The sequence below is a fragment of the Cornus florida genome, unplaced genomic scaffold, assembly GCF_030987335.1.
Source record: "Cornus florida cultivar Cherokee Brave unplaced genomic scaffold, ASM3098733v1 CherokeeBrave_3.0.0_Hap2_Chr06, whole genome shotgun sequence".
In the NCBI taxonomy this organism is placed as follows: Eukaryota; Viridiplantae; Streptophyta; class Magnoliopsida; order Cornales; family Cornaceae; genus Cornus; species Cornus florida.
The window spans coordinates 26,569,179-26,641,267 of NW_026775576.1; the positions used below are offsets into that span (position 1 = coordinate 26,569,179).

A 72,089-nucleotide genomic window follows, 5' to 3' on the forward strand; every position below is an offset into this window, starting at 1 on the left:
GACATCCATTCACTGTCAACCTCCTACTGCTCAACCTTCCCTCCTCCTAGGTCCTTCCTTTAATCTACAGCCGAAACCCTAACGAAAACCTCGCTGTTTTTCTCACAATCTCTCTTTAGTTCTCTCTATATCTTTAGTACATGAATTGGGTTTTTCCAACCCTTATGCAGACTTATAACAGTATATTTATAGGCATAAATAAAAACCTAGGTCCAATGTTAATCAAAGACAGAAAGCCTAATAAACTCCTAGTCAGCCAACACGTGAGTCATAAAAAGAATAAAACCCTAAGTTCACATTATAATTAATAACTCTAATTTAATCCAATTAATTCATTTAAATAAACTAATAAACCATTAAACAATTAAAACTAATTTAATCCAATTAAAGAAAATAAAAATACAATTAAATTAATAATACCACTTTAATCCAGTTAAAGAAAAATACAATACAATTAAATTAACAATGAAACAAACAATTAATCAATTAATTAAAATAAACAGGCAACCAAACACATAGACAAATAAAAATGCAATAAAATAAAACTTAAAATGCCGAGACTATCCTCTTAAAATTAGGGGTATTACATTCTTCCCCCCTAACAAAATGAATTCCGTACTCGGAATTCATGAAACTCTGAATTATTTGTTTTTAAAATTCATTTTTGTTCTCATGTGGACTCAGCCTCTGTGTATATGCTCCACCGAATTCCAATGCATCCAACAATAAACAAGGTTCTTATATTTAAGAAACCCCACAACTGTACAACTCCTAGGTTATATCTAACAATGACTTAATCGTACCTAATATGGAGTTAAGGTAACGATCCCTATTCCTCCAAGTTTCATAGGATACTCGCACAAAATTCCTATACATCCAGTGCTAACAAATTTGGTAACGCTAATCTATATGCAATACCAAAAGCCCATAACGAATTTAAGTAGCAATTTTAATTATGCTTTAGCAACTCAACCCTGTCAGTATGAATATATTTATTTATATATTGGCAACTCAATCATGCCTTCTTAAGTACATTTATTTATACTTTGGCAAATCTACCATGCCTCCTTAAGTACATTTAGTTATACTTTGGCAAATCAACCATGCCGACAATTCAACCATGTCTTTGGCAAATCAACCATGCCTTCTCAAGTATATTTAGTTATACTTTGGTAAATCAATCATGCCTATAATTCAACCATGTACCGATTTTAAACTTAACGATGAACTAAATCACATATAGTCATAGCATGTATATCATATGCATAACATTAATTTAAAACCAACCTATCTAGATATAACAATTAAACATGTCCCTACATCATCCGGTTCACTTGACCAGACATTCGATGTCTTGATATACCTTATAATCGTCTGAGTGCATTAAGAAGAAGTGACGAATTTTACATCGCATTCACTTAGACAACATTAACAGAAAGTACTAATCCTCCGCTAGTACCTTAAGCTCTATCGGAGTAAGGAAACACCTCCACTAAGATCAGTCCCAATATTTAAAGTTAACTTCCTTAATTTCCTTGGTAACAGCCAGTGTCATTATTATACAAGCTAAAAATTCAACTGCGAACTCAACAACTATTCAAAAGATATGAATATCCTATCGGTTGTTGAGAGCGTCCACTTCCATATTCCCTTCCATTAGACAGAACTTAATGCAAAGTGTGAATCACCACTTTATGCAACTAAGTCCTCTCGTAATCCACTCTATTCATATGAATTGATGTCCTACCAGTTTGAAATAAACAAGAATTGAGCTGATTTAATTTAGAAACTAACCAATATCCCAACCAGAATCCTGACCCTTTTTGTAAAGTCAGTAATCCCTCAACTAAATTCGTGAAAATGCTCTATCATTTCCACTTTAGTATAGAAAATGTCTACATAGATCTAGTGATCTCTGATGGTTCATCTTGATTATTTAATAAATATTAGAATTAGAGACAAAATCACTTTGTTCCTCCGCCTGCCTATCCTTAAAAAAATCTGCTACATATCGTGAGTGCATCATATTTCCACCCGGATGAAGAAAGAACTAAGTGTTGTGAACCTCAGTCTTTGCATCCTCCTTCCAATTTGTCTACCGAAAGTACCATTAGTCTGGTACCATCAGCTTCCATCTACACCCATTGTTTAATTTGGAGCATCGTCAAAAGCTAACTCTACAACTTAAGTTCATGCACCACTGATCCGTGATAGACTTACCGATATGGAAAGTCAACCGGTAATTCCATTCATCGAAAGTCAACTAGCTATGACTTTTGCAAACACACCGTGTTGATAGTTTAACTATATCATCCCAAGTAGTATACCATATTGATGCATGTCCAGGTCCAATAGATTGGCTAAAATTATATGTATCTCCCAAATCCTACGACCTCATGCTCCCAATCCTAGCGTAAATAGCGCTATTACTCCATGTTTTTAAAACATTAGTTGGCTGATCACATACTTGTGTCCCCAACTAAACCATATTTCCAAACCGGACTAATTAATGAAAAATGAAACACGTATGATACACACATTAAAACGAAATATAATTTTACTTAAGACATGTCCATTCTAGAAAAGAAAACCTCCTTTGAACTCAACTTGCCAAATTATTTCACAAAAGTTCCTTTTATAGTTTCGTAGGTAATCATCCAACCGCGAAACATATCATTTCAACATAGCTTAAAAGCAACATTCATTTGCCTAAGCAAATACTAAAGGGCTTAACCCTCATCCTCCTTATACACAGAACCGTCTAACATGGTTTTATTAAGCAACTTAGAACGTCACAACCTAATCCCCATACTCTTCGGAACGTGATATAAAATCATTTCTTCGTTCTGATAAGAACTCCATTAAATCCCCAAACCCCAGAAGAGTACTTCTTACATAACTCTCTTAGAGATGATATGAAAAATTTAACTATATGTAGATTGATCCACACCAACTCTACTAATATCATTCATTATACTACTAGCGAATAAGATCACCCTCATGCAATCCTTCATCTTCAAGATTTAGTATCCTCTTTCTTGGATATGCTGAAATCTCCTCCCTTAGGATCCTCTTCGGACTCCTACTCTTCACTTGTTTTTTTTTTTTTTTTTTTGTTTTTGAGAACAACTGAAGTTGTGTTGGCCCCAATATGCGGTGACCTAACACCTACACCTTAATCCTTTCTTGGCTTATACTTTCTAAGTAATGCCAACCCCGGAACTAAACCTTCGATCCCAAGTTTTGCTTCTGGCAAAGAACTCGATAACGTACTCCTTTACTCCTTTGGGTCTGTATCGCTTTCGCCTTGGACCCCATCCTCCTTCTAGTGTCAACCATTCCATAACTATGGAATATAATTGACATCAGCTCCTCCTAACGAACCGTAAATAGAGTACAACGAATCCTAATACGGCTTTAAGTTTTAAGAGACGCAACGCGGAAGTCCTATAACAAAAGACACTCCTAAGGACACTTGAACCTGGAATGATCTGATACCAATTATGATACCCCTGGATTTCCAGATGTGGGTTAGCCAGGCCCACGCCCGAACACCCGAGGATATAAAAAACAAATGGCAATAATCGAACACAGAATACAATTATGATAAATAAGAATAAATAAAATTGCTGAAAGAAAACTAAAACAATAATCTAATAATGAAAACCTCATAATAACTTTTATATATAAGAAGTATTCTGGTACATCCAAACCTCCAACATAAATACAACTCGGGAATCCATCCAGTGGACCCCTAATGAAAACCCAACTGAAGATAAACTAAACTAAAAAGGAAATCCAAACTAAATATTAATTGTAGTCCTATGCAATCGGACGAATCAGTGACCGTCTCTACTCAGCATGAATAAGCTCTAAGACTGGACCCGTCCGATACCTGAAAAATAATAGTGGGTCAGGCCCACGAACAAGTTCTATTCTAACTACAATCCAAATAGAGACCCGATAGGCAGATACATCCTAGATATCTCAACAATATCTATCTAGTCCATATATATATATATATATATATATATATATATATATATATATATATATATCCACACTAAAGGACTCTCACTAGACTACAAAGGGGGTCTAAACCTGAATAGAAGGCAACATGTAAAACGCACCAGAGGTGGGTATGATTACCTATACCTAACAGGGTACACCTTAACCTGTCATATACGCACCTTAACCTTCGACTCTGAGACTCAAGCTCATATCGCGGTACCATAAATATATATATATATATATATATATATATATATATAAATCCTTCATAATATAGAAATATAAAACAACCATCTAGTATGTCGTTCAACTATTTTAGTTGGCAAGACATGAATCCATGTAGGATTTAACTGTTTTAGTTAATCCATTCCGTAAGTATAAATATGTAGGAATTAGCATTTTGATCTAATCCATCCTTAATATGCCCCCGTCCCATACCGGTGCATATAATGCATATGATTCCATGTAATTGACAAAATTTAATATAATAATTCAGTAATTAAAATCTAGCACATAAATACATGTAATTGGCAGAACATAGTTTAATAGTTCAGCAATTAGTAACCAAAATAATAATCCATGTAATTGCAGAACATAGTCTATTAATTCAGCAATTAGAATCCAGAGTACGCATAGATCAAGTCTGATAAATAAATGACCCTACTATGTGTCTAAAACAAGATTTGTAATCATGCTATAGTCCGTTAAATTGCTAAATTAAAATTAAGCAATTAAATCCCTCCCATCCGTTAACAGCATGCAAAGTTGTCTACTTTCCTACTGTTCATTCCATTAGCATAACGGTGTAAATTTTGCAATATGAGACTTTAGAATTCCATAAAATTCATTTAGAACCCTCAGCACACTTCCCAAAACAATCCAGAATACCAAACTCGTCCAAACAGTGCCCAGAAAATTCCAAATCACATGTATATAAGAGAGCCTGCTCTCAAAACTTGATCGCAGGCTCTGTCCAAGCATGGAGCCGGCTCCATGCTCCTTGGAGCAGGCTCTAGAAGGGTGGGAGCCAGCTCTCTAACCCCTAGAGCCGGCTCTGCATTTGAGGGAGTCGGCTCCCTCTTCCATAGAGCCGGCTCTCTCCTTCTCTGAGAGCCCTGTACCGTTTCCCTTTGTTTGCTTCGTCTCCGGCCTTTTCTAACCCTTCTATTCTTCATAAATATTGATTTTAACAGTCTAATTTATATTTAGTATCCTCCCAGTCCTTTATTTAAAATGGTTAGCATTAAGAAGAATCATAAAAATAATTACCGATTCAACATGCTTTAAGATCAAACATTGAAATCCAAAATTTGCAAGAACAATTCCAGACTAAATTTAAACACATACAGATAAGCAATTTAACATATATTAAGCATGCAAGATTTAATTAATATCCGATTAAAATCCTAGAGATCATCTAGGTATGCACATAACACAAGTCAAGGGGAGAGAGAGAGAATAGAACTTGCGGGAGATTTTGAATCAAAACCTTGTCGCCGTTGTTGGCCTTAAGGACTCCATCCAAGGACAATCTAGAGGTTTTGATGATAACAAACCATTAATGATGTTTAAGGACTAATGTTTACATTGAGTGTTATATAGATTATTTATATTCATAGAATGACCTAAATGAAACTATAAAGATCATTCAAAGTATTCCATTATTCAAGATCACATCAAGGAAAGCAATGGATACAAAGAAGACATGAAGTTGCAAAGAAGCAAATGTAAAGTCTATCTAGAGATAGCTTGGACTACAATGAGCAAGAAAGCAACTCAAAAAAGGAAGAAAGCAAGTCTACCTAAAAGCCTACACGATTATGGACAAAGCATGAAGAAAGGGGTAGATAGGATGGTGAGTGTTTAGGATTCAATGTCAAAGTATTTATGAATCCATTTGAAGCTCATCTCTATAGGACCATGCATATCATATCATCATTCATATGCTCTTATATCCATTAGCAATAGATTATGCACTTTATTCATATATAATTGCATATGAAGTCATTACTAAAAAGTGAGTTAGTTCAAGCTTGCATAAGCTTTGAAAGAAATCATCATTTGTGCTAGAAATGGTAAGACCATGCACATCAATCATATAATCCATATTAGTCAACAATTAAGGTATGAGAAGCTTTCATTACCATGCGTTGGTAACGGACATTAGGATCCCAGAATGCGCATCATGAAAAACTGTGTTTTTGGCCAAGTATGAAAAATGGATTTTTGAAATAATGATTATTTCAAAATAATTTTTCCTGGTAATAACTCCTTATACTTAAACTAGCCTAAATTGATTTTATTAGAATTTTTGACCAAGTCTACATTGGTCTACATAAGGATTCATTTTTACCAAAACAGTCGGAAATCCAAATTTGTACTAAAACTGAATTTTTACATTTTGATTTAGTTGGATTTTAATTTTCTAGTATTTTTTATTGAATCCAAATGGGGGGTATTTCCTTATTTACATTGTAAATTTAAAGTAAATGGACATATAAATACTGTAAAAGACATATAAATACTGAAAAGATTTAAGTAAATGTCTTTTACATTATTTATATGTCCATTTACTTTAAGTTTACAATGTAAATAAGGTCTGTGCAGATGTCTTGTGTAAATCTGTCTCATCTGTTAACTTAGAACACAACTCATGAAGCAGTAGTTTCATTTCGGCAGACCGAAATGCATAGGCAATATGAATCGGATGACCGATTCTAACAAATTGTTTTAGAACAAAGGAAGAAGGTGTTTCGGTCGACCGAAACACAAGGCTAACTTATTTCGGCCTACCGAAATAAGGCATTCAGCAGATCTCATTTCATTTTGGACGACCGAAACACAATAGTGTGTCATTTTGGTCGACCGAACTTGCCCAGATTTGAATCTGAACGGCTATTTTGCCTTGAACCGCGTGTACAACAGCTCTAATTTTGAATTAGCTGCTAAAACTTTATAAATAGAGTAAGGGGACTTCGGGATTTAATGTTGCTACCATTGAGAAACATTATATAGCATCCAAAGAGCTTTTGTTCTTCATTCATATGATACTCTCTCATCCCACATCATTCATAGAGTCTTGAGCTTCAATCTATTCATATATATACTCTAGAGTGAGCTGAAAGTTGTGAGCTTTGATTTGCATATCAATCTTTGAGAGATATACTTGTATGCAACAAATTTGATCTTCAATTTGTAAGGGCAGGTGTGGCCCAAGGAAGAAGAAGCAAGCTAGCTTCATATTTGTAAGGGTTGGTGTGCCCAAAGGAAGACTAAGAGAGGTTGTCTCTTAGCAAAGTGAAGCAAGGAGTTGTTTCGTGTAAAGGTTTGCTCTCCACCCGTAAGGAGGTGCCATAGTGGATTGGGAAGTCTCAAGAGGGGTCTTGAGCTGAGGAGTAGGAGTTTCCGAACCTCGCTAAAATTACCGTGTGAATGTTTGCAATCTCTCTTCCCTTATCTCCTTTACATTTATGCTATTAATTGCTTATGTCCATATCTTGATTATTGCATAATTGTTAGAGGGTGTTAAGTAGAATTTGCAAATCCGAAAATTGGCCATTATTTGCTATAAACTCTATTCACCCCCCTCTAGAGTCAATACTTGGGCAACAACTGTCTTCCTAAGTTTTTCGATGATGTCCATTCTCTGTCAACCTCCTACTGGTCAACCTTCCCTCCTCCTAGGTCTGTCCTTTAATCCACAGCCAAAACCCTAACGGAAATCTCTCTGTTTTTCTCACAATCTCTCTCTGGTTCTCTCTATATCTCTGGTACGTGAATAGGGTTTTTCCAACCCTTATGCAGACTTATAATAGTATATTTATAGGCATAAATAAAAACCTAGGTCCAATGTTAATCAAAGACGGAAAGCCTAATAAACTTCTAGTCGGCTAACACGTGAGTCATAAAAAGAATAAAACCCTAAGTTCACATTATAATTAATACCTTTAATTTAATCAAATTAATTCATTTAAATAAACTAGTAAACCATTTAAACAATTAAAACTAATTTAATCCAATTAAAGAAAATAAAAATACAATTAAATTACAATAACACTTTAATCCAGTTAAAGAAAAATATAATACAATTAAATTAACAATGAAATAAACAATTCAATTAAAACAAACAAACAATCAATTAATTAAAATAAACAGGCAACCAAACACATAAACAAATAAAAATGCAATAAAATAAAACTTAAAATGCCGAGACTATCCTCTTAAAATTAGGGGTATAACAATGATAGCATCATCTGAAGGTCATGGGAGCAAGATGACACTGGTACTTGAGGTAGAAGTACTTGAAGATTTGGTGGCCCTGATTACTTTGTAAAGATTGGCCAAAGCTGGAAGGGCTTTTCTTTGTACCATGAAAGAGGTTGAGGTAGACATAGAAGGAGTGGCCTGAAGCGAGAACAAGTTTGTATTAGAAAGAAAGAAAGAAAGAAAGAAAGGAGGCGAAGTTTAAAAGTATAAAGACTTGCCTTTAGGATGGAAGGAACTTGGCTCGTAGAAGTTCCACCAGTTCCAGAAGGAATAAATATTCTAGTAGTAGAAGTTGGAATGGGCAGACTTTACTCTTTTTTGCTGGTCAAACTTTCCATGATCGAAGCTTGAAGGGCTAAATCTTCTCCTTGTGCAATTTGTTGGTCCAGATGGATATTCATGAAGTTGTGTCCCATAGAAGAGCATTGTTGGTTAAGTTGGAAGAAAGTTACAAACATCGTAAGGTGGTGAAACTGGAAAGGGACAAAGATTGAGACTTACCAAAACAAGTTCTTTGGATGGTTTTAATTTTTTATGTTTCGGGGAGTCTCTGGGCTGTTCAAACTCTTCTGTTTTGTCTAGATCAAGCATGATTTTTCTTTTTGCCTTTCTAACAATCTTTCCAGAGGGGTTACTGTGATACCCCTCATTTCTAGAGCCACGGGTGATCAAGTCCGAGCACAGATCCGAGGGATACCAAACAATCAATATGTAAACAAGCAGGAATAAAACTGAAGTAAGATTTAAATAACAATAAATAGAAAGAAAACTAATATGAAAACCCTCAAACCTTAAATAATAATTTAATATAATTTAAATCCGTACAACCTGGGAATCCACTTGGTGGACCCCTAAATACAAATCTTTAGATAAATTTACAGAATTAAAATCCAAAACCATAATAGGAAGGAAATCTTATGTAACCGGTAGAGTGAGTGTCTGTATCTGCATTAACACGATCAAACTCTAAGCTGGAACTGGCGAATACCTGAAAAATAGGAGTGGGTCAGGCCCACATGCAAGTTCCAATCTACTACAATCCGTACATAAACCCGATACGCAGATACATCCTAGATAACTCGGCAATATCTACAATAGTCCATAGATATATAAATACACACTATAGGATGCTCACTAGCCTATAACATAATTCAGCCTGGGTAGAAGGTGACATATAAAACACGCTTTCCAGCGGCCAAGTACCTAGACCTACCAGGGAACATTAGCTATATCCAGCTACTCAACCTTTGCGATATACGCACCCTAACCGTGATCAGGAGACTCAAGCTCGTATCACGGTACCATAAATATATATATAAATTCCTTCCTAGTGCAGAAAGATAAAACAAATATCTATTATGTCGTTCAACTGTTTTAGTTGACAGGATATGCATCAATGTAGGATTTAACTGTTTTAGTTAATCTATTCCTTATGTATGAAGGGGCAGGACTTAGCTTTTTTGATCTAATCCATTCCTGATATGTCACCGTCCCATACCGGTACATGTAATGCAAATGATCATAGAATGATGCAACATTTTCAACAGTTCATCAAATTATACCCACGTAATCTAAATAGTTGATATACAGAGTTTAAACAATTCATCAACTTGCAATCCAGAATCCATCCATGTAATTAACATGACAAAGTTTAATAATTCATCAAGTTAAGATCCAGTATCCATCGATATCATTGACAATTTAATTCATTTAATTAAATTTCAACTAACCCATAGTACAGTCCAGCAGTTGACAATATTAACAATAGTAAGAGTCAATTATAAAGCTGAGAATGCCAAACTATAACTCAGAAAAATCTACAGTACTAACCAATAGTTGCTAAAACATAAAGAACAGTTTAACCATTAAAATAACAATCTCCATTTAATTAATGGAACCTAATTTATTAGTTCCTTAATTAAAATCCAACCTATGCACAAATAAGGTCTAATAAATACATGACCCTATTCTGTATCTTACATAGATTTTAGAACCATCCTCCAGTCATCTAAGTTGCTAAATTAAATTTACACAACTAGATACTTTACAATCGCCAACAATGTGCGTCATTACTTAAAACTCCCACACTGTGAAAACCCTTAGCATATTAGGATAAATTATTCATGGTGAGTTCTAATATAGCATAATATCATATTTAGATTCCATGCAATAGTCCGTTAAATTTTTAAAACAAAACTTAGGGCACTAGTCCTTCCTATCCGTTAGCAGCGTACAAAGTCGCTTATTTTTACACTGTTTATTCCATTTGCCCTATGAACCAAAATATACAATTAGAGGAATTAAAAACCCTTGAAAATACTTTTAGAATTCTCATTCCAGTCCCTAAAACCATTTAGAATTTCAAACTTAGCCCAAATAGTGCCCAAACAGCTCCAAAATGCATCCAAACGTGTCTTAACCAAGGGAGCCTGCTCTAAAATAAAAGAGCAGGCTATATTCTACCCAGAGCCAGCTCCCTAACCCCTTAGAGCCGGCTCTAAGAAGGGGGAGATGGCTCCCACAATTTGGAGCCCTCTCTCTCTCACTTTGAGCCTTCTCCTCTGCTCCAAACTCATCTCTGCTTCGTTCGGTTGCCTTCTGTGCTTCCGGCAAAGCTTCCCATCCTATCCCCAAACCTTTGTAGCATCTTTAGAACTCTATTTAAGTTTCTTACAGTCCTAGAACCCCTCATACTCCAGTGTAAATCAATCGACAGAAAGTAAACTCGCAACAGAACAGTTTATGCAACAATAAGTTTAAACTTTAAAAAAAACGCAGAACAAATTACAGAAAAACATCTATCATGCATAGAGTCCGTTTTTAAAAGTTTAATTACGTTCCTGGAGTCTATATAAGATACACAGAACACAAGTTTACAGGAGAGGAATAGATTGAAACTTGCCTTAAGATTCCGGTTTGAAATCTTCATCGTCGTCTCTAAGTTTCAGAGCTTCTCCAAGACTGTTCATTCCTCTAATCACTGCTCCAGTTCAATCTCACAGTAAACCATTCCTTCCTCCTTGATACGACCTTCAGTTACATTGCTGAAAGCCTTTCCCCAGTTTTCCTTTCATGTTTTACCCCTCCGCCTCTCTGTTTCTCTTTTTCTCTAGTTACGGGAACATAGATTGTTTTTTTTTTAAAACCCTTGCCAGACCTACAACTTATATATATATAGGGTCCATTAAAACCCTAATCCTAATTTCCATGACTCATTATTTGACGGCCATACCACATAAACCCTAAACTTAATTTATAAACCATATAAGCCATATATAACACACGTCAGTTAAAACCAATTAATCAATCAATTAAATTAAAACAAATAATCAATTACTTTAAAATACCAATTAATCATCCAATTAAATTAAAACAAATAAGCAATTAATTTAACACAAAAACAATGCTAATTAAACATATAGCCAAATACTCACACAAAACACAAAATCCAAATAATTAAATAAAAATGAAAACAAAATTCAAAGAAAATTTAATTTAAATTCCAACTATATCCTTTTAAATATTAGGGGTATTACATTCTTCCCCCCTAACAAAAGGAATTTCGTCCTCGGAATTCACGAATCTCTGAATTCTTTTATTTTAAATTCAGTTCCATTCCGTTGTAGATTTTGCCGCTATGTACGGGCTCCACTGAATTCCATATCCTTAGAGAAAATTTTATGGTACCATTAGTTAATAAATACCAAAAACTATCCTTATGTTGTATTACGCAACAAATTATCCTTACTCAATATTCACATCAGGACACTAAGTTCATAATCCTTTAAGTGCCATAGAGTACACATAAAATTCCTACACATGCAACGTTGAACATTTTGGTTATGTTGAACTATAGGCTATTGCCTAAATAGATACACAAAATTGATGAAAAGTCAATTTAATACGTAAAACTGACTTTCCTCCACAAACCACGTTGCTTTCTATATGGAAGACATCCCAACCAACCATTTCCAGATAGGAACTCAAAGACACGAGTTCAACCATTTACTAAATTCGACTACCGCCTTCAAACCACGTGCAATCCCCTACAAAAGAGAGTACGTCTCTCCGATGTATCCTTAAAGATGACAAGGTCTTATTATATACCCTCGCTTCACGTCAGACCAACCAGTGAGAGGTCTGTACAACATACTATCCCAAAATCCCAAACATTGTCGCACTAACCCCCTTGTACCAACAACATCACAGATAATAACTGAAAAGCTAAGTAACGCTTTCAATGACCCATGCCAACCTAGGATATATATCCTAAGCATATTTGCCATGATCCAATATTATAGTGCGATTAAATCTCCTATTTAGAGATGCGAAGCATAGTTGTTGCTCCAACACGTTCAAAGACTTCATTGCTATAGCAGTGTTTAATCTTTATAAGAGATAACCACCTACTATAACTCCGTTATTAGTGCAATGTAGAACTGACATAACACGCCAAAACAACACCACTCACAATGATGTCCACCATCGAACTTGCTTATCCACAACTCTTAATCCATATGGAATTAAAATTCCAAACAATGTCGGTACTTTCTACCAACCATCTACCTCCTGATTAGTCCTACTTCCCTGTTGATATAGGAAGTGGCTAAAACCTCCAATGATATTCGAGCCTCAATTTTCCACCTTGTTAGCAGGTGATACACTTTGAGACAGTGATGTTCATGTCTCTATTCGTACCGTCTCACCAAGACGAATCTGGTAAGTCGTGCTGTAACTCTTATCCATTTGACTGCACCGTAAAATTTATGAATTTTACATCTCAGTCACTCCGACCATCCGGGAATCAGTAAGACATCTACCAAGCCTTCTTCAGTACCTTAAACTCCTCTGAGTAAAGTACGACTTCCTATGGGGTCAGCTCAAATATTCTAAGTTGACCGCCTCACTTTCCCTGGTAATAACAAGCGTTAATATTTTCCATATGCTAAAACTCAATTACCTTCTCAGCTGATAAGATCATCCTCCTCCCTATTACTTTCACCAGATGAAGCTTAATGCAAAGTGTGAATCACCACATCTATCCATCCAAGCCATTTCGTAATTCGTGCCATTTGTAGGAACTGATATCTTACTAGTTCCCAAAATAGACAAAGTGAAGCTGATTTAATTTTATCAGTCAACCGATATCCCAACCAGAATCCTGACCCTTGTGTAGAATCAGAAATCTCTCACCCAGATCCGTAGAAACTACTCTGCCAGTCCCGCTCTATCATGAGAAGTGGCCGTAAGGATATAATGATCTCTGACGGTCCATCTAGATTATTTACCAGACATCAGACTTTGAGACATATATTAGATGTTCGGTCTCATCTTCAAGTCTTTACATCTTACTTTTCTAACACAAGTAAGAGTCTATTAGACATCCCGTCTAACTGCAACCGTATATGGAAATCTTTTCATCCTCCAAATAGTTAACAATTTCCGAGCAACAACTACTTGTTGCGAACGGTAACCAAAAAAAATATATATATATTTCCATATTATTTATGTAAATGAGTGGCTCTGCCTTCTCTTTGATATGCATCTCCAGCACCCCCTCCTAATGACACTCCCTGATGAAAAAAAATTCTTGTTTAAGAATTGACTGATGACTAGTAAATCCGTCTACTATCCTCAGTCGGTGTCATTCCAACAAGTACTTAAACCAGTACCAAAATCCTCCTACTGACTTAGCAACACCTATTTAAAATTTTCCTAGAAGATATTCAGCCAAGCCAGTTCCTCCGATAAACCAGCATGACATTACAGCTTATCAAATGAATCTATATCATTTGACTTAAATTGTTGGTTTTCTTATCCCATCCTGAACACATACTATAACCACGCATGTCTAGGTTCATTAGATTGGCTAAAGTTAGATATACTTACCAAATCCTATGATCACATACCTAAAATCCTAGCGTAATTAACGCTATTCCTCTAAAATGGTAGTTAACTGATCACTCACTTGTGTCCCCAACTAAACCATATTCCCAATCCTGAATACTTGACGAAAAAGAAACACATAAAGCACACACAATAAAACACAATAAACCCCTACGTAAAACATCGTTCCTCCTAGCAAAGAAAATCTCTTTTAGAAATCAACTTTACCCGATTGGTTCACAATCTCCTTTCTACAGTTTCGGAGGTAATCATCCAACCTCGAAATATAGCTCAAAACAAACTCCATTTGCCTCAGCAAATGCCAAAGGCTTAACCTTCATCCTCCTTATACACAGAATACAAACTGTCTAATGTAGCTGTATAAAGCAACTTAGATCGTCAAAACCTAATCCCCCTACTTCCCGGAACGTGCTATATAATCTTTGCTTCGTTCTGAGAAGAACTCCATCCGATTCCTAAACCCCTAAAAAGTTCCCTTTATCTACCTCGTTTAAAGGTAAAACACAAGGTTAGCTATCCACCTCAACTTTATGAGTATTGTTCACTATACTATTAGCGAACAAGATCACTTTCACGTGATCCTTGATTTTCAACATTCAATACCTTCTTTCTTGGGTATGTTGAAATCTCCTCCACTAGAATCCTCTTTGGACTCCTATTCCTTGGTTGTCTCCTTTATGAGAACAACTGAAATCGTGTTAGTCCCTTTATACGGCGACCTAAAACACATTCCTATATCCCTCATTGGCTTATACTTCGAAAAGTAGCGCCAACCGGAACTAAACCTTTAATCCCAAGTTCTGCTTCTGATAGAGAACTCGATAATGTACTCCTCTACTTCGTCGGGTCGGATTCGCTGTCGCCTTCGACCCCATCCTCCTTCTAGTGTCAACCATTCCATAATTATGGAATATAATTGACATCAGCTGCTCTTCCTAACGAACCGTAACAGAGTACAACGAATCCTGATATAGCTCTAAGTTTTTAAGAGACGCAACGCGGAAAACTTCTAATGAAAGACACTCTTAAGGACACTAGAACCTGGAGAGCTCTGATACCAACTGTGATACCCCTCGTTTCTAGAGCCACGGGTGATCAAGTCCGAGCACAGATCCGAGGGATACCAAACAATCAATATGTAAACAAGCAGGAATAAAACTGAAGTAAGATTTAAATAACAATAAACAGAAAGAAAACTAATATGAAAACCCTCAAACCTTAAATAATAATTTAATATAATTTAAATCTGTACAACTCGGGAATCCACCTGGTAGACCCCTAAATACAAATCTTTAGATAAATTTACAGAATTAAAATCCAAAACCATAATAGGAACGAAATCCTATGTAACCGGTAGAGTGAGTGTCTGTATCTGCATCAACACGATCAAACTATAAGCTGGAACTGGCGAATACCTGAAAAATAGGAGTGGGTCAGGCCTACATGCAAGTTCCAATCTACTACAATCCGTACATAAACCCGATATGCAAATACATCCTAGATAACTCGGTAATATCTACAATAGTCCATAGATATATAAATACACACTATAGGATGCTCACTAACCTATAACATAGTTCAGCCTGGGTAGAAGGTGACATATAAAACACGCTTTCCAGCGGCCAAGTACTTAGACCTACTAGGGAACATTAGCTATATCCAGCTACTCAACCTTTACGATATACACACCCAACCGTGATCAGGAGACTCAAGCTATCACGGTACCATAATATATATATATAAATTCCTTCCTAGTGCAGAAAGATAAAACAAATATCCATTATGTCGTTCAACTGTTTTAGTTGACAGGACATGCATCCATGTAGGATTTAACTGTTTTAGTTAATCCATTCCTTATGTATGAAGGGGTAGGACTTAGCTTTTTTGATCTAATCCATCCCTGATATGTCACCGTCCCATACCGGTACATATAATGCAAATAATCCTAGAATAATGCAACATTTTCAATAGTTCATCAAATCATACCCACGTAATCTAAATAGTTGATATACAGAGTTTAAACAGTTCATCAACTTGCAATCCAGAATCCATCAATGTAATTAATAAGACAAAGTTTAATAATTCATCAAGTTAAGATCCAGTATCCATCGATGTCATTGATAATTTAATTCATTTAATTAAATTTCAACTAACCCATAGTACAGTCCAGCAGTTGACAATATTAACAATAGTAAGAGTCAATTATAAAGCTGAGAATGCCAAACTATAACTCAGAAAAATCCATAGTACTAACCAATAGTTGCTGAAACATAAAGAACAGTTTAACCATTAAAATAACAATCTCCATTTAATTAATGGAACCTAATTTATTAGTTCCTTAATTAAAATCCAACCTATGCACAAATAAGGTCTAATAAATACATGACCCTATTCTGTATCTTACATAGATTTTAGAACCATCCTCCAGTCATCTAAGTTGCTAAATTAAATTTACACAACTAGATACTTTACAATCGCCAACAATGTGCGTCATTACTTACCACACTATGAAAACCCTTAGCATATTAGGATAAATTATTCATGGTGAGTTCTAATATAGCATAATATCATATTTAGATTCCATGCAATAGTCCGTTAAATTTTTAAAACAAAACTTAGCGCACTAGTCCTTCCTATCCGTTAGCAGCGTACAAAGTCGCTTATTTTTACACTGTTTATTCCATTTGCCCTATGAACCAAAATATATAATTAGAGGAATTAAAAACCCTTGAAAATACTTTTAGAATTCTCATTCCAGTCCCTAAAACCATTTAGAATTTCAAACTTAGCCCAAACAGTGCCCAAACAGCTCCAAAATGCATCCAAACGTGTCTTAACCAAGGGAGCCTGCTCTAAAATAAAAGAGCAGGCTCTATTCTACCCAGAGCCAGCTACCTAACCCCTTAGAGCCGGCTCTAAGAAGGGGGAGATGGCTCCCACAATTTGGAGCCCTCTCTCTCTCACTTTGAGCCTTCTCCTCTGCTCCAAACTCATCTCTGCTTCGTTCGGTTGCCTTCTGTGCTTCCGGCAAAGCTTCCCATCCTATCCCTAACCCTTTGTAGCATCTTTAGAACTCTATTTAAGTTTCTTACAGTCCTAGAACACCTCATACTCCAGTGTAAATCAATCGACAGAAAGTAAACTCGCAACAGAACAGTTTATGCAACAATAAGTTTAAACTTAAAAAAAAACGCAGAACAAATTACAGAAAAACATCTAGCATGCATAAAGTCCATTTTTAAAATTTTAATTACGTTCCTGGAGTCTATATAAGATACACAGAACACAAGTTTACAGGAGAGGAATAGATTGAAACTTGCCTTAAGATTCCGGTTTGAAATCTTCATCGTCGTCTCTAAGTTTCAGAGCTTCTCCAAGACTGTTCATTCCTCTAATCACTGCTCCAGTTCAATCTCACAGTAAACCATTCCTTCCTCCTTGATACGACCTTCAGTTACATTGCTGAAAGCCTTTCCCCAGTTTTCCTTTCATGTTTTACCCCTCCGCCTCTCTGTTTCTCTTTTTCTCTAGTTACGGGAACATAGTTTGTTTTTTTTTTTAAAACCCTTGCCAGACCTATAACTTATATATATATAGGGTCCATTAAAACCCTAATCCTAATTTCCATGACTCATTATATGACGGCCATACCACATAAACCCTAAACTTAATTTATAAACCATATAAGCCATATATAACACACGTCAGTTAAAACCAATTAATCAATCAATTAAATTAAAACAAATAATCAATTACTTTAAAATACCAATTAATCATCCAATTAAATTAAAACAAATAAGCAATTAATTTAACACAAAAACAATGCTAATTAAACATATAGCCAAATACTCACACAAAACACAAATTCCAAATAATAAAATAGAAATGAAAACAAAATTCAAAGAAAATTTAATTTAAATTCCAACTATATCCTTTTAAATATTAGGGGTATTACAGTTATGCACTTTGAGGGCTTTGCTAGAATGTTGAGCAGCGGTTTGGCCTTTGGAAATACCGACTTCACCATCAGAGAAATCTTCATCCAGAGAGGAGAATTGTGGCTAAAATTCTTTTTTGACAATAGCCAGTTCCTGTAAAAGGAGATGTAAGTAAAATCCAGAATGTAGAAAAACTAAGTCTAACCATATTGAAGTACCTTAAAGGTTTTTCCTTTTCTCTTTGCTTTGTATAAAGCATCCTCCTCCTCTTCTAGTATTTCTTCTTCAACTTCTTCTTCCTTTTCTTGTTTGTCACTTGAGGAAAGACTTTCGATACTTACATCACCAGTTTTGGTGACACCTTCAATTTTGCTAGTTATTGCAGTGGTTTTCTCCCCACCTTCATCTTCTTCACTTTCCTCGAGTATTTTTTCCTCTCCATCTAAAATTACCAAATCTCATAATATAGAAGATTAATGGAAGTTAAAGGAAAAGATGAAGAGACAGAATTTATAGTAAAATGTATGTTCACCTGGAGACAAGGGTTTGAAAGACACCAGTATGGAATCAGAGACAGCCTTATGATTTTTTGTCCGGGTAAAGGAAATATAAGCTGACCACCATACATCAAATTCACTGGTTGACCGAGGCTTGCTAGTATGGCCTTGGAAATTAAAAGCTGCTCTTTCCGCTGCATAAGCCTTATCAATTACTACAAATTGGTCAGCATCGGTAAGCCTTACTTGAAGATTAAAGAACCTGTTATAGGACTTATAGGGTGGCAACGGAATCATTTGGGTAATACCCATTTGCCTAGGCAGTTGACCTGGATTGTAAAACTCAACACCGCAAAAGCTATTTTTTAAAATGGGCTGGGCAGTGCTATAATGGAGATCACGGGTGAGAAGACAGCTAGCCCAAATATTTTTCCAATCTTCAGAATATTTTTTGGTAGACACTCCAGGAGATGGAACCAACCATGATGGCATGCGACCAACGGCAGTAAATGGATCAAAGAACCCATCATCACCAGTCTCACATTGATTGTAGAAATATTCGAAGTTTTCAGCAAAGCTGAAAGGAGAAGGATCTGCTGTTGCTAAATAATGGCACAGAAGAGATTTTCTAGTTGGAGTGGCTAGGGGTTAAGTTTTATTTTGGAAATACACTTTAAGCCACATCTGGAATAACCAGAAGGGGACTTGAAACATTGAAAACTTTGAAGCAAGTAGGTCATGTAGACCTCTATATAAGTGAGAGAACACGAGAGGAGCCAGTGCCAAATCTCCATTTTTGGCTAAGGAAACGGCTACTTGAATAAAGTCCTTTGTTACTTGGCCAGATGGAACACATAATAAATGGCCAGAAAGCCAACAGATCAGGAAAGCAATGTGTTCATCTTCTTGAACTGGGCCGGTTTTCTTGCAGTGTTTGATGAAAGAAAGATGGGAGGAGATAAATTTCTTACTTCCAAAGGTTTTGGTAGGGAAAAAGAATTGCTCAATGAAGAGGGTGGCACTTACATCATCTCCATGGGGTTTAAGACCTGTAATGCAACAAATATCTCTCAAAGTAAGGGACATCATTCCACATTTAAGGTGGAGAGAATTGGTGGTTGAAGACCAAAAGAAAAGAGCTGGGAAAAAGGAGATTTGGATCATGCGTAATGGAAGACTTACTAATTTGAATGATGTCAAAGATGCCCTATTTTTTCCATTGAGAGGAAATCTTTTCATCTTTGGAGAGACGAATCACCCAGGAAGACCAAGATGAACGGTATGTTGGCCAAATTTTTATGCTGAGAGAGGGCTTCACTTTTTTTCCTTTCTTTGAAATGAGGGGAAATTCTGAATCAAAGGGGAGAGAAGACTTACCAGAAAGGTAGAATTCGGCCAATTCAGAAGGAGCTACGTTAGTAAAAGCTGGACCCAGTCCAACTGAAGAGTCTTTAAAATGAACCAGAGGCTCAAGATAAAGCCTAGTAGGGTTTAAGGACTTCAATAGTACTTGAACTTGATGGTTATGGCTTCGAGTTTTCTTTTCCTTTAGGGTTTTTTGGGTGGAGAGGAAGAAAGTAGAAGAGAGAAGAATAGGGTTTTTTGTGGTTAAGTGGTGAGGATGGAAGATATATATATAGAAATGATGAGGGAGGTATTAAAGTTCAGATACGTTTTTCTAGGATTGGTAGTTGGGGTTATCGAAATTTAAAAGGGAAGTTTTTTAAAGATTTTGGAAGATAGATGGTTTAGTGCCATAGATGGGTAAGAGTTTTATGGAAACACAGAATGTGCTTTGTTTGGCAGCGGAAAAGAATGGCGCAGAAAAGATCGAAAAACCAGCCGAATAATGCGCAGAAGATTTTATTGGATATAATGATTACGTTGAGTTTCCAAGAGTCCAAGAACGCCTTTTGAGGGTTGATAGCTGGAGAGTTTCAAATTTAAAAAATGGAAATAACAAGGATTGGGAAGTCTGATAGTCTAGTACCATAAATGGATAGGACTCTTGATGGAATATGGAATTAATGGGGTTGTTGCAGAAAAGGCCGAGGGAGCAGCCACGTGTTACATAGGAGCTTTCCTTTTAAGGATTATTTTTTGGTTTTCCATGAATCAAAGAGCATATTTAGAGGGGTTTAGTTGGAATTTTGAAATTCAAAAAAGAAGGAAGTAGTGCGATATTGTGGGATGCATCTTTTTAACTAACGACAAAGGAGATTGGTGTGTAACAGCTGTATGAAACGTTGAAGGTTGAATTATTATGATGGTTATATTGAAGATCAAGTGGGCCGTGATGGCGAAGGTTCAAATCTCATGCCTTGTCATCAAATTGTTCCACAGGGCATGGAATTTGGGGGGCAAATGTTTACTCAATTATTTTTGTTCAATAGAAAGATGACAAATGACGAGTTTTAGCGAGCTTGCCATATTGGATTGATACACTAATTATCCAACAGAGGAAGGTGTGACATGGAATTATTGACCTGGTTTTACCAATACATAAGAGGTACATGGCGAGGTCTAATGGAACTCGCCACGTTGGATCGTAATTCTGGCAAAAAATATTCTTTTGGGACATTGAAACTATGTAGTTTCATTAGAAGAACGATTGGTCAAGATAAATTCCACCACTGGAATTATTGATTAAAAGAAAGTGGTGAGTCTTGGTAGGACTTACCAACTTTGGATTTAATGGCCTAAAAAGTATAAGAAGGTGGCATGGAGTTACTATAATGAGTGCAACCTCATAAGAATATTCGAGTTAAATATCAACCAACCAATGGTTTAACAACATGTGGTGAGTTTTATTAAACTTACCACGGCAGATTAATTCTTTTAAAGTTGATTTTATTGGAAGATCCTATTTTTATGGGATACCAATTAAATGGATATTTTTTCATTTAAAATCAAAATTGACCAAGCCAAGAGAGGAGAACGTGGAGGCTATATTTTCTCCTTCTTTTTAGGAAACTTCAGTGGCTTGTCTAAACCTAGTCAGTCTTCGTTGCTACAATTTTTGCAAGACACGTGGGTTTAATATATTTATATATATATTAAACCCACGATTTAAAAGTTGTTTGTACCCAGAGAGCATGAGGCCATGAAAATAGGTAGGAATGTTTGTTTGAGGAAAGTTGTAGAAAGTTAAGGAAACATGGGAGGATTCAACCCACGATAAAGAAAACCACCGGAGTCCAGGAACCACGATGTCATTGGGAGGAAAGTCTGAAGAAGGTAAGTTACAGGGGTTGAGGATGCTAACCCACGATGAGAAGAACACTGAAATTCAGGGGTTCATGGCGTCGTGGAGTCTAAAGTCGTAAGAAAAGAAGGAGAATGGGTGATAAGTTGTATCGTGGATGTATATATGTGCACATTTATGATGGAAAAACGATTAATTTACACGATTAAGGGGACATGGAGTACGTCAGTTGAAGGTGGTGGTGTCTCATGTAACTACTACCATCGACTGAAGTGGTTGTCGAATAATTTGGATGACAAGGCCACTAAAATCGTGCTTAAAGAAAGGAGAACAAAAGACATGAGGCATGTGTCAGTTTATGGAGAAGACAAGTGGAAGACCACTCTAAAACTACCCACGATATAAGTTCATAGAAGAGAAAAGGAACATGGTTCAAGTAAGATATTAGAAGAAATATATAGCAAGAGATAGGAGGAAAAAGATGGTGGCATAAATAAAAGGAATTGCCAAGCACATGGGACACTTGGTAGTATCAGACCAGGCCAAGTGGAGGTTGCTGAAGTCGCAACATCTCAATTATTGCATACAAGGAGGTCTATAAATAGTGCACTAAGGATTAACTTGCAAGCCCTGCTCAACGCACGCAACACAACTCAAAGGTTTATCAACACAAGCATCTTTGCTTTCATCTCTCATTTCAACAATGAGTTTACACTATGTCTAAACCTAGCACCTTGCTAGTACATGTATTTCCATTCCAGCAATGAATTTACATTCTTTTAAGTTAAGTCAAGCACTTTGCTATATATAGCATTCATTTCAGCAATGAATTCTCATAATGCTTGAGTTAAGTCCAGTACTATTTTGCTACTTCCAGCCTAGCACTGCATTTCCATGTCTCTAATTTCCAGTCATGCACCTCAATTATCCTAATTTCCAGTCTTGCACTTTAAATTGCTTTAATTTTCAGCACTTGCATTTCAATACCGTCTTCATTTCCATTAGCCATAGAATAGTTTGAAGTCCTTGTTCAAAGGCAAAAAAGACCCTTCGAAGGTGGTCATTTCAGACTTTCGTACAATCGTCTGATCCCTACAACTTTCCAACTGGATAACCGTTTAGATTTCTACTTTGGAACTACTGCAGTTCCTGGCACGCCCGCAACTCACTCCTACTTTTCATTCACTTGGAAAGTGGAACCATGGATTTTCACGAGCCGAACAGTTTACTTTGAATGCATTTTAGATTTTTATTTTTTATTTATTTTAATTGACAATACACTGGTCATTTTATTTTTGCGCCACGCCGATGGTAAGTAGAAATTTTCTACTCATATTATCTTGTGTGTGTGTGTGTGTGTGTGTATATTTATATATGATTCTTTTGTTTAATTAAGGAATTCATTGATTTAAGCATTCTCTTAATTTAAGAAATTCCTTGATATTTGGAATCATAATCCCTTGCACGTGGTGAATAATGTCACGAGCTTCTACCAGCGTCAATTTGGCTTTATTAAGTTTTTTGAGTGTAAAAAGCCATGACAGATAATTTTGGTTAAAGATATATATATATATATATATATATATATATATATATATATATATATATATATATTTCCTTGAGGCTCATTTTAGCATTCAACAATAAGTCGACACGATCTTTTATTGAAAAAGGAGTATAAGGTGGTTGCACAAAATTAATAGTTGCTTCAATATGTAGAACCAACAGTATTCATGATAATAAATCATCATCTTCAACAAGTTTCTCACTTTTATCAATAAAATCTGAGATCAAGAGGTCACGCATTTAATTATTTTGTAATTGATTTTTCAATTGAAGAATACGAGTACGAGATTGCGAAGCATGTCACTTTTCTAAAGTTAGACAAACAGCACCAGAAGTACCTAAACGAGCCACTGTTAACAATATTGGGGAGTTGAGAGGTGTTAATTTAACTTGGAATGATTTGATCATGGTGTTGCCATTCTACATAGTTATGGTAGTTGCTTTGCCGCTTAAGTCTTTGTGAACTGTTCGATCTGGACATGATCTTGTTCCTATTGGGAAACGTGCTAGTTTTAAAACTTTTTGAGGGATTTTGATTCATAGATCTTGATTCATCACATAGAGACAAGTTTTATACAAAAATAAAATATGATGTTTCATTTAATAAAACTAGATTGAATACTTACATCAAAGGTTTGAGTAAACCTTTAAATCTTTCTTCTAAAGTGAATGTTCTCACTTATTGTAGATCCCTTAGCAAGATGCCTTCTCCTTCGATCTCCATCTTTTTGGTAATTGTTTTGCCTTTAGGAATCACTCATAAGCCTCCATGAATGACCTTGGAAAACTAGGCTTGTGGGAACCTCCATTAGATGAGAACATAAACCCTAATTTTCTAAAGAGAGAAAATATATTCCTTTTTTCTTCTACTAAAAATCACCCTTAAAATATACATAGACCATGTATATTTATAGGCAACATAAAGGTAAAGAAAAGGAAATAACTAATCCTTCTCAATCTCTAATTCACATGTCTCAAATCTAATATGATTCCAATATCAAGTTGGGTTATGAGTGAGAATCCTTTGAGCTTATTATTTTATTGGCTACAATGAATTAATAATTAGCCCGGTCCATGGACCCAATTTAATCAATTCATAAATTAATTTCTACTCCACTAAAAGAAATTAATTGAACTCCAATTAAATAATAAATAACCTCTAAGTCAATATTGCACTTTGATCCCTCTATACATAATTAGTTATCGGATAAATAAAGCCATCAATCCGACTACTTAATTAATATATTTATTTTGGTACCATTGATTATTTCTGACTCGATCACAATAAAACATTTGTTTGACAAAAATAATAATTTAAATAAATAAATATATAATAAATCATTTTGTCTAAAAACATACGAAGCTCTTCGAATTTACTTGTGATCAACCATAATCAATACAAAATAAATACAAGTAGCAATGATGCAAATATTGAAAATATGATCCTCTAACTATTAATTACATAACTACCCAAAGTGTCGGTCTAAAGATCCCGAAGAATCCGCCGAGCAAATCAAAGTAATTATTAATTAATAAAAGAGTCTATAATTTTCTCATGCTTAAGAGTCAAATGCCATGACGGTGATAGGAAGTAATTGCATATGACGGCTCTCGCAATATATCTCAACCTAACGCGGATCCAGTTCAAGTCTTAATTAATTATGAGCCCATCCATAATTACCAACTATGAACCATTTATGATTACTATTTATATTCATGTATTGATCGCCATCACATACATATATAAATATCTCTTGTAATCAAGTGGATACTATCAATTCTATAATGAATCGAAACATAATACATTGAATTCACCAATTGTATAAAACCTAAATATTTCAGAAACGTCAGGAACTTATGTCACTTTAATCTAAATAATTTGCTATGCCAGGGCATATAAATCACAATAGTTCCATCAACAGAACCAATCAAATTCTTGCTCCGAAGAACGGGTAGAAATTGAGCTGGCTAAAGTTCATAGTTATTGCAATCAAGTTGGATGGAAATCATGTGTGACAGGTTTGGTACTACGACCCTACCTGACTTTTGAACAGATTTTATCGTGCAGAAGGAATCACAATTAACAAGTAATTAAGAGCCAGAGAAAATGGAGGTCATACAATTTATGGCTCTGATATCATGAAAGATAATCTTAGTAAGAGCTTCAAACTCACATCCCTCTTTCATTACTTTGAACATGTATTTTATACAAGCTTACATGAGCAATAATTAAACGTTTGGTGTGTAGGAATGAAATAGAATGCAAGTGAGAATGGAATGGAATGGTCATTCTCATTCTATTGTTTGGTTGCAAATATGAAATCTATAAGAATGGACTAATGTAAAATTTAGAAAGTAATGAATTTTAAATTGAATTCTTCAAAATACCCCTGTTAGTCACAAATAATTTTAATTGACAAAATAACATTAAGAAATGGTGGCGATGGTTGATGGTGGTGGCGATGGAGGTGGAGGTCGCGGTGGTGGTAACGGTGGAAGGCACCGGTATGTGGTGTAGGTGATGACGGTGGAAGGTAGTGGCGGTGGTGGTGGAAGACGACAGTGGTGTAGGTGGTGGTGGAAGGCAGTGAAGGTGACAGTGGTGGTGGAAGATGGCAGTGGATGTGGTGGTGGAGGTGGCGACGGTTGTGGAAGGTGGTGGTGGTAATGGAAGTCGATGGTGGTAGTGGTGGAGGTGGAGGTGACGGCGGTAGAGGTGGAAGGTGGTGGTGGTGATTAAAGTCAGTGGCAGTGGCGGTGGAGGTGACGACGGCAGCGGTGGTAGGTGGCGGTGGTGATTAAAGTCAGTGGCGGTGGCGGTGGAGGTGACTACGGCAGCGATGGAAGGTGGCGGTGGTGATGGAAGTCGGTGTCAGTAGAAGTAGAGGTGGCGGCGCTAGTAGTGAAGGTGATGGTGGTGGTGATGAGAGTCGATGACGGCAGTGGTGGAGGAGGCATTAGTGGTAGAGGTAGAGGTGGAGGTGGCGGCGTCGGTGGTGGTGGTGATGGAAGTCTATTGCGGTGGAGGTGGAGATGCCAATGGCGGTAGTGGAGAGGGGTGGTGGTGATGGAAGTTGGTGGCAGTGGCGATGGAGGTGCTGGTAGAGGTGGAGGCGGCAGTGGTAGAAGGTAGTAGTGGTGATGGAAGTCAGTGGCGGTAGTGGTAGAGGTGGTGGTGGAAGGTAGTGGAGGAGGCGACAGCGTGATGGTGGTGGAAGGCAGCTACGGTGGTGGCGGTGATAGTGACGGTGGTGGAAGTGGTGGAAGGCGACAACAGTGGTGGTAATAATGACGGTGGTGGTGGTGGTAATAATGACGGTGGTGGTGGTGGTGGTGGTGGCAATGACGGTGGTGGAAGGCAGTGGAGGTGGCGGTGGTTGAAAGTGGTAATGGTGGAAGGCGGTGGAAATGATGGAAGTCGCTGGTGGTGGTGGTGGCCATAGTAGAGGTGGCGGTGGCTAAATGTAGTGGACGTGGCGATGGTGTGTTGGTTGGAGGTGACGGTGGTGTGTTGGTTGAAGGTGGCAATAATGGTGGCAGTGGTAGTGACGGTGGTGGAAGGTAATGTAGGTGGTGGTGATTGTGAAAATCGACGGTGGTTGTGGTGAAAGGTGGTGATGGTTTTTGGACTTAGAGCATTTGTGTGTTTTTGAGAACTTGATTTTTTAAAAAATATGACTTGAGGATGGAATGGCCGTTCCATAGGTTTAGTTGTGGAATGGATTTTCATTTATATGAATGGATTTTCATTCCAAAGGAATGGCCATTCCCACTTTAAATTGCACACCAAACAAAGAAATGATTCGAATTGACATTTCATTCTATTCTTGCACATCAAAAATAGCATAAGAGATTATGATTCCAAATGTCAATAAATTCCTTCAATAAACAAAATAATCATATACATATATATACAAGATCAGGGGTGGAGATAGGGGTGCGCTATGGGCAATGGGCCCCCAAAGTTTTTCAAAATTTTTTATAGTACCCCCCAAAAATATTTAATTCATAAAAAATACTTAACTTATGGTCCTAAAATTCATTGAAAATTTCAATTGATCCCCGTCGATATTTTTTTTTACAAAACACATACAAGTTCCAAAATAGAGAGTATAACAATAAATTTGACTTGTGTACTTTGAAACTTATAGAAAAATTTAAATTTAGACCATTTTAACCACACTCTTAGAAACACAAATCTTGTGAAACAAAATTTAGGTTCATTTAAATTTAGACCATTTTAACCACTCTTGGAAACACAAATCTTGTGAAACAAAATTTAGGTTCATTCTTATTGTAATTTTTTCCAAAAAAAATATATACTAATACTTTTGTCACTTGTTAAATGACAATTTATATGACTACTATTTGTATTCATAGTTTTCATTCTATTATGACGTGTGAGAGTGTTGTAATTGGTCGAAGCAGGGGTGCTTGTGGACAGGGGGAGTGCTGAGTGCATCCTATAGTGAGTTTAGATGCGTGCAGAGAGTGAAACAGTTGTGTGTACTCTTGCAACATTCATGTGTGTGTACTCTTGCAACATTCGTAGTGGAAGAAGGCTGAGGTTCCATAACTCCAAAGTTTTTTAACACCTCATTGAGGTTTTTCCTTGTAAAACAAATTTGGTGTTGTGGACTGTGTTAGTGGCATTTTATCAAATAGTGTTCTACAATCAGGGTTTTCTAGCAGCCAAGACAGTATTATAGAATGTGGTCATTATCTTAGCTCAAGCAAAGTCATATAAGTTCTCAGTAACAAGGAAATAAATTAAACAAACCAAATTACCCCTGCCCCTCTTGGTTTATAATATATGTGTGTTTTAATTAGTTGGATTTGTGGGCTTTTCTTCATTCTTTTTTTCTAATATTATTGTTCTTTTGTACAAAATAATAACTACTGAACAAAAAAAAAAAAAAAAAATCATTACTAATCGATATTGTCTTTGTATTTATTATTAATTTTTGGAAATTTTTGTCCTACTATGGTCGAAAATTCCTTCACTAGTTTAAATTCTTGCTCACGTGTTTTTAAAACTCTACTAAACAAATAGGGTGAAGATTATGTTCACACTTTCACACTAATCAAGGCCAACAATAAAACAGAAAGGAATTACACTTCACGTGCATTTCTGTCGTTATTTCAATAATTAAATTGCATTGACAAGAATGTGTGGTATTGTACTAGCCAAAAGGTTAATTAAACAATGTGTGGACTAGCCAACAATGGTGTGAAATTTACAAGGTCAAGAATGTGTAGTAGCCAACAATGGTGTGACATTTGTAAGCTTCATGTGAATCATGTGTGTATATTAAACAACAATTAACATTCTCAAAATTAAATAATCAAAACTATTTTGACGAGAAGCACTACCTACTTGCCGTCCACCACTGAGTTTGATCAATTACGAAAATACCCTTCTTAGATCACCATGATTTGACGTTTCCCAAACCTGAAGATTTAGGGGTAGTTTTCGAATTGCCATTGATTAGTGGGCCACATGAAAAATCATTCGTCGACTTTACGCATCAACAATGGACCGATCAAGGGCCCGTTTAAATTATGAGCTCTAGAAGATTCCGGTGGTGCTAATTTAAAATTACCAGAACACCCTTGTTAATAAAATTTTCATTTCATATATATATATATATATATATTTTTTTTTTCACAATTTGTCTCAATTATTGGAACAAATTTTTTCTTCTTTGCACTTTGTAGTTCTTTTTCATTTGAATAATTCCTCACTGTGAAGTTTTTGAGAAAAGAACAATAAGTTTTAAATATTAAATTGTCTTTTAAGTAAAAATATAAATGTAGACAGGGCCGGAGCCGATTTGAATTCAGGGGGCGGTGGGAATTTTTATTTTTATTTAAAAAAAAAAAATAAGAATAAGAAGAAGAAGAAGGAAAAGAAAAAAGAAAATAAAAATGAATTTTAAAACAAACAAATCAGAGCGCGATTAAATAAGGAGAATTTAACCTTTTTAAAAAGGTAATTTGGGCTCCTCTGCAACTCTTGGACCTCTCACCGTACACCTCCTCAATCTCGGCCCTCTCTGTACCTCCTCTGCTCACATTCTTTGATTCTCTAATTTCTCTCTTCTTTGTCCTCAAACTCTCTCTGTGTCTCTCTTTGAGTCTGTAAATTCACCTGGTGCATAACACATACTATATAAGCAATTGTCCACCGACCGAACAACTCTCACCACAAATATTTTTTCAAAAAGCAATTGGGTCCCGCCACATCATCTCTTTATTCACACTCAGAGCACGCAACCACAAAATACATAAGACCAAAAACAAACAAGGCCGTGAAGAAAGCCAAACAAAAACCGCTTTCTTTTTTTTCTTTTTACCTCGCGAGTCCCGCCACATCATAAAAAAAAAAAATTCAACTTTTCTTCTCTCAATTAGGCAGGTAGCATTACCTCTGATATATATATATATATATATACACACACATATATAATATAGATACAAAACATCAAACCACCTTTCTTTCCATATCTCTTTTCTTTCCATATCTTTTTTTTTTCATCATCTTCCTGATCACCAAACAAAACCCACGTGACCAACCCACTCCATTCCACTTTCGGCTGACACCTGCTTCCTCATCTGACAATGTTCATATATATATATATATATATATATATATATATAATTATACAAATGACTTCCTTCCATTGCACAGCATACTCGTCAATTTACAAATATCACAAATCAAAGACCCAATATCACTAATCACCAATTTTAACAATTAAAAATTATAAAAATAAATATTAAAATCTTAAAAAGTCGAATTCTCACAATTTAAAACACACTCTTGATTAGCTGAAAATTTCTGAAGCCAAAGATTAGAAACGTCTAGTAACAAAAATGGTCCTAACACCCACGTAGATGGTACAAGTTCCTCAAGATAAGAAACAATCAACTCATTTAGAATAGTGAATTTTATCAATCTTGCCGAACTTTTGATCTCTTCTATTCTCCCATATAAAAATACATTTAACCATGAAAGCCTTGAAAGGTAAAGATAAAAAGATATAATGTTGTTAAAAATATGAATTTTCTACCATATGTATAATCAGAACATTTTTTTAATGACAAGACTTACTTATTCATTACTAAGTCAGTTATTTCTACTTATCGTTGATGTACCTAACTCTGCTACGAGTCCGTATTCAGTAACCTAAGCCAGTAAAGAAGAGTAGGAGTTGTATGGCAACCATTATTTTTAAGATTCAGAGATAGGTTCGGGAATTAGGATAGATATTTTGACATAAATCTATCAAAGGTGATAGCGAAAGCCACTTTTGGCTATGGTTTGTCGATACGCTTCATTCATAAAGTTTGAAGAAAGAAAATATTAAAATATTAAATTTTTTTTATTACAAATACACAAATAATTCATAATTATAATTTTTTTTTTGAAATAAATTTAGTCACTTTAATATCTTTATTTATTAATTTTTAAATTTTGTAATTATAAATTATTTATGTATTTATGATTAGACTACTTTAAAAATTCACCTACTCACCCAATGAGTAAACGAGTTTTATCATTTATTTAATTCTCCTTTTAATGTAAATAGACAAGTTTTATCATTTATTTAATTTTCTTTCTATTGTAAATACCATATTTAATTATCTAACATTATTAACCTTCATTTAAAAACTCTTCTGAGCGGTTTAGAGTACGTATTAATTTATGACACATTGCTAACATTTATGATTTCTTTTTCTTATTTTAGTCGGAGAGAAGGCTTTAAAACAGGTCAAAAAGAAATTAATAAATCATTTATACTTTTCATTGTTTTAGGATTATTACATTACTTAATTTAATAATAATACCATGATATAGAATTCCATCACTTTTTCCTTTCATTTAAAAACAAACAAAAGCGACGCACACGGGCATGCATTACGATGTTGCTATTAAATGTTGCCCCCATATATTTTACAAAATTTGAATACTTACTTTATTGATTTGAAAAGATTTTAAAACTTATTAGGACGGTTCAGAGGAGTTGAAACTCTTGGAATATAAAAAAGTGCCGACTTATTTTAAAACATTCTAAAAAAGAAAACATTGACACTTGCTATGTGATGCCGTATATAAAATTGTCATCATTATCTTTTAGTCTAGATGAATGTAATTCAAAATACTAGCCCAAATAATCTTTTGATATTTCATATATAGAGTAGATTAAAAAGTTTCCTTCATTTGAATTTTGAGCAAATTTATCACTAGCATTTAGGTTGTACCTTTTGGGAAAAAAAAAAAAAAAACATTTGAATAGGTGCAAACAATTTTTTTGAATTCAAGGCCATAGATATAATTTAAGGTTTACCTTATTTATGTGCAAGGGCGAATTTAGGAATTGTTAATAGGGCTAATATTAAATAAGGAGAAATTAAGGATCGAAAGATTAAAGAATTGAGAAATTTTTAAAAAAATAGGATTAGTTTTGAGAGAGAGAGATGGAGTAAACTCTTTAATTTGTGCAAGATTAGGAATTTAGGAGTTCTCTATATTTTGGCTTAGTGATTGTTGTGGTTTAGATATTGAGTTTGTTTGAATGAGTTAAAATTAGAGGGTTAATACTATTATTAATTTTTTCTTTTTTTAAATATTGAGCTACCTGTAAATCTTGGCAATATTTTGAACACTCCAATTCTCACCATATATATATATATATATATATATATATATATATATATATCAATTCAGCGTAAAAAGTGTAGCTCTATTTGATAAAGTTGCGCTCCCAACAATTGATATGAATGCCCAACCACTTTCACATCAAAACTTCCAAAGTTCAATTGGGTTTGACATGCACTGATGCACACATATACTTTTATAGTTATATATATATATATGTTTTTTGAGAAGAACTTGAGTAATAAATGCAATAAAGGCATAGACTAAGGGGCAATAAAGTAATTTAGCCACTATATATGGTGAAGCTATTCTTCATCAAACGGTAACCACATTCCAAGTCTCCAAAAACTTCTGTTCCATTACCGACAATACCAATGGCAGCTGATCAAGAACAAGTGCTGAAGCTCTTTGATTATTACTGGTTCGAATTCGAAATCTTTACTATAAAACCACCACTTTCAATCCCAGACTCAAACCCGATTCTCCAAATTCACGAAGAGCCTGAAAAGCCAAAGCTCTCTCGCATCCAAACCCTCCACGTTCGATCTCTCAGTGACCAGTACTGTTTGAGCTCCCATGACAGCTTCAGCTCAGGCTCTCTCTCTCCAAACTCGGTCCTCACGCTGAAGCTCCAAACGATACATTCCGGGAAAGAAGTCGAAGAATTCTTCAACCCTGTTGCCAAACAAGAAGAGATTGAGGTACCCATTAAGAAGATATCAGTGAATGATAGAAGAAGAAGAAGAAGAAGAAAAAAGGGTGTTAGTAAGAGCTTGTCAGAACTCGAGTTTGAGGAGCTAAAAGGGTTCATGGATTTGGGTTTCGTGTTCTCTGAAGAAGACAAAGATTCAAATTTGGTTTCCATCATTCCCGGGTTGCAGAGATTGGGGAGAAAAGTTGATCATAGTGGTGGTGGTGGTGGTGGTGGTGGTGATGAAGAAGAAGAAGAAACTGGAAGGGCCATTGATGAATCTGCAGTTTCAAGACCCTATCTTTCTGAGGCATGGGATGAAATGGATGACTTGGACCAAAGAAAGCTAGAGAAACCTCTGATGAATTGGGTCATTCCAGATCTCAGAAATGAAATGGACATGAAAGATCATCTTAGGTTTTGGGCTCATACTGTTGCATCTACATTAAGATAAATGACATCATCTTAGTAGAATTTATTTTTGTTTTCTATTATTAACTTGTATGACCCATTTTTGTTTTAGGTTGAGTTCTGCATTTTTCTTAGGCCAATTCAGTCTTGTGGTTTCCGTCCATAAATTTGTAATCTGTGAATAAAGAATTAATGGCCTTGAAATTTAATTAATTAAACCTGCTGGTACTATTTAGTAATCAACAGTGATGTTTATGGTCTAATTTGTACATCATGATTCATGACCTCTAAAAGTAGGTTAGGCGTCGGATATCACTCTTATTGCTTATTAAAAATATAAAACCTATCAAATCTGATTAATACTTTTATTTATTTATTGATAGTCATTGAATAAAGGAGGACATTTCACATTTTCAAGTATCAATTTGTAGGACATAAAAATAGCCTTTTAAAGTTTTATTTCAATAATAAATGATCATATTTTTATTCGTTATATACCCCTTTCTTTGTTCAATTCTATCAAATTCTAATTTGAACTTAATAAATAAATAAACAGATATGTAATATCTTCCATTAATGGAACATAGGACTGGAAACCACTGATTTTTCACTGTATCAGAATGAAATAAGATTTGAACTTCTTAAATACTTAGTGGGAATCTCAAGCCTAAGCACAATGAAGCATTAGCAATGATCAATTCAACTTTGGGAAGGATCTAAATAGTATCAAGAAAATGGTTTGGCCTAATTTTAAAGTAAAGGTCTGGTCCATATAGGATTATGTTTGTTGAAGTTGAAGACACTTTTGAAAGTCGTGATCATTGCCACAATTCTAGCCTTAATCCCTTATTAACGGCAACATTATTTTCTCTTTCTCTTTGTCCTTTTCTTTTTTTATTTTTTATTACAAGTCATGTCATTTCTAATATTTAATTTTTAAAATTATTTCTAAATAACTTTATTTTACAATAATTTTGGTCATCCTCTTTGCCTCTTACCTTTAATGTAAACTGTTCTATTTCTTTTTAGCGTCACGTTTATAAGTGTTTGTTATATATTCCGATACCATCTAAGTCTACTCTCATTTTCATAAAATGACAATCACTCTTTTTTCTCTCTCTCTCACACTCGGTAGTAATCCTATCTATTGTACTCACTCCAAACATCCATCTTAAGTAAATCTTCATTCTATTTCATGAACATGTTGCACAGAGGTAGCACTCTTATGCAAACAATTACTAAAAACACGCGTGTACCTTTTTTGAGGAGACTATTTTGATGACCTGGTTTGCACAAAAAATAGTATATACGTGCACAAGAGTAGCACTTTTGTACACAAAGTGGTACTTACATGTACAAAAGTGTTACGTACATGCTCAAAAGTGATACTTGAAATTAGTAAGTGTAGTTTCTATAAATGACAATGTTTTTTTATATTCACGTTAAACTTTCAAAAAATTCAATGACTTTGAAAATAGTTGACTTTGACTCCATGAATTTGAAAGTTTGTCTCTAAAACTTCATGCTTTTATAATTATCCCTAAATATTTTAAGTAATCAATAGAATTATGTCTTATACTACATAAGGCTGGTTAAATTTGGAATATGAAGGGCTTCTTCATGGGAATATGAAAGGCTTGATAAATCAAATGGAGTGCGTATGCTTGTGAAGAGAAAGAGGGGGAGGGGGATGCTTAGATAAGGTTCTAAAGTACCTCATTTTTTTATTTTTTTTTTCCTGACAAGAAACTAGCTCACACCTATTTATTTTTATGAAGACTTGAATCTTTCATTTTATGAGGTAGAGGAGATTGTCATGCCCAAAATTTTCCCTTCGTAAACCCACTTGAGCTTTATCCCCCATATGGAGGCCAGCTGTCGTGTAACGGAAAAAATCATGAGCCTATTTTTGCGGCGAGGTGCCTACAGACTTGAGATTTTTGGATATGGGGTTAATGTGAAAAGAAGACCAAATGAGAGATTTTATGGAGTCATCACCTAACATTGAGTTTTGGCATATTTGTACAAACTTATTTAGAAAGCCATATACGCATGCTTAAAACACAAAATAATAATTAACAGCGAATAACGATAAATACTTGCAGAAGCCATTACGCAATGTGTGGCAAGAAAGCAGAACAACCAGTAAGAAGTAAAACAATGAACAAGATCCAAAAGATCTACAAATGAACGTTTTGCATGATCTTCCACCTTATGCACTAAACTCACGAGTCTATTCAATGGGGCAAGACTAACCAAATGTAAGCACACCATGTGAGAGTGAGGACTAAACAATAAATATAAAATATATTATAAAATCCCTCTCATCAAGGGATCTTTATCAGATCACAACAAACCCAATGTACCGCGGGTTATGTTTAGCGCATTATAGGTAACCGTATATAATGCTAATATTTATTATATACATTTATATCCTTATCCATATCTCATAACGCATGATTATATATGACTAAGGTATACCATAACCCAATAATTTATAATCACCTCAATAGGGTATCCGGTAATCATATATATGATCTCAATCATGAATCCGGGTTTTCATAACGTTCATCAATAGAAGCCTAAAAGTTCTTACATTCTCCCACTTGCCTATTCGCACTGATTTCACTTCGAACAGTTTGCGAGACTTTACATTACAGAGATTGTGAAATTACATAGCATACTGTTATCCATTATATCTGATAAGGATTCGAGCTTTATGTTAGGATTCTGGAAGAGTTTTTAGCATGCTTTGGGTACAGAGTTGCATCTTAGCACTGCTTATCATCCTCAGACTGATGGACAAACCGAGAGAGTTAATAAAAATATGCTTCGTTCTTGTGTCCTCGACTTTAAGGGCCACTGGGAGGATTATTTGTCACTCATGGAGTTTGCATATAATAATAGCTTTCAGAAGACTATTGGTATGGCATCGTTTGAGGCATTATATAGCCGACCATGTAGATCTCCTGTTTGTTGGATGGAGGCTGGCGAGAGCAGATTTTTGGGTTCTGAGTTTATTAAGAATACCTCTGAGAAGATCGCTCTTATTAGGGATCTTATGTGCACTGCCTAGAGTAGGGAGAAGAGTTATGTAGATTGTTGTACTCGTGCATTAGATTTTCAGGTTGGAGATCATGTTCCACTCGAAGTGTCTCTAATGAAGGGAGTAATGCGCTTTGGGAAGAAAGGGAAGTTGTCACCATGTTTTGTCGGTCCTTTTATGATTACGGATCGAGTTAGAGCTGTAGCTTATCGGTTAGCACTTCTAGACCATTTACATTGTGTCCACAATGTCTTTCATGTTTCCATGTTGCAGAAATTTCTGCGAGATGAGGATCGTTATCAGCATATTGATGTTGGTGAGATTGAGTTTTAGCCGGATGCAATATATGTGGAACCATCGTGTCGTATTATAGACCATAGAGATCAGATTCTTCGTAACAAGGTCATACCACTTGTGCGTGTCTAGTGGAGCCATCATAATGAGGCAAAGTCTATTTGGGAACGGGAGGATATAATTCGCTCATAGTTTTCAGAAATTATGGAATAAGGTAATGGCGAATTTCGAGGACGGAATTCTTTTTTGTTAGGGAGGGTGGGTAATTTTAAAAAGACAGTCTCGGGATTTATTTAATTATTTTATTGCATTTTTATTTTATTATTTGATTACGTGACTAATTGTTTATGAGTTTTAATTGAATTATTTGTTTAAATTGATTGTGTGCTTAAATGGGGTATTTTAATTTAATATATTTGTATGATTTTACTTGCTTATATGATGTGTAGTTATTTGTATTTTAATTGTCAGGAGTAAATGAATTAAATGTTCATTTTATTTTATTTTAAAAAGTGATGGATTTATATAGTAGTAATGGATCAATCAATTGGGTTGCATGGATTACTTCGATAGGAGTCTTTATGGGTATGGATATTTACCCATAGATAATTGTATATATATATATACTGACTAATCCTAATATTAATTATACTATTACTATTAATAATACAAATAATAATAATAATAATAATAATAAAACTATCCTTATATACATATATACCCATATATCTATATATATGTATATATATATGTTATCACGTTAACTGAGCTATACATATATGTATATAGTTATATGTTATCACGTTAACTGAGCTATACATATATGTATAGCTCAGTTAACGTGATAACATATAACTATATACATATATGTATAGCTCAGTTAACGTGATAACATATATATATATATATATATATATATATATATATATATATATATGTATAGCTCAGTTAACGTGATAACATATAACTATATACATATATGTATAGCTCAGTTAACGTGATAACATATATATCTATATATATGTATATAGTTATATGTTATCACGTTAACTGAGCTATACATATATGTATAGCTCAGTTAACGTGATAACATATAACTATATACATATATGTATAGCTCAGTTAACGTGATAACATATAACTATATACATATATGTATAGCTCAGTTAACGTGATAACATATAACTATATACATATATGTATAGCTCAGTTAACGTGATAACATATATATATACATATATATAGATATATGGGTATATATGTATATAAGGATAGTTTTATTATTATTATTATTTGTATTATTAATAGTAATAGTATAATTAATATTAGGATTAGTCAGTATATATATATATATATATATATATATATATATATATATATGTTATCACGTTAACTGAGCTATACATATATGTATATAGTTATATGTTATCACGTTAACTGAGCTATACATATATGTATAGCTCAGTTAACGTGATAACATATAACTATATACATATATGTATAGCTCAGTTAACGTGATAACATATAACTATATACATATATGTATAGCTCAGTTAACGTGATAACATATATATATATGGATATATATATATGTTATCATGTTAACTGAGCTATACATATATATATATATATATATATATATATATATATATATGTTATCACGTTAACTGAGCTATACATATAGTTTATATTTTTCTATTTTTATTCTTTTCCTGTTTCTTTTCTTATTCATTAAGGAAATTAGATTTGGGAAGGGATTAGGATTTAGTGTGTGTATATATATATATATATTAGCATTGGGTCTGCCAAAGGGTTACAAAACCCTATTCACGTATTAGAGGAGGGAAAGAGTTTAGAGAGAAACTAAGAGAGGAAGAATGAGGATTGTCTAAAAAAGCTAGGCTAAACCAAGGAGAGAAGGAAGGAGGTTGCTCGTGGGTTAAGACTGAGCAGCAGAGAGTTTCGAAAGCAACCCAAGGGTCGCCGGAAAAGCAAAGAAGAAGAAAAAGAGAAGGTTTTCAATCCGAACCTTAAGGCAAGTTCTTCTTCTATCTCTTTCCCTTAGATAATGTGTTCTATACATGCATAGGACGATTTTAGGATTAATAAACAGTAAAATTGACCATGTATGCATGGTTAAAAGGATTAATTACAGTGTTTATATGTACGTGTATATGGTTGTTTGAATTGGATCTTTGATACATGAAACTTGTTTTTAATAAGTTTAAATTATGCATAATGATTTAAAATAATTGTTGGGGATCATTTAGGACTTTGTACAGTCAATTAGGACCCTTAACGGAGGAGAACGGAGAAAAACAAAGGTTATTGGAGATGAAGAAGATTGCTAGCAACAATAACGAGTCCACTCAGTTGCAACTGAGTCGACTGGATTAGGGGAACGAGCCGACTCGGTTGGTAACCGAGTCGACTCCTTTTGACTCCTTCTGTGAAGGAGTTGACTCAGTTAGGCTGAGAGCTGGTTTTATGTCCTGTTTGCCCAGAATTTATTTTAAATTATTATTATTATTATTATTTTTTATCATTTTTAAATGATTAATTGGGCTTGGTAAGTGTTCTAGAATGCATATTATACTCTAAAATGCTAAGGAATTGGACATGATGGGTTTTTAAATAACTTACATGTTGTTGACGGCGTGTTTATACTTATGTTAATTGTTATAACAAGTATAATAGATGTTTAAATGATTTTAATCATGCTTAGGAGGATGTATATAATTTAATTGAGGTGTAGGTTAATTACTTGTGATGTGAGTTAATTACATGCTATTTAAATTGTCATTATTGCTTAAATTTATGCAAGAAATATTTGTAAAATTTATATCATGCTATTTCTGGATTATTTGATTTATAATTTTATATATTGCATCAATTGTTGGATTATGGATTTAATGCACCATCGTCAAGATAAGGGGGGCATACTAGGGATGGATTAACTAATAAGTTAAGTCTTACATATTCGTGTCAGACATGGAACCAGTTGGGATGACATGCCATTGAAAGAATATGGTGGATAGTTTACTTTTGTTATGGATCAGATTTATATATATGGATATGTGCCATGATATGAGTTTGGGTCTTAGGATTAGTGGTTACGGAGTGTATATTGTTTGGGGATGTATAACTGGATATAGTAGATAGTTGTGTGCCCTGGTAGATCATGGTACTCATGCCTATTATATGTACATTTTGCATGTTGCCTGCTATTCAGGTTGAGGCCGCCTTATAGTTCTGTGACAATCCTTTAGTGTGTAACAATATATATATATGGATTATGTAGTTATTGTTGAGTTGACTAGGATGTATACGTGTATCGGATCTCTGTTTGGAATGTAGTATAGCAGAACTTGTTCGTGGTCCTGACCCACTATTATTTTTCAAGTGTTCGTCAATTCCAGACTTAGAGATTGTTCATACTGAGCAGAAACAGTTTACTTCACTCTTCTATGTAGGATTCTTCTTTATGTTTAGTCCTTGGATTTCTTTATTTTAGTTATGTCTATTGGGATTTTATTCGGGGTCCACATGATGGATTCCCGAGTTATAATTTAGATGGTTACTGGTATCAGAGGATTTAGATGGTATATGGAGGATTTATTTTATTGGATTAAATGGAGGAATTATTATTTAGTTTCTTTTCAGCTTTATTATTTATTCTTCTTTATCTTCTGTATTCTATTCTTGTTTATTACCTTAATTGTTTGATATTTCTCTTGGTTTTGGACTTGGGCCTGATCAACCCATGTCTCAGATTTGAGGGGTATCACAGGTGGTATCAGAGCACTTCAGGTTCAAGTGTCTCTAGGGATCTATCGTTCATTGACTTCTGTCATTATAAGAAAAATAGTTTTTTACCACACACTTTCTACCACGGTTTTAAAATAATTGTGGTAGAAGACCTTTCTATCACGGTTTTAAAATAACCGTGGTAGAAAGTATATTTTTTTTACCACGGTTATTTTAAAACCATGGTAGAATATCCTTTCTACCACGGTTAATGGAAAACCATGGTAGTAAATATATTTTTTACCACGGTTATAGGTAGAAAGTGAATTTATTTCACCACGGTTAATGGAAAACCCTGGTAGTAATTATATTTTTTTTTACCACGGTTATAAAATAACCGTGGTAGAAAGTAAATTTATTTCACGCTCTTTCTACAACGGTTAATGGAAAACCATGGTAGTAATTTATTCTACCACAGTGCCTGCACCGTGGTAGAAAGTGAATTTAGTTTCACTCGGCTATGCGGGTCTTATTCCCGCTAGTTTCTTAAAAAAAATTAAAAAAATATATTTTATATACAAAAATATATATACTCACACACGTATAGACTACACATATACAGTTTTAGGACAAATCATTTCAGCCTCCCCAATCACCTCCATCTCTATTCTCGTTCTCAACTCTGAACTTGCCCTCTCTCTGTTTCTGCAACTGCAAACTACAAAATCTGCAAGAATTAGAACCCATATCAGCATATCATTCCAGATTGTTCAAAAAATCAAAACCAATATCCTTCAGTTTCCATCGCCCACTGTTCCAGTTCGGGTTCGTCGTTCTCAAGCTTTAGCCTTTGTAACTACAAACACGTAGAGACCATACACAAACAATTTTAGGGCAAATCATTTCAGCCTCCCCAATAGCCTCCATCTCTATTCTCGTTCTCAACTCTGAACTTGCCCTCTCTTTATCTCTACAACTGCAAACTATAAAATTTACAAGAATCAGAACCCATATTGGCATATCATTTCAGATTGTTTAAAAAATCAAAACCCATATCCTTCAGTTTCCATCGCCCACTGTTCCAGTTTGGGTTCGTCCTTCGCAAGCTTCAGCCTCTGACGCGCTGTCTCTCAACTCTCAAGCCCTCTCTATGCAATTGCTAACTTGTATGTATAGGTTTTGTTTTAATATTTTTTTTTCTAAATCAATTAATCAAGGTCTGTAATTCTTGTTTTACAAACTAAATCCTATTTGGTGAAATTTTTTTACGATCTTTTTTTTATTATTTTATGAATTTTAGTTATAAATGTTTGTGAAGATAATGACTGAAACAGGATCTTCCTTTGCAAGATTTGAAAAACTAATTGGTAAATTTGGGTTGACCTTAAGTCCTGAACAAGCTAAAGGCCCTTATACTGGTAAGTCATTTCTTTAATTATTCAATATAAATATTTTTAGGGCAAATCATTTCTGCCTCCCCAATCGCCTCAATCTCTATTCTCGTTCTCGACTCTGAACTTTCCCTCTCTCTCTCTCTCTGTGCAACTGCAAACTACAAAATCTACAAGAATCAGAAGTTCAAAATCCATATAATTCAGTTTATCTATCTCTTCAGCCGCTGGCCCCTTGTCTCTCAACACTCAAGCCCCTCTCTCTACAACTGCTAACTTGTATGTATGGGTTTTGTTTTAATTTTTTTTTTTTTTTTTTTTTTTTTTTTTTTTTTTTTTTTTTTTTTCTAAATCAATTAATTAAGGTCTGTAATGCTTGTTTTGCAAACTAAATCCTATTTAGTGAAATTTTTTATGATCATTTTTTATTATTTTATGAATTTTAGTTATAAATATTTGTGAAGATAATGACTGAAAAAGGATCTCCTTTTGCAGGATTTGAAAGGCTAATTGGTAAATTTGGGTTGAACTTGAGTCTTGAACAAGCTGAAGGCCCTTATATAGGTAAGTCATTTCTTCAATTATTCAATATAAATATTTTTAGGGCAAATCATTTCAGCCTCCCCAATAGAAAATAGATGTGATTTCAGCGATGAATAGCTTGTGTTTCTGGATTTAACAGAAGTAAATCGTGTAACATGCTTATCTGAATTTAAATGCCAAAGAAATCATATAATGAATATTTTGTGTGAAAGTGTAGATTTATTTATTCCTTTTTGTTAGGCAAGTTTGTGGCCTTAACTGGTGAAGTTGGCTGGATTAGCACTCAGAATACAAATTAACTAAAGGAATGGGTCAACTAACCAAATACAATAGTAATTGAAACTGACTAATAGTAATTAAATGGGTATCAATATAATACTAGTTATAGTTTGTATGCAATTTTGTTCTTTATAAACCGACTAATAGTAATTACACGGGAAATAATATGATATTGCTTATAGTTTTTATGTAATATCTAATTATAACACTTATTATGAGAAGCATTATTTACTCTCTTTCTTTCTTTCTTTTTCTTTTTCTTTTTCTTTTTTTTTTTCTTTTTTTGTTTTTTTTTCATTATTGTGCTTTGGACAGAATGCTAACAACCAGTCCTCTCCCATTGCTTCACGTCAAGTCTTACCTTCTGAAGATTTGGTCGGCAAGTGTTGTGAGCTATTGCATTTTCATTGGACAAAATCAATTCTCGCCAAGGGTGAGATTGATTCAATGGATCCAAATTCTCTCATAGGTTCTGCTCCACTTGGTTCCGACTGTTGGAGAGTATGGATCACTGACGTCATTGATTCCAGTGTGCCCTTATATAGGCCTAAAATTCGTCGCTTTGATTTGAAAGACGCATTTGTTAGAGGATTTTCAATTGCATGGCCTATCAAGTACATCAAAATTTGTAAGTGACGCATTTCTTTTATGATTGCACATTTTTTATGCTTTTTATATACATACTCAGGGGTGACGTGCCTTTAAGTGACCAATTTTACGGTGTACAGGGGTCACGTGCCTTAAGTGACCAATTTTGCGGTGTATAGGGGGTCACGTGCCTTAAGTGACCATTTTTTTTTTTTTAATTAGTGTACATGATTGAATTTACCATATAGAAGAAACACATCATACTTAATTTACCTATGTAGTAACTCAGTTCTAGAACACTAGATATCACTCCTGAATAATGGAATTTTGTATATGTTAACAAATTCCTTGCTTCAACTAATCGTGGATCATCATAAAAGACCAAAGTAGCTGTTTCCTATATAAAATTATAAACTTTGCAGGCTATTTAGGATAGAATTTGTCTGAATATAGAAATCCAAAACACTCTTACGTATAATTCCTCATGTTATAGTCATAAGTATGTGGATTTATTAGGATAGAATTGGCCTGGTCTAAGGAAAAATTGGGTACCAAGTTGAAGGTACTGGTCTTTATTTAAGTCAAGTAGCCTATATTTATTGAGTTCAATATGTTTATCTAATACTTGTAGTCTTATAGGATCAATGTTCTTTGTAAGTGATCCTCCTTTTAGGTGTATCTCTGTTCTTGCCTTCTTGGCCAGTTTAATGAAAGTTAATTGGCTAGGTAGCCAGGGCATGATATTCCCAGCTAAGGGGTAATAGTAAAAGCCCAGGCCCAGTTCTTCCTCAAAGGCCACTACTTGGTGTTATCCTGCTTAGTGTATCTCTGTATAAGTTTTGAGATCCAGAATAGAATAAACTTGATTTTAGTAAATAGATCAAAATATATTGACTAAGTAATATATATTATATTTCTATCCACAAATATGAAGAATTAAAACATATAGTGAAGCAAACATATACAAACTAAATCATTCAAAAAAGAAACCAAGTAATATTACCTGGGGAATTAAGTTTCCACAATGACAGAGAGATTAAAATATATAAATTGACCAAGCAATGTAGATTATATTTTTATACACAAATATTAAGAATCAAAACACATAGTGCAGCAAATGTATACAAACTAAAAAACGAAAAAGGTAAGAAAACAAGTAATGTTACCTGGGCAATTTAGTTTCTACAAAAGAAGTTATGTAATGTTGTCTCCAGCACCAAGCAATAATTGCTGTCAAAACAATCAGAATGTATGATCAACATTTTGTTCTGTTGCACTATTAACGTCATGTATGTTAGTTGAAAACAATTTACTTTATCTTGTTTAATATGCCTCTTCGGAAATAAATTCCTAACTCGATCATGTTTTTATTGAAGTTATCATGGATTGCTAAATTGATTGAGGCTAATTAAATCTATCGAAAATAGAAGGCAACTACCCGATGTAGAATAAATAATTAGGCTAACATGCATTGCTACCATAATAATTGTATTGAATAAAAATATTACTCCCTTCGTCTCAAAATAAGTGTCATGCAAAATTTTTATTTATTTTTCTTAATTGATACTCACCCCTTAGGAATGAAGGCTAAACTCTTTAATTGTAAGTCAATTTCTTTGAAATGAATTGTATGAGGGCATTTTCATTAATCTGGTTGGAATCTCAATTCAATTTTGAACTTTTGTTATTGTCAAATTACTTTTGTTGGTCATTACTCAAATGATTTCTTTTGGTAACGGGATGTATGACTCAAGATATTGAGTTAATATGAAGAGTAGATCTTTCAACGTACCTTTATTATAATGCTTGCTTTGCTTGGTTTAATTTTGGCAACTTTACAACTTGCTTTACATTCTCTTACTTCAACTATTACATCTTTGTAGGTCAAAGTTAGGATTGCGGGATTGTGGTTGCCGTTACTTTTTTTGTTGCCGCTATATTTTTTGTATGGGTCATGAGGAAGTTGCATATATGGAAGAGAGAGACTAAAATAGGGTAAGAAGATATGAAGAATTTTTGTTTTATTTTGGTTAAGTAAAGATATAAAGTGTGGATCATGTACTTTGAAATCTGTATATGGTTAATTTTTGTATAAAACAATGATTTGAAATTGGTTATATATATATATATATATATATATATGATGTTATTGGTCAGTTATAAGTTATTTTGGTTATGATGCTATATTTTATTTATTTAAGGTTTGCTTCTGGAGTCCTTGCAAGGCTTGTAGTAGGGGAAAAAAAAGGCCTCATAGAGGTTACACTATTTTTTTAAAAACAATTATATAACACTTTCTACCACGGTTCTGCACCGTGGTAGAAAGTCTTTACTTACTATCACGGCTATTTTTACCACGGTTCAAAACCGTGGTAAAAAACTGTTTTTCTTGTAGTGCGCGTAGCGTATTCTTTTGTTTAGAGCTTAAGTTTAGGATTCATTATATTCCTTTATAGTCCACTTAAATCATATTGGCGTCTATCTTTCTATGTTAATAGAATGGTTAACGTTAGAAGGAGATGGGAAAAGGAGCAACTTTACAGAGAACGGTAGCAAAGGAAGGCAGAGCGTATGCGTCAGAATCAGTTGCGATGTCAACAAGTTGCAGAGAGGCAACATGCACCTTTGTTTCAAGAGGAGGAGGATGAACAGTTACACATCGAGCAGGAGGAAGTATAGCAGAGTCAGGAGTCTCTGGATCCGAGTTACACTCAGGGCAGGGATCCAGAGTATCCTCCTCAGATAACTGACCTCATTGCTTAGGCTATAGTAGTAGGTGTAGCAGCTGTACTTCAGAATCAACCATAGATTCAACACACACCTGTACCAGCACCAGGGGTTCAGGCAAATCCTTAGAAGAAGGATAGGAGTTTTGATGAGCGCTGAAAAATGCGTATTTAAACCCCTTAAGCTTGAGTATTCTAGAACCTTTATCTATCTTATTTTCCCGTCTTAGACTAATTTCATGTGATTGCCCTTTTCAGACGTTTATCCCCAAAATAACTCAATTCAGGCAAATTAGAGTATAATAGAAGCTATCTGAAGCTGAATGAAAGAAAGGAGCAAAAAGGAGCAAAGTGGTGAAAACATCAAGCTTTGATCGATCTCATAGTGATCGATCCAGCCTCATCAAGGTGGATCAAACCCCTTGTCCTTATCCTCAAGAATTTTCATCTTCGATCGATCTCATCATTCTTTTGATCGATCGAACTTCTTTGATCTTATCCCTACCTACCACTTTTGTCTTTTTTCCAAAATATCCCAAAATATCTCAAAGATTTGTTGTATTCGAAAAAGGTGCCACCAAAGATTGATTGATCTGGCCATACTTCGATGGATCTGGCCACAGTTCGATCGATCTCATCTGAATTCGATTGATTAAACCTCCTCAAGTCTAAAATAAAACAGAGTCCAGCTTATTAAAAGATGGCTCGTGGTGCAATCATTGGAAGGGCCCTAGTGCACGAGACTTAACCATTGGGTGTGACACTTGAGCAACCTATATAAAGATTTTGAGTCATTTTACACATATACGATAATAGAGAGTCATATACAATTTTAAAGAAATCTTGGAGAGGAGGCTAGAGATTAGAGAGCTATACACCATTTGGGAGTTCTTCCATTCATCTAGGGGTTCTATCAAGAAGAAGATCATTCCTACCATGGAGATAGCCCTTGAGGGTTAGATGACTACTTCAATGAGTGTCTAAACATTTACTTGGGGCTAGAGTTAGCCCCTAAGTTTGCTTCCTAGACCTAGTCTTTTGTATATTTTTTGGGGATTTAATTGTAACAAATGTTTTGATCTTGGATTTATATATATATCTTGTGGTTTCTACTTGATGTGTATGGGTTAATGCTTTCAATTGATTATCTATTTTTAATCATATGTATATGTATGCTAGAATAGATGATTCATGTACTTTTCTCTAGATTCAATGGAAGTTATACATGTCTACGTGTATTGATGAAGTTAACCTAGTGATGATCAAAACATAGTACTTAATTGAACACTCTTGTAATTTATTTGATGGTTCACACTTGTTTCTTGATGGATTGTGCCATATCTTTAGCTTAATTAGTTTAATTTTCATGTCTTTAGTCTAGATGTAGTGTAGTTGCTTTAAATTCCTAGATATGTGGACAATCTATTCTTGTTCCTTGGTGTTCCATACTTATGAATGCAAATGGGGCATATTTTTAGATAGTTGAGTATGCATAAATTATGATTTCATTGAATGGATTTTGGTTTCATTTGATAGGTTGTGCTTTCTATTTAAATTAGCTAGACAATCTATACTTATTTGCCATCTATGCTTAGTTTCAATTAATGTCACACACACACACAAGTTGCAATTCAATTTCCCCATTAATATACAATTACTAGTGTCTAGTGAAGTCAAGCTTAGTGGTGAACTCTAAAACCCCAATTCCTCTCCTCTATATCTTTTTCCCTACTTTCTAAATTATTACATTTTGCTTGCTTTAATTTTAATTGCATTGTAGGTTAATTAACCAAACAAACCACATTTTAATCACTCGACCTACTAATCTAACTTTGTTTCCATTTCAAATACGCAACTAATCCCTTGGGACGATCCCTACTCACCCTAGCTATATTTAGTAGTTAGAGGTAGTAGTAACACTTTATAAATTAAAACTTGGCCACACTTTCATTGCAATTCAGGTGCACGGCGACAACGCACACCAAGTTTTGGGACCATTGTCGGGGATTTGGCAACGCCGTATTTTTGGAAACAATTAGGAATTAGTACTCTTCTGATCGTGTTCTTACTTTATTTTATTTTTAGTTACTTATTGTGTTTGTTCTTGATTGGCTAGGTGAATTGAGTGAAGGAATTCAAGCAAAGGAGAATTGAAAAGCAAGGAGCTAAGCTAAGCATAAAAGAGCTAAAATCTAAAAATTGCAAGGCATAGCAAAGCTTGAAAGTTGAGAACTAAATTGAAGTTGCTTAAGGACCCTTTGTGAGCTCTTCCTAACTCAATCTCTAGTTAAATCGTCGACATGCGTGGAGGCATGTTTTTACTTTCTTAGATATATCGTGAGCCTGCGTGGAGGCAATTTACTTTTCTTTGTATATTGTTGAAAGCATGGGAGTTAGGATCAATGTATGTGGATGTTTTTTGATTATTGATTTGTTGCTGGGGCGAAATGCTTGACTCTATTGTTCTGTTGGTGTGTTATTTAAGGTTTTGTGTGGTTCTTCCCTTACCCTTCATCTTAGGCATTCTAATGGAAAATTTAGAGGGTAATCTTGGCTATTTAGACCCACATTTCACAGGACATCCCCCTATTAACCAACATCCCCATGGAGTTCAAGCTCCGATTCCTCCAATAATTCTTCATGATCATTATAATCTTCATGAATACCATGCACCAACTTGTATCATGCTTCCTAATTTTGGGGCCAATCAATATGAAATTAAGCTCAAGACCATTCAAATGTGTCCATTTTTTTATGCCTTAGATGATGAGGAACCATATAAACATCTTGATGAATTTCTTGAAATATGCTCCACCGTGAAGTACATGAATGTCCCCGAAGTTCTTAGACTACTTCTCTTCCATTTCACTCTTAAAAATAAAGCAAAACAGTGGTTCAACAATTTAGGGGCAAATTCAATAACATCTTGGATGCAAATGCAAAGTGAATTTTTGAAAAAATTTTACCTCGTAAGCTTGACCAATTCAATAAGAACCGCCATTAGGGAATTTTCTCATAAGGAAGGAGAACTTTTACATGAGGCTTGGGAAAGATTGAATGATTTGCTACGGAAATGTCCACACCATGGTATTCCAAAATGGCAAGTTGTCTAATATTTCTATGAAAGCCTATCCGACATTCATAAGGACATAGTTGATACTTCATGTGGAGGTTCATATTTTTGGAAACACGAGGATGATATTTGGCACCTTTTCGAAAAAATGAGTAAAAACTCTTTGCATAAATATCACACTTCCAGGTTGGGACATGATTCTAATGAAAGGAAGAAAAATGTGAAAGTTTGTCAAATTGAAAATCCAATGGAGATTGTAGCCGAAGTTAAAACTCTTTCTCAAAAACTTGATAAATTTTTATTGAGTCAAAAACAGATTATCAAATCATCTCCTTTTCATCACTCCTATCATTTTTGTAAGCCTTGCATGACTTGTTCTAGTGTTCTACATTCTACTTCCAATTGTCCTCATGGACATGTGTTTAATGGACACTTTGAACAAGTCAAGGCTACATTTGCTCACCCATATTCAAATATCTATGTCCCAAGGTGGGATGAAAATTTAAGTTCTTTACAAGCTAAAAATTTTCAAAATAGGTATGTTCCTCCTCATAAAAGAAGTGAAAATTCTCAGGGATTTGTTTCATTTTCTTATCATCAAAGAATGAATCACTTCTCACATCCTCAAGTATATGATTCTCAAAACTACTCTCATCATTCTCATGCATTGTCTAGTAATTCTACATTCGAAGATAAGGTTTTGGTGGCTTTGGGTAGTTTAGAAATGAGCACTAACCTGTTGCATTCTCATTCTCAATCAATATCAAAGCTTGAATCTCAAATTGGGATAATAGCTGTAATACCCCTAGTTTCAAAAGGATATAATTGGAAATTAATGGTTTTATTTTATTATATTTTAGTGGTTTATGTGGCTTCATATTATTTGTTTATTTGTGTATTTCCTTGTTTTTCATTAATTGATTATTGTTTTGTTTATGTGGATTGGTTGTTTAATTGACTAATTGTTATTTAATTGAATTTTTGTTTGTTTAATAGTTTCTTTAATTTCTTTAATTGGATTTTATTTCCTGTAGTTAAATTATTAGTTTTAATTGTTTACATGTTTTATTAGTTTTTTAAATGGAATTAATTGAATTAACAGAGTATTCCTACTTGCAATGGAAAAATAGGGTTTTAGTCTTTTAATATCTCACGCCGACTAGACTGGGACTTAATCAGGTTTTCCATCACGGATTAGAATTAGGTTTAGGGTTTTATGGGTGCCTATATATATACTATTCTATGTCTTCAAGGGTTTAGAACCCTATACACATACAGTATGATAAAGAGAAAACAGAGAGAGGGATTGCGAGGAAAACAAAGGGGTTTTCTGTTAAGGTTTTGGCCAACGAAGTAAGCTGGATCAAGGAGGAGGGTTGAGGGTTATTCGAGGGTCAGAACCAGAGCAAAGGAGTTCTTGACGGCAGTCATGATCGCCGGGAAAACTTAGGAAGACGGCAACGAGGTTTTTATTCAAAACCAACAGAGGCAAGTTCTATTCTGTCTTTCTCCCTTTGGCCTGTGTTCTGTGCATCCGTAGATGATCTCTAGGATCTTAATTGGATATTAATTTAATATTATATGCTTAAAAAATGATAAATTACTCGTCTGTATGTATTTAGCTTAAACTGTAATGGTTTCTGGAAGTTGAAATATGTTACCTGTTGTTAAAATGAAATTAAGTCGGCAATGGTTTCTATGGTTCTTTTTGATGCAAACTGGCTGGAATGTATAACTGGGATATTATTGGATTTATATTAGACTCCTAAGGTCAATATAAATGAAGAACGGAGGGGTTGGAATCAGCCGGAAACGAAGAAGACGAAGCAGAAACGTTAGAAGGCTCATAGAGGGAGAGAGCCGGCTCCATAGAAGAGGGAGCTGGCTCCCTCAAAGTGCATAGCTGGCTCTGGGGAAGCAAGAGACGGCTCCTAGCTCTCAAAAGCCTGCTCTCCCATGTAGGGAGGCGGCTCCATGGGTTTTGTGAGCCTGCTCTCCACTTTTGAGAGCAGCCTCCCTTGTTTCAGTGCATTATGGGTTTTTTTAGGTACTGTTTGGACGGGTTGAGGGTTGAGAATCATTTTTTAGATATTAAAAAGGGTTCTAAGAATTATTTTATGATGTATTAAAATCACTAGGATGCATAGGTTGAACTATATGCTAGAGGCTTTGAACAGTGTAGAAGTTTAACATAAGTTATATGCTGTTAACGGACAGGGATAATTTAATTGCTTAATTTGATGTAGCAATTTAAATGACTGAATTATGATTTGTAAATCTATATAGGATGCATAATAGGGTTATTTGTCTGTACAAACTTATCTGCAATAATTCTAACATGTATGGTTGCATCATCTCTGTTTTAGCATAAAAAGTCGCCATTGTTTTAATCTTGTATTGAATCTTACTACAATAAACCAAGGTCTGAATTAATATTAGATATGATTTAAGACCTTTAAGTTCAATTTAGAGGAAGATTAGGATGTATCAGAGTAATTTTTTATTTATAAAATTTTATTATGAGGGTTTCAGTTTTTGGATTATCATTCTAGTTTCTTTTCAGCAATTTTATTTATTCCTGTTTATCTTAATTGTATTATGTTCATTTATTGCTAATTGGTTTGATATCCTCGGGTAATTTGGCGAGGGCCTGGCCAACCGCATCCGAAAATCCGGGGGTATCACAGTTGGTATCAGAGAACTCTAGGTTCTAGTGTCCTTAGGAGTGTCTTTCGTTATAGGACTTCTGCGTTGCGTCTCTTAAAACTTAGAGCCATATTAGGATTCATTGTGCTCTTTTTACGGTTTTGTTAGGAGGAGTTGATGTCAATTATATTCCATAGTTCTGGAATAATTGGCACTAGGAGGAGGATGGGGTCCAAGGCGAAAGCAATAAGGACCCAAAGGAGTAAAGGAGTAATGTTATCGATTTCTTTGCTAGAAGTAAACTTGGGATCGAAGGTTTAGTTCCGAGGTTGGCATTACTTAGAAAGTATAGGCCGAGGAAGGATTAAGGTGTAGGTGTTAGGTCACCGCATATCGGGGCCAACACAATTTTAGTTGTTCTCAAAAAGGAGATAAGCAAAGAATAAGAGTCCGAAGAGGATTGTAATGGAAGAGATTTCGGTGTATCCAATTAAGTGGATATTGAAGCTTAAAGATGAAGGATCGCACGAGAGTGATCTTATTCACTAGTAGTATAGTGAATGATACTAGTAAAGTTGGTGTGGATGAATCTACAAATGCTTAAATTTTTGTATCATCTCTAATGGAGATAGAGAAAAAGGTATTCTTTAGGAGTTTGGGAATCGGATGGAGTTCTTATCAGAATGACAACGTGATTTTATATCACATTTCGGAGAGTATGAGGATTAGGTTGCGACGTTCTAAGTTGCTTTGGAAAGCCACGGTAGACGGTTTGCATTCCACGTACAAGGAGGATGAGGGTTACTGTACTGACCTGGTCATTTTCCTTCATTCATTTTTTTTTTTTTTTTTCAGTAATTTCTTTTTTTCGTCTTTTCCCTTTTTCGTCCTTTTGTCGTTTTTCACTTTTCCTTGCCTAACCTCACTTTTTGTGCTCAAATTTGATTTCGGCTTTGCATGCGTCCATGATATTTCATTTCCACGTTATCTACATTTTTACTTTTCTAGAAAAACATGTTAAATTGGTACTTTTCTTGTAAAGGGCATGAGATCATGACTTTTCGGTAGTTATCCTTAACTTGAGGGGCTTTTGTGTAATTAAGTAAAGTAATTATTTTTCGTCTTAGTGACCATTTAGTAATTTAATTTGGAAGATATTTTCAAAAATGATCTTTATGCAATTTCCAGAAAGTGTGACAAGTGTCACACTTTCATTGGTTCACTTGTTGACATTTGTGTGGAAACACTTTGATGCTGAGTGGAGATTCACCCACTTGTTGGCCTAGGATTAGTGCACTTGTTGACATGGATGGTTGACAAGTGTAGGTTCAATGTTGAGTCTAGAAAGTTTATATAGGATGGTGACAAGTGTAGGCTTGAGATTAAGCCTAGGAATGAACCATAGATTCTTGACAAGTGTAGGATTCACCTTTAGTCTTGCAAGTGTGTGTGTGAGAGAGGTAGTGCAAGAGCACCTAGTGAGTGGAGAATCCCACCATTTAGCTTAGGGTTTACACCTTTGTCTCATTTTCATCTCTTTCCTCTCACGAACCCTAACATAGCCACAATTGGAGAAAAGCTTGGTTAATAGCTTTCTTTTTCATTTGGGTGCCCTTCCACTCACCTTAGACTTATAAGCTTGGAACACTTTACCTTTCTCTCACTCTCCTCTATAAAACCCTTGTTTGGCGTTTCATTTTTAAGCTTGGTTGCCTTGGATTATAGAGATTCTATTCTCTATGGAGGTAGGGGTTGTTATAATTTATTTTCCCAGTGATTTAATTGTTCTTATAGTGATATCCATGTTGTATGCATGTCTTGTATTAAAATAAGAAATAAATGAATTAATTGATTTAAATTCTACTTAATTGTACCATGCTCAAATTCCATTTTGACTTGATATATGGCATGTGCATGAGCTACTACTTGTCATATGTTTAATTGGAATCATTTGGACAACTCTTGAAATCTAGAGAAATTACTTAATTAGTTTAATTAATTTCTATCTTATTGTTCTAATGATTTAGTCATTCAATTCATGGATCTTGTTGTGTTTTATCACATATCATGACTTGTTGCTCTACTTGTTGATTTTGGAAACTTGGGATATTATCAAGAACATGACTTGGCTAGGACTTGGTTCTAGTACGGGAGATAGAGAGCTCCTTACACTATAGTACGCACTAGGGGAAGGTACCCATGGGTTAATAGCCCTAAAGTGATCCCAAGAGTACAGTTTTAATCCGGGCAATATCCAAGTGTCCGGGTATTTAATTTATTGTTTTAATTGAATTTTAAATTATTTTAATTGAATTTTAAATTGTTTAAATTGTTGATTGGCGTGTTTATTTGCAATAATTGATGACTTGTTATTTAATGGTGATTTTGTGAATTAATTAATTATTAAATTGTTTTTATTTTCTGTTTTAATTATAAAATTGTTTTTATTTTCTGTTTTACGTTGCATTGGAATTTATTGTTTCCTTTAATTAAAGTAATTATTAAATGGTTTAATTAATTATTAAGTATGAAAATATCGTTAGGGTTTTACTTCTGTTTAGGTTTTATTTAAGTGATAAGCCGACGTAAATTTGGGTTGTCTATGGGCCGGCTAGGATTCAAATTAGGGCTTGAAGTAAAATTTGGTTTCTTGTAAAAACCTATAAATGTAAGTATTACGTTCAGTTTAGTGTTTGAGAACCCTATTCATGACATAAAGAGAACAGAATGAAGCCTGGAGGAGTTTGGGAGAGAAGGAAAACCAAAGGATCACCGGGAAAGCTTAGGAGAAAGACGCTGAGATTTCTGAACTGAGTCTCACAGGCAAGTTCTAGTCCTATCTCTTTCCCTTAGGCTCGTGTTCTTTGCACGACTAATACAATTCCAGGATTTAATAAGGATTAAAATTGAAATGGATTGCATATTTTTGATGCTAACAAAAACTGAATGTGTTTTTAAGTTAATTAAAGTTTGTTTTAAATTCTTCATTGCGAAATTTTTGTTTAATTCATGGAAATTGATGAGTAACGATTTTAATAAGTCCTATACTATGTTGGGAATTACTGGAATTAATTTAGTTTGCAAGTTTGATACGTTAAAATAGTTGGTGACCGGAAACGCATAAACTGCTCGTATTAAATCCTTGTTGCAAAATTCATGCTTTAATTGATTTTGGTAATTGAACAAAGAATTTGGTGGATTATGGATTAACTTGGAACCTAGTTTAAACATCTAAGTACCTTAGGAATGGAAGTCAGATCAACAGAAACACATCGGTGGTGAAAAGGATGAAGTACAGAGAAGAGACGGCTCAAAGTTTGAAAGAGCAGGTTCTTTGGAAACAAAGAGCAGGCTCTAGGGGACTTAGAGCTGGCTCCAAGTCTAGGAGAGCCAGCTCTTTCTTAGCTTCCAATTTTATGTTTTCTGCTACCTGTTTGGCTATGGAACTCAGATTTTGGGAGTTTCAGATTCTGTAGGAAGCTATATTTGGGTGTTTTGAGATGTTCTAAGTCTAATTAACACTTGTGGGAGTGGATTAATGCTTAATAAACCAGTAGGTGTTTATAGCTTGAACATTGGTAAGTCTCGGCGGAAGTTGGTTTATTTCAGTGCAGAGGAATTTTAAATTACTGAACCTTAATTTATTTATTCTTTGTGAGTGGAAATTTTATTAATATGATATTATTAATAATGGACAAGCATGATAATAAATATATATATATATATTTTTAATTTTTTTATTTAGACTTGTCATGGTTTATGGACGAAAGGAATAAATTATCTGCATGCTCAAGTAAGATAATTTGTAACGGAGTTATGGGATGAACATGATGCTTATCTATTTAATTTGTGTTCATCTAGGAATTAATTGATATGTCTTATTATTTTGATAGATCAGTTACTGGAGTAAGCATGTTAGTCTATATCTCTATTTATGCTTGTTATGGTTCAGTTGCTATGTATATTGATTATGTATTCTATCAACTGTTGGATGGATTGGATTGTATGTACCGGTATGGGACAGTGACATACTAGGTTTGGATTAGCTCAGATTGCTAAGTCTTACCTACTTTGGAATAAGGGTATGGATTACAAAAATAGAATCCTCCTTATGTATAAGTCTGTGCGGTTGAATAAGCTGAATGACTTAAGTCTGTGCTATTGAATAAGCTGAACGACTTAAGTCTGTGCGATTGAATAAGCTGAACGACTTACTGGATTTCTTATGGATGAATGTGAACGGATTTTAAATATATTATTATGGTATTGTGACTTGAGCTTGTGTCTCAGAGTCAACGGTTAGGGAGCGTATATGCAATAGGACGCGTAACTGGCTATGCTGGTTGAGGTGTACCCTGTTTGGCTTAGGTAGTCATGCCCACTCAGGTGCGTTTTGCATGTTGCCTTCTACTTAGGTTGAGACCCGTATCATAGTCCAGTGAGAGTCCATAGTGTGGATATATATATATATATATATATATATAGACACGGATTATATAGTTATTGTTGAGTTGGTTAGAGTGTATATGCGTATCGAGTCTCTGCTTGGATTGTAGTAGGATAGAACTTGTTCGTGGGCCTGACCCACTCCTATTTTTTAGGTGTTCATCAGTTCCAGGGTTAGAGCTTGGACGTGCAAAGCAGATACAGATAATCATTCCTCTGACTATGTAGGAATCTTCTTTATGTTAGCTTTAGACTTTATTTCTATTATTTCAGTTTCAGTTTGAGAATCTTTAATAAGGGGTCCAATGGATGGATTTCCACATTGTAAACCTATGGAGTTTGGATTTAACAGATTTCAATAATTATATTATTTTAGGGATTTTCAATTAGCATTCTTTCAGCTTATTATTTTTATTTCTTATTTTTTTTTTTGTATTCTGTGTTTGGTTACATATTAATTATTTGATATCAATTGGGTTTGGGCTTAGGCCTAATCAACCTATGTCTCGAATTTGAGGGGTATCAAAGATTTTGCCCTTGGGCATGCACCGTACGAGCGCTTGTCCGTCCCCTTTTCAACACTGCACCTCCGACTTCAAATTATCATATCTTCCTCGTTTTAACTTTGAATTGGTCTATTATTGAGTCTAAACTGACCGCGTCAAAATAAGATTTCCAATGGTACCAATTAGAGCTTCAGATTCCATTTGAAACTCAAGTTATTCAAGTTTTAGTGAGGTGGTGTTAGGATTTGGTTGAACCGGAAAGGGGTTTTCTTTCCTTAACTTCAAGACTTGATATCTTCTTCGTCCGGACTCCAAATCAAGTCATTCTTGAGTCCATTTTTATTAATTTTTCATTTTCATTCCAATGGTATGTTTGGTAGCATCCATTTCTCTATGAAATGACCATTTTACCCCTAGGTTCGTTCTTGTCCATTTTTGAAATGTCGCTTTCGCACTTGTTTTCTTTGGGTTCCGTGACCTCATTGAGGGTCACCTTGGTGTCTTATAGCCATTTAGTATCTCTAGAAACCATTGTTTTACCTTTTGCATCTGCATTTTGATTAATTGTTGGATTTACGTTTGGGTCACCGTTACCGCACCGGGTTGGATAAAATTTTGGTTGTCACAAGTGGTATCAGAGCTCCTAGGTTTGAAAACCTTAGGACGACGGGTTTTGGGTGCATATCATGCTTTTGTTAGTGTACCTTGATTTATTCATATGCCTATGATAACATGTTTTAGTATTATAATATGTTTACGTGCTTAGTCTGATAACTTGTCTATGTGTTCATATGTTTAAGTACCTAGAAAATTTCAGTATTTGTTTAGCATGTTGTATGTGCTTACCTGCTTTAGCATGACTGTATGTCACATACATTGACATGCTTCTTATTTCATGCATTCATAGCGTGATTTGCATTCGGTCATAATAACTTGTGTTATTATTGACCTCTTTCTTTGCGTACGTTTAACATCATGGTTGTCACGCGTGGAGAGTCTTCACGTCAGGGCGTTGAGGAGCAGATAGATGACACTGAGTTTACGAGGGGTCCGAAAAGGCCTAGGATTCCAGTTCGTGGCACGGGTCCTAATCCACCATGAGCTCCGACTTACGAGGAGCAGATTGCATAGGGAGTGGCTCTGGGAATGTCAGAGTCCATTCAGTAGATGTTTCGTCAACAAATTGCAGGGATGCAAATTCCAGTACCGGCACCAGCACCGGCACCAGTTACTAATGAGGCATTGGATTACTTCATGAAGTTACAAAGGGTTAAGATCGACCAGTTTGCAGGGAGTATGGATCCGCTTACTTCAGAGGCATGGCTAGATCTCATGGTACGCAAGCTTGATAGCATGGCAGTGCCTACAGACTGATTGAGGATCTCCTTGACAGCCTCTATGTTTATGAGAGATGCCCATATTTGGTGGAGGTCTATGACCATTGTCCACAATGTTGAGGTGATGACTTGGAATGAGTTCAGAGGTTTGTTCTTCGAGCGTTTCTTTCCTAGGGCTATGAGGCGGGAGATAAGGATACAGTTCACAGGTCTTTATCAGGGCACTATGAGTGTCATTGAGTATGAGACACGATTTACTTCTCTCTCTCGTAATGCCGAGGACATGGTGGCGACAGATGAGACCAGGGCAATGAAATTTCAAGATGGACTACATCTTGACATCAGGCCATGGGTCTCAATTCTTGATTTGAGGACTTATAGAGAGGTGGTCCAGAGGGCAATATTAGCTGAGGCAGAGGAACGGGATCAGTTAAGGATCAGGGGTTCACATAAGTAGCCTCGCAGCGACACTCCGTCATCTTCCGAGAATCAGTGGAAGAAGGATAAGGCCGGGGACAGTTCAAGCACTCAGGGACAGTCACAACAGGCTCGGTCTACATGCATAGTTCCTGTATCATCGGGATCAGCACGGGAAGTGATTTGTCACCATTGTCAACAGTCGGGGAATATCAAGCCTCACTGCCCACAGCTTCAGCCACTGAACAGTCAATCACAGGCTAGTAAGCTTACAGCTTTGACGAAGGGGTTTCAGGGGACTTACAACTATTGCAAGCAACCTGGTCATATGTGGAAGGATTGCCCTCATCTATGGAGCAAGGCACAGAGTGGCACAGGTTCACAGGCCATACCGGCACAGTCGGCAGTTGTGCAGTCAGGTTTTAGGGTACCTCAGGCACCACAACTAGTGGCACCGATAGTTGGTTCTTATCCGGGTAGAGGTTCTACGCCTACTGCTTTCGGACATCAGTCAGCTCAGCAGGGCAGTTCTCAGTAGTCGGGGGCTCAGGGACGAGCTTACGCATTACCACAGGCCGATACCTCCGCTGGGACTTCTACAGTTTGAGGTATCTTTCCAGTTTTTAGTTCTTGGGCTAGAGTTCTTGTTGACATTGGTGCATCACATTCATTCATATCTGCATTATTTGCACATTCTTTGGGTCTGGAGGTCACGCAGCGGGATGGTTTCCTTTGTGTTGACACGCCAGTTGGGGGTCTAGTGTTTTTGGACCATGTTTGTCGGGGTTGTGCTACCGAGATAGCTGGGCGAACTTTAGTGTTCAATTTTGTCATTTTTGACATAACGGGCTTTGATGTCATGGACTGGTTGTTTTTCTTTCATGCTACGATCGATTGCTTCCGCGGGCGAGTGTCTGTTTGCACTCCCACGGGAGATCATTTTCACTTCCTGGGAGATCGGAGCGATTCCCACTCGACGATGATTTTCAGTATTGGTGACTGGAGTTGCCACAGGTCCTACTTGGCTAGTTTGTTAGTCGATGATGATAGTTATTTGGGCTGTGTTCTTCTGGCAGTTGTTGAGGATTTTGTTGATGTCTTTCCAGAGGAGCTGACAGAGTTACCTCATTTTCGGGAAATGTGAATTTTGGCTATCGGAAGTGAAGTTCCTTAGACATGTTGTGTCAGGGGGCGGAGTTGCAGTGGATCCGTTAAAGATCGAATCAGTGATGGATTGGGAACGTCCGAAGATAGTATTTGAGATTCGGAGTTTTCTTGGCCTAGCTGGCTACTACCGAAGATTTGTTTGGGATTTCTCTCGTGTGGTGGCTCCTATGACTTGACTTATCCGCAAGGCGGTCAAGTTCGTATGGAACGAGGCTTGTGTGTTTGCTTTTCAGGAGTTGAAGGTCAGGTTGACATCGGCTCCAGTTTTAATCATTCTTGAACGTGGTTTTGGTTATGTGATCTTCTGTGATGCTTCACGGGAAGGTTGGGGTTGTGTCTTAATGTAGACAGAGCAGGTGGTTGCTTTTGGGTCTCAACAATTGAAGACTCACGAGTTGAACTATCCGACACATGATTTGGAGTTGGTAGCAGTTATCTTTGCCCTGAAGGGGTGGAGACACTGTTTGTACGGGGAAAAGTTTGAGGTTTTCTCCGACCACAAGAGTCTCAAGTATCTCTTTTCTTAGAAGGATTTGAACTTTAGACAGCGCAGATGGGTTAAGTTTATGGAGGACTATTACTTTGAGTTATAGAACCATCCGGGTAAGGCCAATGTGGTGGCCGATGCATTGAGTAGGAAGTCACGGGGGACTCTTGCTAGCATTTCCATTCACAGATGGAAGATGTTAGAAGAGTTTGTAGATCTTCGTTTGCAGTCTTATGAGGACGCTTCATCGGCTATTTTGTTTAGCCTTGTGGCCAACCGGCTCTTGTTAGCAGAGTTATTGTGGCATAGTTGGAGGATGGGGAGATGAAGGCCATCCATGTTCGGATTTTAGGCGGCGAGAATGTAGAGGGTTGGACCTTACATTCAGACGGTGGTCTCAGGTATAAGGGGATGATGTCTATTCCTTTGTCTTGTCATGAAGACGTTCTTTTGGATTTTCACCACTCTCGACTTGCAGTTCATCCTGGTGGTACGAAGATGTATCACAATCTGTGATGATATTTTTGGTGGCAAGGTATGAAACGGGATGTTTCACAGTTCGTGGCTCAATGCTTTACTTGTCAGCAAGTGAAAGTAGAGCATCAGTGACCGGCAGGATTGTTGCAACCATTACCAGTAGCTGAGTGGAAATGGGAGCATATCACTATGGATTTCGTAACGGGGCTTCCAAGGTCTCAGGCAGGGAATGATGCCGTTTGGGTCATAGTTGACAGGTTGACTAAGATGGCTTACTTCTTACCCATGGCAGTGACAGACAGTGTAGAAAGACTGAGTGGACTGTATATGAGACAGATTGTCAAGCTTCACGGGGTTCTTGTATCCATTGTTTCGGATAGGGATCCGCGGTTCATATCTCATTTTTGGCAGAGTTTTCAGGAGGTTCTTGATACGGGGCTTCATTTTAGTACGGCATTCCATCCTCAGACAGATGTGCAGTTAGAATGCACCATTTAAATATTGGAGGATATGTTACGGGCTTGTATCTTGGATTTTGGTGGTAGTTGGGAGGATTACTTACCTTTGGTTGAGTTTGCCTACAGTAACAGTTACCAAACTGGTGTTAGAATGGCACCTTTTGAGGCATTGTATGGCAGGCCTTGCAGATCTCCAGTTTATTAGATCGAGGTCGGTGATGCCGTTGCCTTAGGTCCTGACATTGTCATTGAGACTACAGAGAAAATTAAGTTGATTCGACAGCGGTTGGTTACCGCACGGAGCAGACAGCAGAGTTATGCTGACAGGAGGAGACGATCCTTGTCTTTTGAGGTAGGAGACCATGTCTTTCTCAAGATTTCTCCACGGAAGGGACTTCTGAGATTTTGACAGACTAGCAAGTTGTCTCCGAGGTTTATTGTACCATTTAAGATTTTGGAATGCGTTGGTGAGGTTGCTTATCATTTGGTGTTGCCGCCAGACCTGGATAAGGTTCACAATGTCTTTCATGTTTCTATGTTGAGGAAGTAGGAGCCAGATCCATCACATATTTTACGATGGACTGACATGGTTGTTGATGAGGATGTAACCTATGAGAAGGTCCAGTCCAGATTCTTGACTTACGGGAACAGGTCTTGCCGACCAAGACTATTCCATTGGTTAAGGTCTTGTGGAGACACCACGGCGTTGAGGAGGCTACCTGGGAGCTCGAACAGGAGGTTCGCCCTCGGTATCCCCATTTGTTCTCTCTTTCAGGTACGATTAGATTTCAGGGACGAAATCCCTTTAAGGAGGGTAGGTTGTAATGACCTGGTCATTTTCCTTCCTTCCTTTTTTTTTTTTTTTTTTTTCTGTAATTTCTTTTTTTCATCTTTTCCCTTTTTCGTCCTTTAGTCGTTTTTCACTTTTCCTTGCATAACCTCACTTTTTGTGCTTGGATTTGATTCCGGCTTTGCACGCGTCTGTGATATGTCATTTACACGTTATCTAGATTTTTACTTTTGTAGAAAAACATGTTAAATTGGTACATTTCTTGTAAAGGGCATGAGATCATGACTTTTTGGTAACTATCCTTAACTTGTTTATGTAATTACGTAAAGTAATTATTTTTGTCTGAGGGACCATTTAGCAATTTAATTTGGAAGATATTTTCAAAAAGGAACTTTATGCAATTTTGGGAAAGTGTGACAAGTGTCACACTCTTATTGGTCCAATTGTTGACATTTGTGTGGAAACACTTTGATGCCTTGGATGATGACATGTGGTTCACCCACTTGTTAGCCTAGGATTGGTGCACTTGTTGGCATCGATGGTTGACAAGTGTAGGTTCAATGTTGAGTCTAGGAAGTTCACATAGGATGGTGACAAGTGTAGGCTCGAGATTAAGCTTAAGAATGCACCATAGATTCTTGACAAGTGTAGGACTCACCTTTAGTCTTGCAAGTGTGTGTGTGTAAGAGGTAATGCAAGAGCACCTAGTGAGTGGAGAATCCCACCATTTAGCTTAGGGTTTACACCTTTGTCTCATTTTCATCTCTTTCCTATCAAGAACCCTAACATAGCCACCATTGGAGAAAAGCTTGGTTAATAGCTTGCTTCTTCATTTTGGTGCCCTTCCACTCACCTTAGACTTATAAGCTTGGAACACTTTACCGTCCTCTTACTCTCCTCTATAAAACCCTTGTTTGGCATTTCATTTTTAAGCTTGGTTGCCTTGGATTATAGAGATTCTATTCTCTATTGAGGTAAGGGGTGTTATAATTTATTTTCCAAGTGATTTAATTGTTCTTATAGTGATATCCATGTTGTATACATGTCTTGTATTGAAATAAGAAATAAATGAATTAATTGATTTAAATTCTACTTAATTGTACCATGCTCAAATTCCATTTTGACTTGATATATGGCATGTGCATGAGCCACTACTTGTCATATGTTTAATTGGAATCATTTGGACAACTCTTGAAATCTACAGAAATTACTTAATTAGTTTAATTAATTTTTATCTTATTGTTATAATGACTTAGTCATTCAATTCATGGATCTTGTTGTGTTTTATCACATATCATAACTTGTTGCTCTACTTGTTGATTTTGGAAACTTGGGATATTATCAAGAACATGACTTGGCTAGGACTTGGTTCTAGTACGGGAGATAGAGAGCTCCCTACACTATAGTGCGCACTAAGGGAAGGTACCCAAAGTGATCCCAAGAGTACGGTTTTAATCCGGGCAATATCCAAGTATCCACTTTGGTTTGATTTTGCATTTAAATTCTAAGTTGTTAACTTTGTGAATTTACATCTCATTGTGCTATGTTGAAAGTTTTAATGTCACTATAATAGCACGGATTAAATTGTATTGAATTGTAAACCTTGTATAAAGCTAAACCTATGCATCTCCTACGAGTAAACTTGTTTACTCACCCTGAAATTACCGGGTGTTTTTCAGGTAAGGAAGCTATATTATGGGATGCACAACAATCTTAGACTTGCTAGACCACTTGGAGTATTTTTGCTATGTTAGAATATGCACATGTTAGCATATCACACTTCTTTTTGGTTGTTATGTCAAGATATGTATTTCTTGTTCAAACTATGTAATATGCACTTAAGTGCACCTTTTGTTACTCTTACAATGTGTTGTAATGAGGCCAAGGGCCAAAGATACTTATGGGACATGTTTGCTAATTTTAACTTCATTGTTGCCTATGGGAGATATTTGATTTAATGCATTGATGGGTCATATTTTGCATATGATATGCCATGAGGCCATAGGCCATTGTAGCACATCTATTTTATCTTATTACACATGCGTGCATGGTTATTTCCAGGCAAAACCCATTCCTTGGTGATTTGAGCCTTCAATAGACTTATTTCACATTTCTTTTGCAAAAACTGAGCATAAGGGCATTTTTGGGTTTTCACATGAAAAATAAAGTTTCTTATTGGCATGGTTAGCTAGAAAACATGATTTTGGGGAGGGTTTCTTCTTTGTGTTTTTCTAAAAAATGCCCAGAAAGTCCTCAAAATCACTTTTTTTAAGTCCCAAAAGCTGCTAAGTTTGTCTACAGGACGAGCGCTCGTGCATGGGGACGAGTGCTCGCAAATGGGGCAGTAGGATTTTTCCCCTGAGCGTGCACCGTATGAGCGCTCGTAGCCCTTGTACGAGCGCTTGTCCGTCCCTTTTTCAGCACTGCACCTCCGACTTCAAATTATCATTTCTTCCTCGTTTTAAATCCGAATTGGTCCGTTCTTGAGTCTAAACTGACCGCGTCGAAATAAGATTTCCAATGGTACTAATTAGAGCTTCAGATTCTATTTGAAACTCAAGTTATTCATGTTTTAGTGAGGTAGTGTTAGGATTTGGTTGAACCGAAAAGGGGTGTTCTTTCCTTAACTTCAAGACTTGATATCTTCTTCGTCCAGACTCCTAATCAAGTCATTCTTAAGTCCATTTTTATTAAGTTTTCGTTGTCATTCCAATGGTATGTTTAGTAGCATCCATTTCTCTATGAAATTACCATTTTACCCCTAGGTTCGTTCTTGTCCATTTTTCAAATGTCGCTTCCGCACTTGTTTTCTTTGGGTTTCGTGATCTCATTGAGGGTCACCTTGGTGTCTCATAGACATTTAGTATCTCTAGAAACCATTGTTTTACCTTTTACATCCGTATTTTGATTCATTGTTGGATTTACGTTCGGGTCACCGCTAACGCACCGGGTTGGATAAAATTTGGGTCGTCACAGTTACGCCTTTGGGTATTTGCTGGGGCAAACGATTCTACAATTAAGCTATGTTTAATGAATAGGTTTCAAGGTTGGATGATTACCAACAAAACTATGAAATGAACTTTTGTGAAATAATTTGGCAACTTGAGTTCAAAGGCGGTTTTCTTCTCTGGAATGGAGGATGTCTTAAGCAGAATTATATTTTGAATTATAATGTGTATATCTACGTGTTTTATTTTTGATATTATGGGTTATATTTTGTTATTACGTGTTTCATTTTTGTTAATTAGTCCGGATTGGAAATATGGATTAGATGGGGACACAAGTATGTGATCAGCCAACTATAGTTTTAATAACATGGAGTGATAGCGCTATGTGCACTAGGGTTATAGGCATAAAGTCATAGGAGTTGGTAGAAATACATAATTCTAGCCACTCTATTGGACCTGGGCATGCATTAATATTGTATACTATTTAGGATGGGATAGTTAAACTATCAATACGAGTAAAATAATTTAAAACGATTAGTTTGATGTGCTCTATGCTGGGTAAGGATTCGTTATTACAACGCTATAAGAATGGTAGTTGTTAATGTTTTGGGGATTTGTGAGGTTGTGGTAGGTAAAAATCATTGTAATGCCACTATGGTTCGGACGGAGGATTTTGTGCTGGTAGGTACTTGTTAGAATGATGCTGAGAGAGGATAGTGGGCTGATTAAATCTTCATCAGTCTATTCGTAATCAAGACATGATTTTACGAGGGAGTTATTTGGAGGAGTTGTTGGTATGCACTTGGGAGAGGAACTAAAGTTTTTACACCGTATAAAATGTGGAATTTTATTTATTTATTTTTTTTCCTGGTCATAATTCGCAATAATTAGCTGTTATTCTGACGTTGATGACTATATGGAGGATGGGAAAAGTTCCATATTAAATTGAAATAAGACAAGGAGTCCAATAGACACTTACTTATATTAAGGAAGTAGGGTGTGTCAAGGATATGATGGTGAGACCGAACACCTAGATAAGAAAGCGGTGTACGGTCTTGAAAAAGTCATAGTGAGTGACTTTCGATGAATGGGATAACCGATTGATTTTATTATTGGTAAGTTTATCACTAACTGGTGATGCATAGCTACAGTTGTAGGGTTACCTTTTGTAGATACTCCAATTTAAACAATGGGTGTAGACGAAAACTAGTGGTACCAGACCAGTTGGTACTTTCTGTAGACAAATAGGAAGAAGGATGTAAGGACTGCGATTCACAACTCTTAGTTCTCTATTCATCCTGGTGAAAACAAAACGCTTTATGGTATGAAGCCGATGTTTGGAGGATCGGTAAGCAGAGGGATGTAGTGATTTTGACACTATCTCTAAAATGATCGAGCAGGACCATTCGAGATTACTAGATCTTTGTAGACATTTTTTATGTTCAGGAGGAAATGATAGAACCTTTTCATGGATTTAGATGAGGGGTTGCTAACTTTTACAAAGGGTTAGGATTTTGGTTGGGATGTTGGTTAGTTTCTATATTAAATCAGCTCAATTCTGGTTTATGTCGCTGATAAGCATTGAATATTGCATATTCAAGCGCCCTTATTTGCATTAGTTAAGTCCATTAGTGGTTTAATTGTATAGATTTTCTCCAAGCTCCATGTTTTTATGTATTTTCAGGTTGTCTTCCAAATTGGAAATAAAATGGAAGTTTTGAAGCTTTTTGTAAAGATCAGATCATTCTGGGCTGTTGCATTCGGAGATTTCCCAGGAAAATCTGCTAAAGGAAGTCCATGAAGCCTTCTATAATGAAAAAGAAAAAGAGAGGAAATGATTCTAAATGGGCCAGTGCTAGTTCCAAGTAGAAGAAGAAGTTCAAAGTAGAAGAAGGAAAAGATACAATCTGAAGCATTTACGAGTGCTCGTAGCTCCATTCACGAGTGCTCGTAGCTCCATTCACGAGCGCTCGTACGTCATACATGAGTATCCAAGTGCACTTTACCATGTCACACGAGTGCTCGTACTACCTACGAGCGCTCTAATTCCAAGCAGAATGGTCCAAGTCATCTTCGAGCACTCCTAAGCCACCTTCGAGCGTTCCAAATCTCGGCAGTAGGAATTACAGCACCTACGAGCGCTCGTAGCTCATTCTTCGAGCACTCGTCCATGTTCTCAATCCAAAAAGAATTCATCTAAGGCAACTATAAGTGCTCGTGCTGTGACCTTCGAGCGCTCGTAGGAACATTGCAGACCCACTTGTGCCTTGAACCTTTAAATTTCTGGTTTCCCTCTTTTATGGGTTGGTTGGAAATGTTCTTTTGGGGGATAGCAGCCTCGGTTTTTGGGGGGGTTTGGTAGATATCTTGTCTACAAAAGAAGAGGTGGAGAAAATAAAAATATATATTTATTATTATTTTTGCTAGCAAGATAGGAGGGAGAGAAATATTGGAGAGGAGAGCTTGTGTGGCCAAGGCTGAGCTAAAAAATGGAAGGCTTTCTCAAGCTTCTTCCTTCCTCTAGTGCAACTATGAGTAACTAATTATCCATCTAGGGAGGTGATGAAGCGCTCCCTTGTAAGCATGTTCTAGCTTAGTTTCTATTTTGGGGGATTACAATGTATAATTTTTGGTCTTTTCATGATCTAGAGCATCTTGTTTCTTGTAATGGATCTTAATGTATATAAATGATTTATTTAAATTAATTATTTGTTTTAGATAGTTCATTTTCTTAATCATACTGCTTGCACTCTCATTGTGACAATGGTAGTGAGATCATGGAATGGTTTTATTGGCATAAAGTTGTAGAGGCTTGATAGTCCATGGCTTAAGTTCTACCTTTAATGGTCTATGCTTGATTTCTATCTTTATGTGCTTTCATCATTTAAATTAGGGCTTGATAATCCTTGACTTAGTAAGCAGGTTTTAGGCTATACCTTAGTTTAGGGAGTTTGAACATGTGGATCTTTGAGGGTTTATTCTTGCCTTTCAATTTAATAAACCTCTTGAGGATATTATAGCAACCAAGTATTGCTATATATTATGACCAATGTATATGTTGTTTTTCCCTGAATTAGTCCTAATCTAGCTTGTGTATAGGGTGGAGGTAGATTCATTTCCCTAGTCCTCTCTACTTGTTTTTCATCTCTTTTATTTCTTGCATGCTTTTGTTTTATGAAATTTAAACTCCTAAGTTTAGTGACAAACCAACAAACCTCTTTATACCCTTTCATCATTCTACAAGTGATTCTAGATACCTTAGTTGCCATAAACTAGCAGTCCCAGCGGTTCGACTTACCCGACTAATAGCCCTATTTTACAATGATTTGTGCTATTGCAAAGGTTGATGTATAATTGACAACTGATCAATTTTTGGCGCCGTTGCAGGGGATTGCAAACGGTTTTGCAACCGAGGTTCTAGGGTTAACTTTGGTTTGATTGTTAATATTGTGAGATTGTGAATATTTTCTTGTCGGTTTTGATAACTTGTGTTTGAAGTGTTTCTGTGAGATTCTAGGGATTGAAGGCTTATTCAGGGAATGCTAGCAAATTTGTAAGTCTGGATGACTTCAGGTTAGTTTTTGAAGCTCTATTTTCGAATTTGGTAATATCGTGCATGTGTTAAATTTAGGAATAGTTAAGTTGTGAAGCCCTTGTCGAGGCTATTTTCTTATTTATTATCAATTGCAAGCATCGGTCCTTGTCGTGGCCATTTACATTTCTGTCTTAATAATTGAGGAGAAAGGGAACATCGTATGTGGAGTTGATGGTGATGAATTGTTGTCTTGATTGTGCTATGTGTTGTTGATGTTTGGCCGTAGGTCACTTTCCTTACCAACTCTTTGCTTGCCAGTTGACATAAATTCACTTGAAAGAACTCTTAGAAGAAGCCTTAGGGAATCTACTAGTATAAGAGAACTTGAAACTGAATTTAACACAATGGCTGAAAATGTAGGAAATGTCGGAAATGAGGGAATTAATAATGATAGGGCCGAAATTCCAAATGTGGTTCCCATGACTCTTAGGGACTATTTCATCCCTACCACTTATACTTCTCCCTCTTGCATAGTGATGCCAAACATTGAGGCTGCTCAATATGAAATCAAATCTAGCACCATCCAAATGCTTTCATCTTTTCATGGCTTTGAAAATAAGGACCCTTATAAGCACCTTGATGAATTCCTTGAAATATGCTCTACCATCAAGCTTAGGGGCTTTCCTGACAATGCTCTCCATTTGCATCTCTTCCCATTCTCATTAAAAGAAAGGGCAAAATATTGGTTGAACTCTCTTGCTACAAATTCCATCACCACATGGGCTCAATTGCAACAAGAATTCTTAAAGAAGTATTATCTAGTGAGTAAAACCAACTTAATGAGGTGTTCCATTCTTAGCTTTTCCTAAAGCGAGGGGGAACAACTCCATGAGACTTGGGAGAGACTACAAGACCTCCTTAGGAAATGCCCGCACCACCTAATTCCAAAATGGCAATTGGTGCAAGTTTTCTATGCTGGTTTAACCGACACCCATAGATTTATGGTTGACTCCTCATGTGGAGGGATGTTCATGTCTAAAAGTGCGGATGAGGCGTAGACCTTACTAGAGAATCAGAGTGAGAATCCATTACAACACAATTCTCGTAGGGCTCCGACTTCAACCAATGTTAAGAACACCAACCCTTGTCATCCGAAGACAATGAGGGAAGAATCATCTCAAGTGGATGCCATAGCCCATCAATTCTATCAATGATGGCACCACATCTATCTCTTTCCTTGTCTCAAAATTCAGCTAGTGCGGTTTCCATTCCATCTCTCAGAATATTTCCCCACACCGGAGTAATTCTCCAATCCCAATCAAGAGCAAGCAAACGCCATGTTCTCAAGGCCCGAAAATAATCCATATTCCAATACTTACAATCTGGGATGGAGAGATCATCCGAATTTCTCGTGGAGGCAACAAGCCCCACAAAATTTGAATTTTCAGAATCAAGGGCATCAAAATCCACCCTCTTCTCAATATCAAAATAGGCAATTCCAGGCCTCTTCAAGTTACCGTCCTCCGTATAATCCAAATGTCTCCACTCCATCTCCTGCGTTCCCAACTGATGAGATTATGGCTGCAAATAAACAAATGATGGAATCTCTAAATAAGCAAATGATGGAATCCAACAAGCAACTCTTATCATCTTTACAGCCCACTCTCCAAATGGTTCATTCTCATACTCAGTCCATAGCTAAACTTGAGAATCAAGTTGGACAAATAGCTAACTCCACGAACCAACTCCTTTAAAAGGACAAGGGCAAGCTTCCCGCTCAACCATTTGAAAATCCTAGAGGGATGCATGCGATTGACGAAGCCCCTCCTCCGAGTGGGCCTATTCATGAACAAGTCCAAGCAATCACCACCCTTAGGAGTGGTCGAATTATGGACAACAAGGTTGATGGAGAGAAAGATGGAACAACCCTTCCTTCTAAAAATCCAAATCTTCTCTCTTCTAATCCAAAGTTCACTCTGGAAAATCCAAAGTCTAATGCTGAAAATTCCAAGTTTGTCAACCTAAATGTAGAGACTTCTTATGAGCCTAAGGCTCCGTTTCCTCAACGTCCCCAACAGTCGACACATTTTGGGAACAAGAATTGCAAAATTCAAGACATGTGGGAAGTTTTCAAGCAAGTAAAGATCAACTTGCCTCTCTTAGATGCTATAAAGCAAATCCCTCCCTATACAAATTTTCTCAAGGATTTGTGCACTCAAAAGTGCACTTCTAAAAATTATTTGCCAAAGAAGGTGAGATTAACTGAAAATGTGAGTGCAATCATTCAACACAATGCTCCTCCAAAGTATAAGGATCCGGGCACCCTAACTATCTCGTGTGTTATTGGTGATAATAAGATAGAATGGGCCCTCCTTGACTTAGGAGCTAGTGTAAATTTGTTTCCATATTCAGTTTACTTATAGCTAGGTTTGGCGGATTTAAAGCCAACTTCTGTGGTCTTGCAACTTGCTGACAGATCGGTCAAGCAGCCACGGGGCATTCTTGAAGATGTCATCATCAAAGCGGACAAATTCTACTTTCCGGTAGACTTTGTGGTTCTTGACACGGAACCGGTCCATAACCCAAAGAAGCATATTCCCGTGATCCTCGGTAGGCCATTTTTAGCTACAGCTAATGCTTCGATTAATTGCCGAACCGGGGTGATGGACATTGCCTTTGGTAACATGCAAGTCAAACTTCATATCTTCTATGCAACTCAACATCTTTCCGATGAGGATGATTATTTTCTTATTGATGTGATAGACGAAGTGGTCGAGGAATCTCTCCCCTTCATTCTAAGCAAGGATCCTCTTGAAACCTGAATGTCTCACTTTGACCTCTCAAGCTTTGACATTGACCAATTTATCTAAGAAGTAAACTCTTTGCTTGACATTAATGCTATCACAGATCTTCCTCCTTGGAAAAAATCGAGAGAACCACTTCCTCAACTTTCCATTACTCCTCTGGTCCCTTCCTTGAAATCTCCTCCACAACTTGAGTTAAAGCCGCTCCCGGCCCACCTCAAATATGTGTTTTTTGGTGCAAATCAAACTCTTCCTGTCATCATTGCATCGGACCTTCTTAATAACCAAGAAACTAACCTTTTAGCGGTGTTTCAAGAGCATAAAAAAGCTATTGGCTAGGCAGTGGCTGATTTGAAAGGATTCGACCCCTCTATTTGTATGCATCGCATTCATATAGAGGACGACGCAAAGCCTACTAGAGAGGTCCAGTGCCAGTTGAATCCTAATATGAAAGAAGTGGTCATGAAAGAAGTGATCAAATTGCTAGATGCGGGAATCATCTACCCCATCTCAGATAGCAAGTGGGTGAGTCCCACTCAAGTTGCTCCTAAGAAATCTGGCCTCACCGTCGTCGAAAATTCCGCAGGTGAGCTCGTGCCACAACGCACCACCACCGGGTGGCGTGTGTGCATTGACTACCGGAAACTTAAATCTACCATTAGGAAGGATCATTTCCTACTTCCATTCATTGATTAAATCCTAGAGAGGTTAGCCAGCCAAAGCTTCTATTGTTTCCTTAATGGTTATTCCGGCTATAACCAAGTGGCAATTGATACTCAAGATTAATAAAAGACCACATTCACATGTCCCTTTGGAACATTTGCCTATAGACACATGCCCTTTGGGCTATGCAATGCACCGGCAACCTTCCAAAGGTGCATGATGTCTATATTTTCGGATATGGTTGAAAAGTTCTTAGAGGTGTTCATGGACGATTTTTTCGTCTTTGGATCCTCCTTTGACTCGTGTCTCCACAATCTATCCCTTGTACTTTAAAGGTGCAAGGAAACAAATCTCATTCTAAGTTGGGAGAAAAGTCACTTTATGGTCCAAGAAGGCATCGTTTTAGGACATGTCATTTCTAAAAGGGGAATCGAGGTTGATAAAGCCAAAGTGAAGTTAATCTCTAATCTTCCTCCTCCAAATTCTGTCTGTCAAATCCATTCCTTTCTTGGCCATGCCGACTTCTATCGTCGCTTTATCAAACACTTTAGAAAAATTTCTCGGCCT

At 36.0% G+C, this 72,089-nt stretch overlaps 2 protein-coding genes across 6 annotated transcripts; one reads left to right on the forward strand and one right to left on the reverse strand.

Annotated features, from left to right (window-relative positions):
* Positions 1 to 3,654: 3,654 nt before the first annotated feature.
* On the reverse strand, positions 3,655 to 29,746 carry LOC132311229 (uncharacterized). Of its 5 annotated transcripts, XM_059809056.1 has the most exons (4): positions 18,655 to 23,360; positions 18,341 to 18,564; positions 18,140 to 18,275; positions 15,397 to 15,599 (listed from the first exon to the last, which is right to left on the reverse strand). In XM_059809056.1, exons 1-3 carry the CDS (start codon positions 19,109 to 19,111, stop codon positions 18,246 to 18,248), a joined length of 711 nt encoding a protein of 236 aa, XP_059665039.1. In that variant the 5' UTR covers positions 19,112 to 23,360; the 3' UTR covers positions 15,397 to 15,599; positions 18,140 to 18,245. The 5 variants fall into 5 exon arrangements, 1 of the variants encoding a protein (XP_059665039.1); XR_009482884.1 differs by lacking the exons at positions 15,397 to 15,599; positions 18,140 to 18,275; positions 18,341 to 18,564; positions 18,655 to 23,360 and adding exons at positions 3,655 to 3,895; positions 28,764 to 29,746; XR_009482885.1 differs by lacking the exons at positions 15,397 to 15,599; positions 18,140 to 18,275; positions 18,341 to 18,564; positions 18,655 to 23,360 and adding exons at positions 9,055 to 9,265; positions 28,764 to 29,746.
* Positions 29,747 to 32,392: 2,646 nt separating this feature from the next.
* On the forward strand, positions 32,393 to 33,528 carry LOC132314820 (uncharacterized). Its single transcript, XM_059813629.1, has one exon. The coding sequence runs from the start codon at positions 32,427 to 32,429 to the stop codon at positions 33,195 to 33,197; it is 771 nt and encodes a 256-aa protein (XP_059669612.1). The 5' UTR covers positions 32,393 to 32,426; the 3' UTR covers positions 33,198 to 33,528.
* Positions 33,529 to 72,089: the final 38,561 nt, after the last annotated feature.

What these genes read in the sequence shown, in the direction of transcription:
- LOC132311229 (XM_059809056.1), bottom strand. Translation starts at nt 19,111, where the DNA reads ATGCCATCATGGTTGGTTCCATCTCCTGGAGTGTCTACCAAAAAATAT. An exon ending in TTTCAAACCCTTGTCTCCAG is followed by an intron (nt 18,565 to 18,654) that starts GTGAACATACAT and finishes TGGTAATTTTAG; the next exon opens with ATGGAGAGGAAAAAATACTC. An exon ending in GAAAAGGAAAAACCTTTAAG is followed by an intron (nt 18,276 to 18,340) that starts GTACTTCAATAT and finishes CTCCTTTTACAG; the next exon opens with GAACTGGCTATTGTCAAAAA.
- LOC132314820 (XM_059813629.1), top strand. Translation starts at nt 32,427, where the DNA reads ATGGCAGCTGATCAAGAACAAGTGCTGAAGCTCTTTGATTATTACTGG.